We start from the raw sequence: 72,089 nt of genomic DNA, 5'->3' as shown, positions 1-72,089 counted from the left end.
ATACGGAGCCTCTGACTAGACACTAGGGAGTAGAGTATACGGAGCCTCTGACTAGATACTAGGGAGTAGAGTATACGGAGCCTCTGACTAGACACTAGGGAGTAGAGTATACGGAGCCTCTGACTAGACACCAGGGAGTAGAGTATACGGAGCCTCTGACTAGACACTAGGGAGTAGAGTATACGGAGCCTCTGACTAGACACTAGGTAGTAGAGTATACGGAGCCTCTGACTAGACACCAGGGAGTAGAGTATACGGAGCCTCTGACTAGACACTAGGGAGTAGAGTATACGGAGCATGTGACTAGACACTAGGGAGTAGAGTATACGGAGCCTCTGACTAGACACTAGGGAGTAGAGTATACGGAGCATGTGACTAGACACTAGGGAGTAGAGTATACGGAGCCTCTGACTAGACACTAGGGAGTAGAGTATACAGAGCCTCTGACTAGACACCAGGGAGTAGAGTATACGGAGCCTCTGACTAGACACCAGGGAGTAGAGTATACGGAGCCTCTGACTAGACACCAGGGAGTAGAGTATACGGAGCCTCTGACTAGACACTAGGGAGTAGAGTATATGGAGCCTCTGACTAGACACTAGGGAGTAGAGTATACGGAGCCTCTGACTAGACACCAGGGAGTAGAGTATACGGAGCCTCTGACTAGACACCAGGGAGTAGAGTATACGGAGCCTCTGACTAGACACTAGGGAGTAGAGTATACGGAGCCTCTGACTAGACACCAGGGAGTAGAGTATACGGAGCCTCTGACTAGACACCAGGGAGTAGAGTATACGGAGCCTCTGACTAGACACTAGGGAGTAGAGTATACGGAGCCTCTGACTAGACACCAGGGAGTAGAGTATACGGAGCCTCTGACTAGACACTAGGGAGTAAAGTATACGGAGCCTCTGACTAGACACTAGGGAGTAGAGTATACGGAGCCTCTGACTAGACACCAGGGAGTAGAGTATACGGAGCCTCTGACTAGACACCAGGGAGTAGAGTATACGGAGCCTCGGACTAGACACCAGGCAGTAGAGTATACGGAGCCTCTGACTAGACACTAGGGAGTAGAGTATACGGAGCATGTGACTAGACACTAGGGAGTAGAGTATACGGGGCCTCTGACTAGACACTAGGGAGTAGAGTATACGGAGCCTCTGACTAGACACTAGGGAGTAGAGTATACGGAGCCTCTGACTAGACACTAGGGAGTAGAGTATACGGAGCCTCTGACTAGACACTAGGGAGTAGAGTATACGGAGCCTCTTTACTAGACACTAGGGAGTAGAGTATACGGAGCCTCTGACTAGACACCAGGGAGTAGAGTATACGGAGCCTCTGACTAGATGCTAGGGAGTAGAGTATACGGAGCCTCTGACTAGACGCTAGGGAGTAGAGTATACGGAGCCTCTGACTAGACACTAGGGAGTAGAGTATACGGAGCCTCTGACTAGACACTAGGGAGTAGAGTATACGGAGCCTCTGACTAGACACCAGGGAGTAGAGTATACGGAGCCTCTGACTAGATGCTAGGGAGTAGAGTATACGGAGCCTCTGACTAGACACTAGGGAGTAGAGTATACGGAGCCACTGACTAGACACCAGGGAGTAGAGTATACGGAGCCACTGACTAGACACCAGGGAGTAGAGTATACGGAGCCTCTGACTAGACACTAGGGAGTAGAGTATACGGAGCCTCTGACTAGACACTAGGGAGTAGAGTATACGGAGCCTCTGACTGGACACTAGGGAGTAGAGTATACGGAGCCTCTGACTAGACACTAGGGAGTAGAGTATACGGAGCCTCTGACTAGACACTAGGGAGTAGAGTATACGGAGCCTCTGACTAGACACTAGGGAGTAGAGTATACGGAGCCTCTGACTTGATGCTAGGGAGTAGAGTATACGGAGCCTCTGACTAGACACCAGGGAGTAGAGTATACGGAGCCTCTGACTAGACACTAGGGAGTAGAGTATACGGAGCCTCTGACTAGATACTAGGGAGTAGAGTATACGGAGCATGTGACTAGACACTAGGGAGTAGAGTATACGGAGCCTCTGACTAGACACTAGGGAGTAGAGTATACGGAGCCTCTGACTAGACACCAGGGAGTAGAGTATACGGAGCCTCTGACTAGACACTAGGGAGTAGAGTATACGGAGCCTCTGACTAGACACCAGGGAGTAGAGTATACGGAGCCTCTGACTAGACACCAGGGAGTAGAGTATACGGAGCCTCTGACTAGACACTAGGGAGTAGAGTATACGGAGCCTCTGACTAGACACTAGGGAGTAGAGTATACGGAGCATGTGACTAGACACCAGGGAGTAGAGTATACGGAGCCTCTGACTAGACACTAGGGAGTAGAGTATACGGAGCCTCTGACTAGACACTAGGGAGTAGAGTATACGGAGCCACTGACTAGACACCAGGGAGTAGAGTATACGGAGCCACTGACTAGACACCAGGGAGTAGAGTATACGGAGCCTCTGACTAGACACCAGGGAGTAGAGTATACGGAGCCTCTGACTAGACACCAGGGAGTAGAGTATACGGAGCCTCTGACTAGACACTAGGGAGTAGAGTATACGGAGCCTCTGACTAGACACTAGGGAGTAGAGTATACGGAGCCTCTGACTAGACACCAGGGAGTAGAGTATACGGAGCCTCTGACTAGACACCAGGGAGTAGAGTATACAGAGCCTCTGACTAGACACTAGGGAGTAGAGTATACGGAGCCTCTTTACTAGACACTAGGGAGTAGAGTATACGGAGCCTCTGACTAGACACCAGGGAGTAGAGTATACGGAGCCTCTGACTAGACACCAGGGAGTAGAGTATACAGAGCCTCTGACTAGACACTAGGGAGTAGAGTATACGGAGCCTCTGACTAGACACCAGGGAGTAGAGTATACGGAGCCTCTGACTAGACACCAGGGAGTAGAGTATACGGAGCCTCTGACTAGACACTAGGGAGTAGAGTATACGGAGCCTCTGCCTAGACACTAGGGAGTAGAGTATACGGAGCCTCTGACTAGACACTAGGGAGTAGGTATACGGAGCCTCTGACTAGACACTAGGGAGTAGAGTATACGGAGCCTCTGACTAGACACTAGGGAGTAGAGTATACGGAGCCTCTGACTAGACACCAGGGAGTAGAGTATACGGAGCCACTGACTAGACACTAGGGAGTAGAGTATACGGAGCCTCTGACTAGACACCAGGGAGTAGAGTATACGGAGCCTCTGACTGGACACTAGGGAGTAGAGTATACGGAGCCTCTGACTAGACACTAGGGAGTAGAGTATACGGAGCCTCTGACTAGACACCAGGGAGTAGAGTATACGGAGCCTCTGACTAGACACTAGGGAGTAGAGTATACGGAGCCTCTGACTAGACACTAGGGAGTAGAGTATACGGAGCCTCTGACTAGACACCAGGGAGTAGAGTATACGGAGCCTCTGACTAGACACTAGGGAGTAGAGTATACGGAGCCTCTGACTGGACACTAGGGAGTAGAGTATACGGAGCCTCTGACTGGACACCAGGGAGTAGAGTATACGGAGCCTCTGACTGGACACTAGGGAGTAGAGTATACGGAGCCTCTGACTAGACACTAGGGAGTAGAGTATACGGAGCCTCTGACTAGACACTAGGGAGTAGATTATACGGAGCCTCTGACTAGATACTAGGGAGTAGAGTATACGGAGCCTCTGACTAGACACTAGGGAGTAGAGTATACGGAGCCTCTGACTAGACACTAGGGAGTAGAGTATACGGAGCCTCTGACTAGACACTAGGGAGTAGAGTATACGGAGCCTCTGACTAGACACTAGGGAGTAGAGTATACGGAGCCTCTGACTAGACACTAGGGAGTAGAGTATACGGAGCCTCTGACTAGACACTAGGGAGTAGAGTATACGGAGCCTCTGACTAGACACTAGGGAGTAGAGTATACGGAGCCTCTGACTAGACACTAGGGAGTAGAGTATACGGAGCCTCTGACTAGACACTAGGGAGTAGAGTATACGGAGCCTCTGACTAGATACTAGGGAGTAGAGTATACGGAGCCTCTGACTAGGCACTAGGGAGTAGAGTATACGGAGCCTCTGACTAGACACTAGGTAGTAGAGTATACGGAGCCTCTGACTAGACACCAGGGAGTAGAGTATACGGAGCCTCTGACTAGACACTAGGGAGTAGAGTATACGGAGCATGTGACTAGACACTAGGGAGTAGAGTATACGGAGCCTCTGACTAGACACTAGGGAGTAGAGTATACGGAGCATGTGACTAGACACTAGGGAGTAGAGTATACGGAGCCTCTGACTAGACACTAGGGAGTAGAGTATACAGAGCCTCTGACTAGACACCAGGGAGTAGAGTATACGGAGCCTCTGACTAGACACCAGGGAGTAGAGTATACGGAGCCTCTGACTAGACACCAGGGAGTAGAGTATACGGAGCCTCTGACTAGACACTAGGGAGTAGAGTATATGGAGCCTCTGACTAGACACTAGGGAGTAGAGTATACGGAGCCTCTGACTAGACACCAGGGAGTAGAGTATACGGAGCCTCTGACTAGACACCAGGGAGTAGAGTATACGGAGCCTCTGACTAGACACTAGGGAGTAGAGTATACGGAGCCTCTGACTAGACACCAGGGAGTAGAGTATACGGAGCCTCTGACTAGACACCAGGGAGTAGAGTATACGGAGCCTCTGACTAGACACTAGGGAGTAGAGTATACGGAGCCTCTGACTAGACACCAGGGAGTAGAGTATACGGAGCCTCTGACTAGACACTAGGGAGTAAAGTATACGGAGCCTCTGACTAGACACTAGGGAGTAGAGTATACGGAGCCTCTGACTAGACACCAGGGAGTAGAGTATACGGAGCCTCTGACTAGACACCAGGGAGTAGAGTATACGGAGCCTCGGACTAGACACCAGGCAGTAGAGTATACGGAGCCTCTGACTAGACACTAGGGAGTAGAGTATACGGAGCATGTGACTAGACACTAGGGAGTAGAGTATACGGGGCCTCTGACTAGACACTAGGGAGTAGAGTATACGGAGCCTCTGACTAGACACTAGGGAGTAGAGTATACGGAGCCTCTTACTAGACACTAGGGAGTAGAGTATACGGAGCCTCTGACTAGACACTAGGGAGTAGAGTATACGGAGCCTCTTTACTAGACACTAGGGAGTAGAGTATACGGAGCCTCTGACTAGACACCAGGGAGTAGAGTATACGGAGCCTCTGACTAGATGCTAGGGAGTAGAGTATACGGAGCCTCTGACTAGACGCTAGGGAGTAGAGTATACGGAGCCTCTGACTAGACACTAGGGAGTAGAGTATACGGAGCCTCTGACTAGACACTAGGGAGTAGAGTATACGGAGCCTCTGACTAGACACCAGGGAGTAGAGTATACGGAGCCTCTGACTGGACACTAGGGAGTAGAGTATACGGAGCCTCTGACTAGACACTAGGGAGTAGAGTATACGGAGCCTCTGACTAGACACTAGGGAGTAGAGTATACGGAGCCTCTGACTAGACACTAGGGAGTAGAGTATACGGAGCCTCTGACTTGATGCTAGGGAGTAGAGTATACGGAGCCTCTGACTAGACACCAGGGAGTAGAGTATACAGAGCCTCTGACTAGATACTAGGGAGTAGAGTATACGGAGCATGTGACTAGACACTAGGGAGTAGAGTATACGGAGCCTCTGACTAGACACTAGGGAGTAGAGTATACGGAGCCTCTGACTAGACACCAGGGAGTAGAGTATACGGAGCCTCTGACTAGACACTAGGGAGTAGAGTATACGGAGCCTCTGACTAGACACCAGGGAGTAGAGTATACGGAGCCTCTGACTAGACACCAGGGAGTAGAGTATACGGAGCCTCTGACTAGACACTAGGGAGTAGAGTATACGGAGCCTCTGACTAGACACTAGGGAGTAGAGTATACGAAGCCTCTGACTAGACACCAGGGAGTAGAGTATACGGAGCATGTGACTAGACACTAGGGAGTAGAGTATACGGAGCCTCTGACTAGACACTAGGGAGTAGAGTATACGGAGCCTCTGACTAGACACTAGGGAGTAGAGTATACGGAGCCTCTGATTAGACACTAGGGAGTAGAGTATACGGAGCCTCTGACTAGACACCAGGGAGTAGAGTATACGGAGCCTCTGACTGGACACTAGGGAGTAGAGTATACGGAGCCTCTGACTAGACACTAGGGAGTAGAGTATACGGAGCCTCTGACTAGACACTAGGGAGTAGAGTATACGGAGCCTCTGACTAGACACTAGGGAGTAGAGTATACGGAGCCTCTGACTAGACACCAGGGAGTAGAGTATACAGAGCCTCTGACTAGATACTAGGGAGTAGAGTATACGGAGCATGTGACTAGACACTAGGGAGTAGAGTATACGGAGCCTCTGACTAGACACTAGGGAGTAGAGTATACGGAGCCTCTGACTAGACACCAGGGAGTAGAGTATACGGAGCCTCTGACTAGACACTAGGGAGTAGAGTATACGGAGCCTCTGACTAGACACCAGGGAGTAGAGTATACGGAGCCTCTGACTAGACACCAGGGAGTAGAGTATACGGAGCCTCTGACTAGACACTAGGGAGTAGAGTTTACGGAGCCTCTGACTAGACACTAGGGAGTAGAGTATACGAAGCCTCTGACTAGACACCAGGGAGTAGAGTATACGGAGCCTCTGGCTAGATACTAGGGAGTAGAGTATACGGAGCATGTGACTAGACACTAGGGAGTAGAGTATACGGAGCCTCTGACTAGACACTAGGGAGTAGAGTATACGGAGCCTCTGACTAGACACTAGGGAGTAGAGTATACGGAGCCTCTGACTAGACACTAGGGAGTAGAGTATACGGAGCCTCTGACTAGACACTAGGGAGTAGAGTATACGGAGCCTCTGACTAGATACTAGGGAGTAGAGTATACGGAGCCTCTGACTAGACACTAGGGAGTAGAGTATACGGAGCCTCTGACTAGACACCAGGGAGTAGAGTATACGGAGCCTCTGACTAGACACTAGGGAGTAGAGTATACGGAGCCTCTGACTAGACACTAGGGAGTAGAGTATACGGGGCCTCTGACTAGACACTAGGGAGTAGAGTATACGGAGCATGTGACTAGACACTAGGGAGTAGAGTATACGGGGCCTCTGACTAGACACTAGGGAATAGAGTATACGGAGCCTCTGACTAGACACCAGGGAGTAGAGTATACGGAGCCTCTGACTAGACACCAGGGAGTAGAGTATACGGAGCCTCTGACTAGACACTAGGGAGTAGAGTATACGGAGCCTCTGACTAGACACTAGGGAGTAGAGTATACGGAGCCTCTGACTAGACACCAGGAAGTAGAGTATACGGAGCCTCTGACTAGACACTAGGGAGTAGAGTATACGGAGCCTCTGACTAGACACTAGGGAGTAGAGTATACGGAGCCTCTGACTAGACACTAGGGAGTAGAGTATACGGAGCCTCTGACTAGACACTAGGGAGTAAAGTATACGGAGCCTCTGACTAGACACTAGGGAGTAGAGTATACGGAGCCTCTGACTAGACACTAGGGAGTAGAGTATACGGAGCCTCTGACTAGACACTAGGGAGTAGAGTATACGGAGCATGTGACTAGACACCAGGGAGTAGAGTATACGGAGCCTCTGACTAGACACTAGGGAGTAGAGTATACGGAGCCTCTGACTAGACACTAGGGAGTAGAGTATACGGAGCCTCTGACTAGACACTAAGAAGTAGAGTATACGAAGCCTTTGACTAGACACTAGGGAGTAGAGTATACGGAGCCTCTGACTAGACACTAGGAAGTAGAGTATACGGAGCCTCTGACTAGACACTAGGGAGTATACGGAGCCTCTGACTAGACACTAGGGAGTAGAGTATACGGAGCCTCTGACTAGACACTAGGGAGTAGAGTATACGGAGCCTCTGACTAGACACTAGGGAGTATACGGAGCATGTGACTAGACACCAGGGAGTAGAGTATACGGAGCCTCTGACTAGACACTAGGGAGTAGAGTATACGGATCCTCTGACTAGACACTAGGGAGTAGAGTATACGGAGCCTCTGACTAGACACCAGGGAGTAGAGTATACGGAGCCTCTGACTAGACACTAGGGAGTAGAGTATACGGAGCCTCTGACTGGACACTAGGGAGTAGAGTATACGGAGCCTCTGACTAGACACTAGGGAGTAGAGTATACGGAGCATGTGACTAGACACCAGGGAGTAGAGTATACGGAGCCTCTGACTAGACACTAGGGAGTAGAGTATACGGAGCCTCTGACTAGACACTAGGGAGTAGAGTATACGGAGCCTCTGACTAGACACCAGGGAGTAGAGTATACAGAGCCTCTGACTAGATACTAGGGAGTAGAGTATACGGAGCATGTGACTAGACACTAGGGAGTAGAGTATACGGAGCCTCTGACTAGACACTAGGGAGTAGAGTATACGGAGCCTCTGACTAGACACCAGGGAGTAGAGTATACGGAGCCTCTGACTAGACACTAGGGAGTAGAGTATACGGAGCCTCTGACTAGACACCAGGGAGTAGAGTATACGGAGCCTCTGACTAGACACCAGGGAGTAGAGTATACGGAGCCTCTGACTAGACACTAGGGAGTAGAGTATACGGAGCCTCTGACTGGACACTAGGGAGTAGAGTATACGGAGCCTCTGACTAGACACTAGGGAGTAGAGTATACGAAGCCTCTGACTAGACACCAGGGAGTAGAGTATACGGAGCCTCTGACTAGATACTAGGGAGTAGAGTATACGGAGCATGTGACTAGACACTAGGGAGTAGAGTATACGGAGCCTCTGACTAGACACTAGGGAGTAGAGTATACGGAGCCTCTGACTAGACACTAGGGAGTAGAGTATACGGAGCCTCTGACTAGACACTAGGGAGTAGAGTATACGGAGCCTCTGACTAGACACTAGGGAGTAGAGTATACGGAGCCTCTGACTAGATACTAGGGAGTAGAGTATACGGAGCCTCTGACTAGACACTAGGGAGTAGAGTATACGGAGCCTCTGACTAGACACCAGGGAGTAGAGTATACGGAGCCTCTGACTAGACACTAGGTAGTAGAGTATACGGAGCCTCTGACTAGACACTAGGGAGTAGAGTATACGGGGCCTCTGACTAGACACTAGGGAGTAGAGTATACGGAGCATGTGACTAGACACTAGGGAGTAGAGTATACGGGGCCTCTGACTAGACACTAGGGAGTAGAGTATACGGAGCCTCTGACTAGACACCAGGGAGTAGAGTATACGGAGCCTCTGACTAGACACCAGGGAGTAGAGTATACGGAGCCTCTGACTAGACACTAGGGAGTAGAGTATACGGAGCCTCTGACTAGACACTAGGGAGTAGAGTATACGGAGCCTCTGACTAGACACCAGGAAGTAGAGTATACGGAGCCTCTGACTAGACACTAGGGAGTAGAGTATACGGAGCCTCTGACTAGACACTAGGGAGTAGAGTATACGGAGCCTCTGACTAGACACTAGGGAGTAGAGTATACGGAGCCTCTGACTAGACACTAGGGAGTAGAGTATACGGAGCCTCTGACTAGACACTAGGGAGTAGAGTATACGGAGCCTCTGACTAGACACTAGGGAGTAGAGTATACGGAGCATGTGACTAGACACCAGGGAGTAGAGTATACGGAGCCTCTGACTAGACACTAGGGAGTAGAGTATACGGAGCCTCTGACTAGACACCAGGGAGTAGAGTATACGGAGCCTCTGACTAGACACCAGGGAGTAGAGTATACGGAGCCTCTGACTAGACACCAGGGAGTAGAGTATACGGAGCCTCTGACTAGACACTAGGGAGTAGAGTATATGGAGCCTCTGACTAGACACCAGGGAGTAGAGTATACGGAGCCTCTGACTAGACACTAGGGAGTAGAGTATACGGAGCCTCTGACTAGACACCAGGGAGTAGAGTATACGGAGCCTCTGACTAGACACTAGGGAGTAGAGTATACGGAGCCTCTGACTAGACACCAGGAAGTAGAGTATACGGAGCCTCTGACTAGACACTAGGGAGTAGAGTATACGGAGCCTCTGACTAGACACTAGGGAGTAGAGTATACGGAGCCTCTGACTAGACACTAGGGAGTAGAGTATACGGAGCCTCTGACTAGACACTAGGGAGTAGAGTATACGGAGCCTCTGACTAGACACTAGGGAGTAGAGTATACGGAGCCTCTGACTAGACACTAGGGAGTAGAGTATACGGAGCATGTGACTAGACACCAGGGAGTAGAGTATACGGAGCCTCTGACTAGACACTAGGGAGTAGAGTATACGGAGCCTCTGACTAGACACTAAGAAGTAGAGTATACGGAGCCTTTGACTAGACACTAGGGAGTAGAGTATACGGAGCCTCTGACTAGACACTAGGAAGTAGAGTATACGGAGCCTCTGACTAGACACTAGGGAGTATACGGAGCCTCTGACTAGACACTAGGGAGTAGAGTATACGGAGCCTCTGACTAGACACTAGGGAGTAGAGTATACGGAGCCTCTGACTAGACACTAGGGAGTAGAGTATACGGAGCCTCTGACTAGACACTAGGGAGTAGAGTATACGGAGCCTCTGACTAGACACTAGGGAGTAGAGTATACGGAGCATGTGACTAGACACCAGGGAGTAGAGTATACGGAGCCTCTGACTAGACACTAGGGAGTAGAGTATAAGGAGCCTCTGACTAGACACTAGGGAGTAGAGTATACGGAGCCTCTGACTAGACACTAGGAAGTAGAGTATACGGAGCCTTTGACTAGACACTAGGGAGTAGAGTATACGGAGCCTCTGACTAGACACTAGGAAGTAGAGTATACGGAGCCTCTAACTAGACACTAGGGAGTATACGGAGCATGTGACTAGACACCAGGGAGTAGAGTATACGGAGCCTCTGACTAGACACTAGGGAGTAGAGTATACGGATCCTCTGACTAGACACTAGGGAGTAGAGTATACGGAGCCTCTGACTAGACACCAGGGAGTAGAGTATACGGAGCCTCTGACTAGACACCAGGGAGTAGAGTATACGGAGCCTCTGACTAGACACCAGGGAGTAGAGTATACGGAGCCTCTGACTAGACACTAGGGAGTAGAGTATACGGAGCCTCTGACTAGACACTAGGGAGTAGAGTATACGGAGCATGTGACTAGACACCAGGGAGTAGAGTATACGGAGCCTCTGACTAGACACTAGGGAGTAGAGTATACGGAGCCTCTGACTAGACACTAAGAAGTAGAGTATACGGAGCCTTTGACTAGACACTAGGGAGTAGAGTATACGGAGCCTCTGACTAGACACTAGGAAGTAGAGTATACGGAGCCTCTGACTAGACACTAGGGAGTATACGGAGCCTCTGACTAGACACTAGGGAGTAGAGTATACGGAGCCTCTGACTAGACACTAGGGAGTAGAGTATACGGAGCCTCTGACTAGACACTAGGGAGTAGAGTATACGGAGCCTCTGACTAGACACTAGGGAGTAGAGTATACGGAGCCTCTGACTAGACACTAGGGAGTAGAGTATACGGAGCATGTGACTAGACACCAGGGAGTAGAGTATACGGAGCCTCTGACTAGACACTAGGGAGTAGAGTATACGGAGCCTCTGACTAGACACTAGGGAGTAGAGTATACGGAGCCTCTGACTAGACACTAGGAAGTAGAGTATACGGAGCCTTTGACTAGACACTAGGGAGTAGAGTATACGGAGCCTCTGACTAGACACTAGGAAGTAGAGTATACGGAGCCTCTAACTAGACACTAGGGAGTATACGGAGCATGTGACTAGACACCAGGGAGTAGAGTATACGGAGCCTCTGACTAGACACTAGGGAGTAGAGTATACGGATCCTCTGACTAGACACTAGGGAGTAGAGTATACGGAGCCTCTGACTAGACACCAGGGAGTAGAGTATACGGAGCCTCTGACTAGACACCAGGGAGTAGAGTATACAGAGCCTCTGACTAGACACTAGGGAGTAGAGTATACGGAGCCTCTGACTAGACACTAGGGAGCCCCCTTCTGGCGCGTCACACCTGCGTTCCGTCTATTTTTGAGTCTATTTAGGCCTCACAATACGTCATATCTCCAGTAATAGACCGACACACAACGTGCTCAATAAGATAACGCAGAAGTTTTGGGAATCCAATTGGAACTGATAGAAATGACTCTGGGAGTAGACGGACCTCTGTGACACAACATGTGCCCTTTTTATTTTCCCACACGCAGGAGAAATGAGATATTCTGCAGCGGTGCTATATATAAGATAGGGAGAACCATCTATCTGACTGCCCGGTGCCATAAAGTGTCTGGGGGGAGGGGGTGATGGTGACAACACATTCAGTTCACTGACCTGAGTCATTGTGGTCACTGCACAAATATGTATTTATTGGTTTCATGACAACTATTAGTAATAAACACGCTGAAAGGGGGAAAACAGGACATTTCTGTCTAAAGCTCAAAAATACAGGGAGAAAAACAGAACATTTTTATCTTTGAGAAGATATGAATGTGATGTCCCAGTACGGGATATAGTCCCGTAGAGTACTTAGGCCCTGTCAGGTTGAGTCCCTCTATGTCCTTGGGGCCCTCCTGCAGTGTCTCCCCCATGGTAATATATATTGTGTATAGTGTTATGTGTGTTATGCATAAAGGACCTTTAAGGACCTTTGAGTTAGTCACATGATAATGTGTTCACATGATGTGTTTGTTACCCAGAGAGCACAGCTAACCAGGTGACCTGCAGCTGGATCAGCCCCCTTTATATAAGGGGCGGCCATTACAATCTCACTCCTGCTGAGATACAGTAAAGACCAGACGTCTCAGAGACAGTGTCCAGCACATCTGGAGGCCTCAAGCCTACCTACAGTCACATGTCAGTAAGTCACGTCATCTATGTCTGCTGTCACTACCTTCAGTCAAGTCTATAGTCAAGTCTATTATAGTCAGCGTGGCTGTCCTAAAGTCTGTCAAAGTCACTACAAGTCCCAGAAAGCTGTGAGGTCCCCTCCATGTTACTGGTCACCTCTCTGGGATCCTGGCCGAGCTGTAAAGACTATTACCATCTGTCTACCTCAGTAACGCTACCGTTAACCATAACATGGTCTTGGACTATTATTGCCCGGCCTAACTTTGGGATAGTGGTTCTACCGTTTGGGGAGTATCCAGGAAAACAACGCCCTGGCATCATGAACATTTAGGGGTTAATAACAACTGCCCCTGGGCTACAACATCTGCCCCATACACCTCACCTACATACCCTGTGGCTCACCACATGAAAAGCTAAAAAATACAGGAAAAATACTTCTGTTCTGGAAGCCCTGAGACCTGGGACCTGATCCTTGTGCAGCTTTATGTCTCATTTTCTTAAGAACAGAAGAACAGGAAGAAGTAGACTGAATCCAGAATTATAGGATAAATATACCCCCCCACCCCTTCCCCTATTCTTTTGCGTTACTTGGAAACCTTCACCCATGTGTCCGCCCAGGAGGAAGGTCTTGGAGTAGAAGAAGGTGGCTGAATTCTGGGGAGAAGTGAAGCCAAGTCGTCCACTCATGTGTCCGCCCAGGAGGAAGGTCTTGGAGTAGAAGAAGGTGGCTGAATTCTTGGGAGAAGTGAAGCCAAGTCGTCCACTCATGTGTCCACCCTGGAGGAAGGTCTTGGAGTAGAAGAAGGTGGCTGAATTCTGGGGAGAAGTGAAGCCAAGTCGTCCACTCATGTGTCCGCCCAGGAGGAAGGTCTTGGAGTAGAAGAAGGTGGCTGAATTCTTGGGAGAAGTGAAGCCAAGTCGTCCACTCATGTGTCCACCCTGGAGGAAGGTCTTGGAGTAGAAGAAGGTGGCTGAATTCTGGGGAGAAGTGAAGCCAAGTCGTCCACTCATGTGTCCGCCCAGGAGGAAGGTCTTGGAGTAGAAGAAGGTGGCTGAATTCTTGGGAGAAGTGAAGCCAAGTCGTCCACTCATGTGTCCACCCTGGAGAAAGGTCTTGGAGTAGAAGAAGGTGGCTGAATTCTGGGGAGAAGTGAAGCCAAGTCTTCCACCCATGTGTCCGCCCAGGAGGAAGGTCTTGGAGTAGAAGAAGGTGGCTGAATTCTTGGGAGAAGTGAAGCCAAGTCGTCCACTCATGTGTCCGACAGGAGGAAAGTCTTGGAGTAGAAGAAGGTGGCTGAATTCTTGGGAGAAGTGAAACCAAGTCATCCACCCATGTGTCCACCCTTGAGGAAGGTCTTGGAGGAAGAGGAGGGGAGATCCATAGCATACTCACAGTAAACCCTTCTCTTTGTTTGGTAAACACAGTCCATTTGCCCACCCCTGGTTGAGATTGTAGTAAATTTCTAAATGACTTTGAAATTTTACTGACTGTTCAAATTTCCATTCCCATGTGTACAATAGATGCAAATGTCCTCTGCTCTAAGAAACCATCTACATGATCTGAGGAACCATCATACATTTAGGAGAGGAAATTTGGATCTGAGGAACCATCGTACATGTGCCGTGGCGTCACACACCCAACCCATGTGGATTTCTCCATAGACTTGACCAGTTGTCACCAGCTGGAGCCATCCTGTAGGACTATTCACACTGCTCTCTCATATTGGAAACAAGATCACCAACAAACTGAAACTGTTAAGCTGTAAGGTGGAGATCAAGGTCCAAACCTAATGGTGACATCCACAAGGCCACCATAACAGAACCAGCCCAATGACCTTCACAACATAAGCCATAGAACCATCACAGAGGACTACCAAAACAATACCGGCCAACGGGACATCTACAAGACTACCAGAGCAGTGATAAGACCGTCCTATCATACTTATAGCAGTCACCGGCAGAAGACCACATACAGTCCCCAAAGAAGCCCCAAAATAATGACTCTAATAATGGTGACCGCCACAGAACCACCATAACAGAACCAGCCAAATGACCTTCACAACATAAGCCATAGAACCATCACAGAGGACTACCAAAACAATACCGGCCAACGGGACATCTACAAGACTACCAGAGCAGTGATAAGACCGTCCTATCATACTTATAGCAGTCACCGGCAGAAGACCACATACAGTCCCCAAAGAAGCCCCAAAATAATGACTCTAATAATGGTGACCGCCACAGAACCACCATAACAGAACCAGCCAAATGACCTTCACAACATAAGCCATAGAACCATCACAGAGGACTACCAAAACAATACCGGCCAACGGGACATCTACAAGACTACCAGAGCAGTGATAAGACCGTCCTATCATACTTATAGCAGTCACTGGCAGAAGACCACATACAGTCCCCATAGAAGCCCCATATTAATGACTGTCATAATGGAGACCGCCACAGAACCACCATAATAGAATCAGCCAGATGACCTTCACAACGGTGACAGCCACCGAGCCACCACGACAGAGGTCCACCAAAACAGTACCAGCCAAAGAACTATCATAATAATTAGTGATGAGCGGCATTGGCCATTTTCGAATTCGCAATATTTCGCGAAAATATGGACGAATAGTTGTCCTATATTCACGAATTTTGCGTATTCCTTATATTTGTTGCATATTCACGTAATCGCACGTGAAACTGCAAAAAAAAAAAACACTGCTGGGAGGAATCTTACATAGTGAAGGGGTGGGAACCTTTCCTATTGGTTGCTAGAGACAATGATAACCTCTGACATGTGTATTTGTATCATTCTCATTGGCCACAAGTTAAAAGAAGGAATATGCGCATATGCAAAATATTCGCGCTCCACAGTCTCACATAGTAACTAGTATTGGAGCGTTCTTTACACCACAAGCTGGAAGCAGGGAGGGATGATGATCACTGTGATGTGTTCTGTGAAAAAAAAACAAAAAAAAACTAATATTCGTAATCTCGAATATATAGCAAATATGTTCTAAAAATTTGCGATATTCAAAATAACATTTCGAAAAGCGAATATTCGCGCCCGACACTAATAATAATGAGGGTCAAAGGACTACCAAAATTGTATCAGCCAAATGACCCTCATAATAGCACAACTACAAGACCACCAAAGCGGTGCCATCCACAGGATCCATCGAACTATCACAGCAATATCATTCTTAGAGCAGTGACTGCCAGAGGACCACCATACAGTCAAAGAAGCCCCATAATAATGACTCTAATAATGGTGACCACCACAAAGCCACCATTACTGTACGAAATATGTGACCATATGACTTGACCACCTCAGTATGCCTATGATAGTCCTAATAGATGATAAATATAGTCTTCCATAAATGATGCCCTAAGCCCTCCTAGATCAGTGGTTCTCAACCTGGGGTACAAGTACCCCCAGGGGTACTTAGCAGTTCTCCAAGGGGTAATGGCAGCCACAGCCACTGGTTACTGGTCTGGACCACTTTGAAATGGTCACAAAGTAGAATAAATGGTAGTGAATACTAATGGCCCCCAGAATGCCCCCATATATTGTTGTAGGCCCCCAGACTGCCCCCATATATAATTGTAGGCCCCCAAACTGCCCCCATATATAGCTGTAGGCCCCCAGACTGCCCCCATATATAGTTGTAGGCCCCCAAACTGCCCCCATGGGGGCCTACAACTATATATGGGGGCAGTCTGGGGGCCTACAGCTATATATGGGGGCAGTCTGGGGGCCTACAACTATATATGGGGGCAGTCTGCGGGGCCTACAACTATATATAGGGGCAGTTTGGGGGCCTACAGCTATATATGGGGGCAGTCTATGGGCCTACATCTATATACGGGGACAGTATGGCGGCCTACAGCTATATACGGGGGCAGTTTGGGGGCCTACAACTATATATGGGGGCAGTCTGGGGGCCTACAGCTATATATGGGGGCAGTCTGGGGGCCTACAACTATATATGGGGGCAGTCTGGGGGCCTACAGCTATATATGGGGGCAGTCTGGTGGCCTACATCTATATACGGGGACAGTATGGCGGTTTACAGCTATGTATGGGGCAGTTTGGGGGTCTACAACTATATATGGGGGCAGTCTGGGGGCCTACAGCTATATATGGGGGCAGTCTGGGGGCCTACAACTATATATGGGGGCAGTCTGCGGGGCCTACAACTATATATAGGGGCAGTTTGGGGGCCTACAGCTATATATGGGGGCAGTCTAGGGGCCTACATCTATATATGGGGACAGTATGGCGGCCTACAGCTATATATGGGGGCAGTTTGGGGGCCTACAACTATATATGGGGGCAGTCTGGGGGCCTACAGCTATATATGGGGGCAGTCTGGGGGCCTACAACAATATATGGGGGCAGTCTGGGGGCCTACAGCTATATATGGGGGCAGTCTGGTGGCCTACAGCTATATATGGGGACAGTATGGCGGTTTACAGCTATGTATGGGGGCAGTTTGGGGGTCTACAGCTATATTTGGGGGCAGAGAGGGGGCCTAACAACTTTATGGGGACGCACAGCGGGTATTATTACTGTGACAATAAACATGGAGAGTTTGTAAATAGGTGGGTATTGTACTGAAGAAAGGAGCCTAAAATGTTTGTTTGTCTGGTTCTTTGTAGACGTCTTGTATGGGAGAAATCTTCATGGCGGTCTAGGCCAGATAGTGAAGAAAAGAAAACAACTCTGGTTAGAGAAGACGTCACCTGTAAATCGGGGGACTGGTGAGATAGGGAGAGGAACAGGGGGTCTTTTATAGAGGAAAGTAACGCATATGAATTATACTGTAATCATTACAAAATGTCTCTAATATGGGGGGGACACATTTTTGGGAATGGGCTGTCAAGAGGAACTCAGGCAAAAAAGTTTGAGAACCACTGGGCTAGATATGAGCACCACGCCTGCCACCATGCATGACACGTATCAGCGCCTTATTTGCCCCCAGCGATTGTTCTCCTTCCATCTCATCTTGACTCTTATCTCCTGGATGTTCCTTCCAGACCCTCCTCCTCCTCCCGTCAGATCTGAGCGCTGCTCTGAAGATGAGTAAAGACCACATGAAGACTATCCAGTCCTCGCTTTACGATAACATCGCCTTCAGAAGATGCTGGCAGGACGGGTTCCAAGCCAAGATGTCACGTCGAGAAGTATGAAGCCCTTACGGGACTGATGTGGTGGATTAATGGGGCTGATAAGGAAAGCAATCGCAGAATCAAGTCAAACATCAGACATTACTCATTGTCCAAATAGAAATCTCAACCGATGAACGGGCCGATGGCGGCAAAAATGTGTCCCTCCGAGCCCTTAAAGGGTCACTGAACTGCAATGGCACAAAGTGTCCACCAGGTTCCATAAATGTCCAAACTGTGGACCTCCAGCTGTTGCAAACCTACAACTCCCAGCATGCCCGGACAGCCGTTGGCTGTCCGGGCATTCTGGGAGTTGTAGGTTTGCAACAGCTGGATGTCCATTGGAGACCCCTGGCATATGTTAGAGAGACAGGTGCATGATGAGTAGTGAGACCTTCTGCGGTGTCCCAGTGTCGTAAATTTCCTATAGGTTGGTGAAGTAATTGTACTGTGTAAAATGGATCGTAAAGGGTTAATCCGCACTTTTACATGTAATGGGGTCAATCCGCACTTCTATATGTAATTGGATTAATCCGCACTTTTACATGTAATGGGGTTAATCTGCACTTTTATATGTAATGGGGTTAATTTGCACTTTTATATGTAATGGGGTTAATCCGCACTTTTACATGTAATGGGGTTAATCCGCACTTCTATATGTAATGGGGTTAATCCGCACTTTTACATGTAATGGGATTAATCCGCACTTTTACATGTAATGGGGTTAATCCGCACTTTTACATGTAATGGGGTTAATCTGCACTTTTACATGTAATGGGGTCAATCCGCACTTCTATATGTAATGGGATTAATCTGCACTTTTATATGTAATGGGGTTATTCTGCTCTTTTATATGTAATTGGATTAATCCCCACTTTTACATGTAATGGGGTAATCTGCACTTTTACATGTAATGGGGTTAATGAGCACTGATACATGTAATGGGGTTAATCCGCACTTTTATATGTAATGGGGTAATCTGCACTTTTACATGTAATGGGGTTAATGAGCACTGATACATGTAATGGGGTTAATCCGCACTTTTATATGTAATGGGGTAATCTGCACTTTTACATGTAATGGGGTTAATGAGCACTGATACATGTAATGGGGTTAATCCGCACTTTTATATGTAATGGGTAATCCGCACTTTTATATGTAATGGGGTAATCTGCACTTTTATATGTAATGGGGTTAATCTGCACTTTTATATGTAATGGGTAATCCGCACTTTTATATGTAATGGGGTAATCCGCACTTTTATATGTAATGGGGTTATTCTGCACTTTTACATAGTTACATAGTTACATAGTTACATAGTTAGTACGGTCGAAAAAAGACATATGTCCATCAAGTTCAACCAGGGAATTAAGGGGTAGGGATGTGGCGCGATATTGGGGAAGGAATGAGATTTTATATTTCTTCATAAGCATTAATCTTATTTTGTTCCAGGAATGTATCTAATCCTGTTTTAAAGCTGTTAATTGTTCCTGCTGTGACCAGTTCCTGAGGTAGACCGTTCCATAAATTCACAGTCCTCACGGTAAAGAAGGCGTGTCGCCCCTTGAGACTAAACTTTTTCTTCTCCAGACGGAGGGAGTGCCCCCTCGTCCTTTGGGGGGGTTTAACCTGGAACAGTTTTTCTCCATATTTTTTGTATGGGCCATTAATATACTTATGTTAATCTGCACTTTTACATGTAATGGGGTTAATCCGCACTTTTATATGTAATGGGGTTAATCCGCACTTTTCTATGTAATGGGGTTAATCCGCACTTTTCTATGTAATGGGGTTAATCCGCACTTTTCTATGTAATGGGGTTAATCCGCACTTTTCTATGTAATGGGGTAATCTGCACTTTTACATGTAATGGGGTTAATGAGCACTGATACATGTAATGGGGTTAATCCGCACTTTTATGTATAATGGGGTTAATCCGCACTTTTATATGTAATGGGGTAATCCGCACTTTTATATGTAATGGGGTTAATCCGCACTTTTATATGTAATGGGGTTAATCCACACTTTTATATGTAATGGGGTTAATCCGCACTTTTATATGTAATGGGGTTAATCCGCACTTTTATATGTAATGGGGTTAATCCGCACTTTTATATGTAATGGGGTTAATCCGCACTTTTATATGTAATGGGGTAATCTGCACTTTTACCGGGTAATAGCAGATGGTGTCAAGAAGTTAAGCCCATTCAGAAATATTCACTTTCTGCTCTCTGCTGCCACCTCTGGTGAAAAGCATTACTGTAGTTAAAGGGGTACTCCGCCCCTGGCATCTTATCCCCTATCCATGGGATGAGATGTTAGATCGCCGCGGTCCCGCTGTTGGGGACCCCGGGGATCGCCGCTGCAGCACCCCGCCATCATTACTGCACAGAGTGAGTTCGCTCTGTGCGTAATGACAGGCGATACAGGGGCACTGATCCCTCAGGACACATGGGCACTGATCCCAGCTATAGAGAGATGATGATGGAGGATTAGAGTATACAAAAAAGAAGGTTGCAGCAGCACTCTTGGTCAAAAAATGGAGGCTCTTAGCACACTTTTTGATCAAAACGTGACCCCCCCCCCCCCCCTCATCCACCATGCAGCGGTAACCTCATTTTAGATGGGACCCTAACACTTATCTGTCACTCAACTCTGCTGGGCATATGACCTCTGACTGGGTGACATGCAGGATCCACTATCAATTAAAAAATTGAGGCCACCTCCACGTGGTGGATGGGGGACACGTTTTGATCAAAAAGTGCGCTAAGAGCCTCCATTTTTTGACCAAGAGTGCTGCTGCAACCTTCTTTTTTGTATACTTAGTATTTGCAGCGTGCACCCGTGTATTAGGTAGTTGTGTTGGCTATTTTTCTTTTTGGGATGGAGGATGAGAGTCCTTCTCGGTTGGTGGCGGGGGAACTGCTTTCCGTTTAGCTAAGTTATTGCAGTCCGAAGTCTGGAGAATGTTCAGTGGAAAAATCCAGTTAATAAAGCAACAACTGACCTGGAAAATCTCCGAACCGATCCCAGGGTGAAAGAGAAAGTGTCCGCACATCCCTCATCGGCGACTGCCAGGACCACGAAGAAGATCATGGATGTCAACGTGGAGCCTAGAGCTGCTGCTGAGGTGATGTATCTAAGCTGCTCATGTGTGATACTATCTGCGGAGGGGTTATATCTTCTACCATTTGTGATACTGTCAGCGGAGAGGCTATATCTTCCATCATGTGGGCTACTGTCTGCAGAGGGGCTATATCTTCTACCATGTGTGATACTGTCTGCAGAGAGGCTATATCCTCTACCATGTGTGATACTATCTGCGGAGAAGCTATATCTTCCATCATGTGGGATACTGTCTGCAGAGGGGCTAAATCTTCTATCATGTGTGATACTGTTTGCGGAGAGGCTATATCTTCCATTATGTGTGATATGGTCTGCGGAGAGGCTATATCCTCTACCATATGTCTGTGGAAAGCCCACATCTTCTACCATGTGTGATACTGTCTGCGGAGAGGCTATGTTTTCCATCATGTGTGATACTGTCTGCAGAGAGCCTTCATCTTCCATCATGTGTGATACTGTCTGCGGAGAGGCTATATCTTCCAACATGTGTGATACTGTCTGCAGAGAGCCTTAATCTTCTACCATGTGTGATACTGTCTGGGAAGAGGCTATATCTTCCATCATGTGTGCTACTGTCTTCTGCGGAGAGGCTATATCTTCCATCATGTGTGCTACTGTCTGCGGAGAGGCTATATCTTCTATCATGTGTGATAATGTCTGCGGAGAGGCTATATCTTCCATCATGTGTGCTACTGTCTGCGGAGAGGCTATATCTTCTATCATGTGTGATACTGTCTGCGGAGAGGCTATATCTTCTAGCATGTGTGATACTATATTTTGTAGAGTCAATGTATCTGAGGCTATCGTGTGATACTGAGTCAATGTATGTAAACTTATTATTTTGAGGGATCACATCACATATATGGTGTATAACAAGTGAATACACTCGTGGTCCTGACCTTTCTTCTACCTTTTACCTTTCTGGCTTTCCAGACGAGTTGGGAAGTGTTCTTACTCGGTTCCAGGTTCTGAATCCTTCTCAGATGCTTGGAAGGAAAATCTATTGATTGGATTGGGACGTCTGATGGTATACAGCTGTGCACTACACGTCCAGGTTAGTCTGCCCCGTACTCATGGACAAACTGAGGGATTACTGCACACCGAGCTGAAGAAGATCCAGACTGTGGTGACTGAAGACCGACCTGAAACCTGGTCCTGACCTGATCAGGGATATTAGATTATACTATTTACTAAGGAAAGGCTAAGCTCCGGGCCTGTAAAAACATGTCCACCACAATGGAAATGTTAGGACTGACTGGTAAAGAAATATTCTCTACAGTAACAGTGATTACATGACTAGATCAAACTACTATAATACTGCTCCTATATACAGGAATATAACTACTATAATACTGCTCCTATATACAGGAATATAACTACTATAATACTGTTCCTATATACAAGAATATAACTACTACAATACTGCCTCCTATATACAAGAATATAACTACTATAATACTGCCTCCTATATACAAGAATATAACTACTATAATACTGCTCCTATATACAAGAATATAACTACTATAATACTGCTCCTATATACAAGAATATAACTACTATAATACTGCTCCTATATACAGGAATATAACTACTATAATACTGCCCCCTATATACAAGAATATAACTACTATAATACTGCTCCTATATACAAGAATATAAGTACTCTAATACTGCTCCTATATACAAGAATATAACTACTATAATACTGCTCCTATATACAAGAATATAACTACTCTAATACTGCTCCTATATACAAGAATATAACTACTATAATACTGCCTCCTATATACAAGAATATAACTACTATAATACTGTTCCTATATACAAGAATATAACTACTATAATACTGCCTCCTATATACAAGAATATAACTACTATAATACTGCCTCCTATATACAAGAATATAACTACTATAATACTGCTCCCATATACAATAATATAACTACTATACTACTGCTCCTATATACAAGAATATAACTACTATAATACTGCTCCTATATACAAGAATATAACTACTATAATACTGCTCCTATATACAAGAATATAACTACTATAATACTGCTCCTATATACAGGAATAAAACTACTATAATACTGCCCCCTATATACAAGAATATAACTACTATAATACTGCTCCTATATACAAGAATATAAGTACTCTAATACTGCTCCTATATACAAGAATATAACTACTATAATACTGCTCCTATATACAAGAATATAACTACTATAATACTGCTCCTATATACAAGAATATAACTGCTATAATACTGCCCCTATATACAAGAATACAACTACTAGAATACTGCTCCTATATACAAGAATATAACTACTAGAATACTGCTCCTATATACAAGAATATAACTACTATAATACTGCCTCCTATATACAAGAATATATCTACTATTATACTGCTCCTATATACAAGAATATAACTACTATAATACCGCTCCTATATACAAGAATATAACTACTATAATACTGCTCCTATATACAAGAATATAACTACTATAATACTGCCTCCTATATACAAGAATATAACTACTAGAATACTGCTCCTATATACAAGAATATAACTACTATAATACTGCCTCCTATATACAAGAATATAACTACTATAATACTGCTCCTATATACAAGAATATAACTACTATAATACTGCTCCTATATACAAGAATATAACTACTATAATACTGCTCCTATATACAAGAATATAACTACTATAATACTGCTCCTATATACAAGAATATAATTACTATAATACTGCTCCTATATACAAGAATATAACTACTATAATACTGCTCCTATATACAAGAATACTGTATATCTACTATAATACTGGCCGTACTCTCAGAATTATGGTGTGTGGCGGTATAATGTATGATAGCTGGACCCCTCTGGTCTTCAGTCTGGGAGCAGTTCGTTTTACATTGATTTGGTTGTGGAGGTAATAGTACGGACATCTCTCTGTTTCTTCCGTTCCGCGTGTTGTTGCCTGCAGTGTTCTGGACTGGTCTCCCATCTTGGACGGCATTAGTCGGCAATTGCAAATGGAGCTACCAGCAGCGTGGCCACCACCAATGACCTCACTGATCACCCGCCATGGTGTGTATTTGCGGATATTCCTGTGTGTGGCACTCATTGAATGTTGTCTCCATTCTTTCTTCATTTGCCTGTCTCCCGACCGCCTACCGTTATGCGAGAACTTCTCCCCTTGGTGTTGCAATGTTAAAGGGGTACACCGCTGCTCAGCGTTTGGGACAAATTTTTCCGAACGCTGGAGCTAGTGCCGGGAGCTCCTGACGTCATAGCCCTGCCCCTCATGACATCATGCCCTGCCCCCTCAATGCAAGTCTAAGGGAGACTTGCATTGAGGGGGCGGAGCGTGACATCATGAGGGGGTGGGGCTATCACGTCACGAGCTCCCGGCTCCAGCGTTCGAAACAGTTTGTTTCAAATGCTGAGCAGCGGAGTACCCCTTTATTGTTAAGGATTGTTATAAGACGTACAGCGCTCCAGCTACTGCACTCCTCACGGTGTATCTGTGCGCCCCTCCGATCGATGTCCTGGCGGATTATCCCTATGATAAACATTATTGCTCGGAGAATACACAGAACCCCTCAGTGTAAACATCTGGGACCACAACCCCGAATGTTCTCCTCTCCTGGTGGAATCACTTCCTTCTGAAGAATGAGGACAATGTATATGGAGACACTTACAGCAGCTTTATTATAGACAGAGACTGGAGTGCCCCTCCCCCGAACCTCATGGTAATAGATGGGGCCCCTCAACTATGACCCCTCTATGACACCTAGCAGCAGCCTCCCCTCTCCTTTACTGATCAGTCGTATCTAATACACAATGAATATGTTTTTGTTCTGCTGTTTTGCTCCATCAGGATTTCGGACACTATTGGATACCATCTCCAGGGTCTGTTGGGTTCCTGCTATGATACGTGGCATTTTATTGTCCAAAATCGCCTATTGGTAGGATCTTCAATGGTGGCTCATAACAGAATCTCTGACACAGATGTGAACTGAGCCTTTAACAGCCTGCGGTCACATGACAAGGAGAGGAGAGTTAGACAGCTTGCTTCAAGAGCTGCTCTGTAGAGAGGTAGACAGCCTGCTTCAAGAGCTGCTCTGTAGAGAGGGAGACAGCCTGCTTCAGGAGCTGCTCTGTAGAGAGGTAGACAGCCTGCTTCAAGAGCTGCTCTGTACAGAGGGAGACAGCCTGCTTCAAGAGCTGCTCTGTGTAGAGAGGGAGACAGCCTGCTTCAAGAGCTGATCTGTACAGAGGGAGACAGCTTGCTTCAAGAGCTGCTCTGTAGATAGGGAGACAGCCTTCTTCAAGAGCTGTTCTGTAGAGAGGGAGACAGCCTGCTTCAAGAGCTGCTCTGTGTAGAGAGGTAGACAGTCTGCTTCAAGAGCTGCTCTGTAGAGAGGGAGACAGCCTGCTTCAAGAGCTGTTCTGTACAGAGGGAGACAGCCTGCTTCAAGAACTGTTCTGTAGAGAGGGAGACAGCCTGCTTCAAGAGCTGCTCTTTGTAGAGAGGTAGACAGTCTGCTTCAATAGCTGCTCTGTAGAGAGGGAGACAGCCTGCTTCAAGAGCTGCTCTGTAGAGAGGGAGACAGCCTGTTGCAAGAGCTGCTCTGTACAGAGGGAGACAGCCTGCTTCAAGAGCTGTTCTGTAGAGAGGGAGACAGCCTGCTTCAAAAGCTGCTCTGTGTAGAGAGGTAGACAGCCTGCTTCAAGAGCTGCTCTTTAGAGAAGGAGACAGCCTGCTTTAATAGCTGCTATGTAGAGAGGGAGACAGCCTGCTTCAAGAGCTGCTCTGTGTAGAGAGGGAGACAGGCTGCTTCAAGAGCTGCTCTATAGAGAGGGAGACATCCTGCTGCAAGATCTGCTCTGTAGAGCGAGAGACAACCTGCTACAAGATCTGCTCTGTAGAAAGGGATACAGCCTTCTACAAGATCTGCTCTGTAGAGAGGGAGACAGAATGCTACAAGATCTGCTCTGTATAGAGGGAGACAGTCTACTATAAGATCTGCTCTGTATAGAGGGAAGCAGTCTACTATAAGATCAGCTCTATACAGAGGGAGACAGTCTACTATAAGATCAGCTCTGTGTAGAGGGAGACAGTCTATTATAAGATCAACTCTATACAGAGGGAGACAGTCTACTATAAGATCAGCTCTATACAGAGGGAGACATTCTACTATAAGATCAGCTCTATACAGAGGGAGACAGTTTACTATAAGATCAGCTCTATACAGAGGGAGACAGTCTACTATAAGATCAGGTTTATACAGAGGGAGGCAGTCTACTATAAGATCAGCTCTATACAGAGGGAGACAGTCTACTATAAGATCAGCTTTATACAGAGGGAAGCAGTCTACTATAAGATCAGCTTTATACAGAGGGAAGCAGTCTACTATAAGATCAGCTCTATACAGAGGGAGACAGTCTACTATAAGATCAGCTCTATACAGGGGTAGACAGTCTAATACTAACAAAATGGTAAAATCTAAAACAAAGATTTTATTTTCAAGTTATATGAAAAAGTTTATGAAAAAGAAAAATTCTTCTAAGTATAAAATCCCTGCAGGAGGCGAAAGACGTTCCGTCCCGGAGCCTCGGGGGAGCTGTTGACATATATGATACATTTCTATGGGTTCATGTGGTTAGACCGCAGGAAGCGGACACCATCCCCTCCACCAGACGCTCCCTATGATGTGGTTGCTTTTCTTCAATAACTTAGAATAACTTTACTATTTTCTGTTGCGTAATCCGATTGTAACCCCGGAAGATCTGGGACAGATGGAGAAAGTTTTATTGGAGGAGTCCTCAATATTTAGGCTTTGTTCATCGTGTCGTCTTCCATACTGGAGCCCCCGGTTACTAATCGCTCCCTCCACCTGTCTCTGATCCTATATCAGCTATACACACGAGATCAGTGTTGGCCAATCCCCATCATCAGATCCATGTAGGTAAGTGGACGGCACTGTAGATAAGTCCCGTGCCCGTGGATATTAAATAATAGAAGGACAAGAAATCCCGGCGCTCGATATTGATGAAGAGAACTTTTCTCTTATTCATGCATACGGCAGAGTACATAAAGCGCATCAGGACTGGCCAACCAGCCAACGTGTAGCCTCCAATCTCTTCCCTGAAGGCAGAAGAGAGAAGGGTAAAGCATGGTGGGTGCCAACCGTCTCATCCTCTTGTTCTCGAGGAGATAAGCCACCGCTGGAGCTGTGTCAGCCATGTGGCATCTGATTGAGAAGGACCAGTCTTCAGGGACATACAGAAGTACAGCAGGGACCTTTGGACCCTGTGCAGGAACGTACACATATAGACTAAAAAGGGGGCTTGAGCCCCTGCCCATTTAATACACCTGCCCTATAATTCCCTCACCGATTGGGACCTCCATGGGGGGATGCGGGTCCTATTCAGCCGACATGACTGCCGGAGGTCCCTTACCTCATATCTAAGGTTTTTACAAACATTTTTTCATTTAGAAGTGCCCTTTTTTTTTTTACTTAAGCATCTGCCCCCCAAAATGTCTGTGCACGTCCCTCACCCCTAGCAGATGGATCTGGAATATCATCAAGCCTTAGGTAGGTCCCATCTCCTGCTCTGTCTTGTGTGAGTCCTTTGGATGATACATCTATGAAGTTGTATGTACTCTTTGGTAAACCAGGGTAACAATCCAGGGTGGAGAGTGGCCAGAAGAGTGTAGTAGTGTTGTTGCCTTCTTCAGGGGTCAAATCCTGGGGGAAAAAAGTGCAGGAACTCACCCAAGATTTCCACTCTAGGGCAGGTCATGCTAATGCAAATGGTGTTCCTGCTGTGGAAAAAGTGCAGGAACTCAGTTCCCACATGTTCCTGCAGGACTTGAGCCCTGATCTTCTTCCTCCATCACAATACGTTCATGTCTTTGGGTGAATTCCCATGTACAAGTATGGCTTCCTGGCCGTCACCAACCTGTGTGCGACCACCATCTCTAGTCAGGAAGCTGAAATGAGTGGAGTCAGCTGTCTTATACAATTTGTGTAACTCTTATTGACACTAATAGGAGGTGCACAATTGGTTAACGTTTACACAACTCCCAGTAAAATCAATGAGCATTACACAAATTGAGTAAGATCGCTGTCTCGGCTCTGTCCAACTTCTTGACCATCTCTGGTGGCTGCAAACATGACCAGAAAGCCTGGGGGAAAACCCCTTTAAATAGCTGATGGCCAAACATTGACCTAAAAGTCACATTTACCCCAGAATGCTATCAATAAAAAGTACAGTTCACCCCACAAAAAACGAGCCGTCACACAGCTACATGACAGAAAAAGAGGAAAGTTATAGTGGTCAGAATAGGGCCATTAAGTTGTCATTTGAAAATAAAGCAGTGCAGCCTTAAAGGGGTAGTCCACTCCTAGACATCTTATCTCCTATCCAAAGGATAGGGGATAAGATGTCCGATCGCGGGTGTCCCGCCGCTGGGGACCCCCGCAATCTCCCTGCTGCACCCGGCGTTCGTTTAGAGTGTTGTGTGCAGGGCCGGGGGCTTGTGACGTCACGACCGCACCCCGCTCGCGATGTCATGACCACGCCGCCTCAGTGCAAGTCAATGGGACTTGCATTGAGGGGGCGTGGCTGTGACGTCACGAGCGTGGTGTGACCGTGACGTCACGAGCCTCTGCCCTGCATCGTCAGTCATCCAGCACGAAGCAAAGTTCGCTCCGTGCATCAGATGTCTGGGGTGCCGAAGCCGAGATTGCGGGGGTCCCTAGCGGGTGACCCCCACGATCAGACATCTTATCCCCTATCCTTTGGATAAGATGTCTAGGGGCAGAGTACCCCTTTAAAGTAATGAACTTATGGGGAAAGTTATGGATGTCTATGAAGGTGGGGGACGGAGGGGATTCAGAGTTTTGGCTGTGGGCCCCATCATTTCTAGGTACGGCATTGGGTCAACAATTGGTGGTGGCTGTGCTTTCGGGTTGCGTGGACCAATGTCAAAGGGAAGTCAAGGGAAGAAGACAGGAGATTGGAGAAGAGTTAATCCTATTTGGTCCAAGTGACTGCAGGGACAAAATACTGGTGAACACCATTACCAGGGGGAACCAGGTGCCCAATGCGTAGACAAGTGGTCCCCACGTAATGAACCGTCTCCATGTTTACAGCTCAAAAACAAAACACAATGTAATCGGCCCTTGTTCCCCGTCTTCGTGTCCTCGGCCACTTTGCTACAATTGGATAATGGCTCCTATTCCTCCGTTGAGTGTGAAAAGGAAAATTAATGAGGGACTGAGGGACCAAAAAAAAAAAAAAGGGCAGAAAATAGTTCCAAGTCCTCCAGAAGAGCAGTGTTGTGGAAAATTTCAATCTCCAAGAAGACCGTCCAAATAAATCGAAAAAAAAAAAGAACTGGAAGCAGACGCAAAGTAATGGCAATTGTTTAAAAAACCAGAAGAATGGGCCGGTTACTGCAACATTCGAGGAACACCGGTTAACCCTTGTGGTTGTCCTTGGGGGATTTTCTTCTCAAGGGATCACATATAGCTGATATAGGTTATGTTAAAGGGGTACTCAGCCCCTAGACATCTTATCTTAGAGGGTAAGATGTTTGCATTGAGGGAGTATGGCCGTGATGTCACAAGCCTCCGATGCTGCACCCGGCGTTCTAAACGAACGCCGGGTGCAGCAGAGAGATTGCGGGGGTCCCGCCACTGGGGACCCCCACAATCTCTCTACTGCACCCAGCGTTTGTATAGAACATTGGCTGCAGCATTGGAGGCTAGTAATGTCACAGCCACGCTCCCTCAATGCAAGTCTATGGGAGGGGGCATGACGGCCATCACGCCCCCTCCCATAAACTTGCATTGAGGGGGTTTGGCCGTGACATCACTAGGGGGCTTGGCCATGACGTCTGGATGACTGGGGTGCCGAAGCGGAACCCCCGTGATCAGATATCCTTTGGATAGTGGACAAGATGTCTAGGGGCAGCGTCCCCCTGTAATATTGGCCCTGGCTGTATATGTATAATGACTAAATGGATCTGGGCCAAAAATAACAAGACAAGCTTACGGAAAGCCAGTAGATAGGACTGTCGGCCCCAAACTTATGACAAACATTTTTTGGTGGCTCCTAATTTTAGTGAATTTGGATTTTAGGACCATCCAAAGGAGTGCTGTTCCTTCACATTTTCTGACATAGTAGTTTCCAGATGTCCTAGGACACATATAGGGGCGTCGCTATAGAGGTAGCAGAGGTAACAGTCACAACATGGGCCCCAAAGCACATCTGCCCCATAAGAGAGCAGTACAATAATTGGCATATGGGGCCTTGTTGCCGATTTTGCATTGTGGCCCCGAAGCTACAAGGTGCACCTCTGAACACACACAAGATCTCCATCATTCCTCATTGATGGTTCTCAGGTCTCTCTATAGTAGGAACATCTCCAATGGCCTGAAGAATGTAAAAAATGTAAATGCATCGTGCCAACACATTGTCAACTGAGGAGCGGGTGAACAGGAGTGGAGTGGGCTCTCATGTATGCACTTCCCATTATGATGCTTTGAAGCTTCTACCACTTTCACATTGCAAGACATGGTGGCAGGAGCTCAACTTGAAGCCTCTGGGTCCCAATGAAAAATCTGTAACAGCCCCCCCCCCCCCCCCCCCCACCTGACATACCATGTAATATACTGTTGTCTTCTAATGTGACAGAGGGATCTTTTGGACACTTCACGCACTCTGGTCTAGGTGTGACTGCCAAGCTCTGCACCCCCTGTAATGTCACCCTGAGCACTGAAGGAAGACCATCCCTCTGTCATGACACTCTGGAAACCAGAGATGAGTGGCAGACCAATGTGAGTGGCAGAAGTTGAGCGGCGTGGGTGGGAGGGAACAGGTCTGTGTAGTGCTCCTTCTGCCTGCGCTCCACAGTCCGTCTGTGGCGGTGAAATGATCTTCTCCCGCTCTCTATGCCAAGCCTGAAAGGTTAAAATCTTCTGAGGGCAGGACAACATAGAAGCTGACAACCAATAGCAACCACATAACCTTAAAGCCACCGCTGTGTTAAAGCAGCGGTGGCAATAATGAAAAAACAGCGGCAGCTTGAGACCTAGGGCTCCAGCCCTGTTAGCCCCCCCTCATCAACGCCCCTGGGGTTCTATAGGTTTCCCAACTCTTTGTTCCTGGTTCACGGTTTGGGTCTGTTCACATGGCAGATTAGGCATGCGGATTTCCACCTCAAACGAAAACCCAATTGACTTCTATGGGATTCCGCACTCCCATTCACACTTCTGAATTTCCACAAGCGGAAATTCAGAAGTGTGAATGGGAGTTCGGAATCCCATAGAAGTCTATTGGGCTTTCATTTGAGGCGGAATTCCGCATGCGGAAATTCTCCTGTGTGACTAGACCCTTCGGGTTTTCTAGACGGTAAATGCCCACATTTCTTGTAGCTTAGGTGTAACCTGAATGTTATTATTAGCCAACCAAGAATCTCCAATTTTTTTCTCCTTTTTTTCCATACAGGAGGCGCTGTATCTTTAAGGGACTGTGTCCACGCCTGGCCCCTGTCCAACTCTTGCTGTGGTTTTGTCTGTTTTAAATACAGCGCAGTCAGTGAATTGTTTGTAAGAACGCTCGCCAGCCACACGACTCACCGCGGCACATCTGATTTTCTGGCTTGTAAATAGGACCATGGATAAAATGTTCCATCCTTTCAATTGTTAGAAAGACTTTTTTTTTCCACTTCCTCCAACGACTTGAAGCCAAGGGGGAAGCGTTGGTATTATTACATACCCTTCTTGGATTCCTATGGTTTTTGGGGAATGAAGTCCAGGGGAACGCGTCTTTTTTGCGGAAATCCTTCTTTGTATTACATATGGATAGTATGAAGCTATTAAAAACCAAGGATGATGAGGACCAGAGGATAAAATAATAGGAACCATATATTCAACCCAACAGTAGTTGAATGCATTAGGGACCCATTGAATTTGAGGCCGTGTTGGTCATTGAGAAAAACAGGCAAAGTAAAATATACTACAGCCTCACAATAATAGGAAAGGGCAAAAGGGGCAAAAGGGGCATGTGCCCTGGAGCCTCCACAATCACTAAAGGCCTGTTCTTCTGATCTAAACCACCTGATCCTGGATACTCTGGAGTAAATGTTTGGGTCCTGGATACTCTGGAGTAAATGTTTGGGTCCTGGATACTCTGGAGTAAATGTTTGGGTCCTGGATACTCTGGAGTAAATGTTTGGGTCCTGGATATTCTGGAGAAAATGTTTGGTTCCTGCCGCTGGGGACCCCCGCGATCTCGGCTGCGGCACCCCAGACATTATGTGCATGGAGCAAACTTGGAACCGTGCCGGATGAATAGCAATGCGGGGTGGAGGCTCGTGATGTCACAGCCATGCCTCCTCAATATAAGTCTATGGGAGGGGGTGTGACGGCCGGCGCAGCCGTGACGTCATGAGCCACCGGTGCTGCACCCAGTGCTCTAAACGAACAGCGGGTGCAGCATGGAGAGGGGATAAGATGTCTAGGGGCGGAGTACCCCTTTAAGGTCCCACTTATAGAAACCATGGATGTCATCTTCCAGCAGGTCTCAATGAGTTGCAGCCAAGTTAGGACCATGGTGGGGTCTTTAGATGCAGGGTCTCAGTGGGTGCCCATTGGTAGACATGTCATCAACAAGGGGTCCACAATAACTATGGGTAAAGGCCATGACTCACCCTCGGGTCCCACACCTGTGGTAAGTTTTTTCTGCACAAGGTGTGGTATGGAAGGTGGGTACTTCAAGCAGCCCCAGTGGTCCGTATGTTCTTCCCAGAAGCAGTCCCACCATTACCATAAACTGTATAATGTGGAGAATTTACAGAACTTTTTGTATTCCAGGAATCCTCTTTCCTTTCAAGCCCTGGAGCGACACTTCCCTAACCTGACATTGACCTATATCTACAGCCGCACTATCAATTCCTTGACCCAACTGCTGTTTCTCATTCCGATGTGGCTGAGAAGAATGTCTGCAGAAAATCCTACGGAGAGTCCAAATATTGAACATTTCTCGCTGATTTTTTGATGACCTAATGTGACTTCCATGTTGAATAGAAGCCAATATTGCTCCCTCGGCAGATACTGGAAGTAAACACCCTTCATTTAGGAAAAGATAATAGACTATAAGGAGCGTAGACCTAATATTAGTCATTCCCACCCAGGCAGTGAAAGGTCTTCATTGGCAGATGTGTTTCTCTAGTTGGCACCCGTGCGGCCTCTAATTGGTGAGAGTCCACGGATTCTGTAGACCCTCAGGAATCATAGCACGTGTTCCTCTAGTTGGCACCGGTGCGGCCTCAAATTGGTGAGAGTCCACCGGTTCTGTAGATACTCAGGAATCATGGCAGATGTGTTCCTCTAGTATTCAGCAGTGTGGCCTCTGATTGCTGAGAGTCCACCGGTTCTGTAGATACTCAGGAATCATGGCAGATGTGTTCCTCTAGTATTCAGCAGTGTGGCCTCTGATTGCTGAGAGTCCACCGGTTCTGTAGATACTCAGGAATCATGGCAGATGTGTTCCTCTAGTAGGCAGCGATACAGCCTCAAATTGCTGAGAGTCCACCAATTCTGTAGATACTCAGGAATCATGGCAGATGTGTTCCTCTAGTAGGCAGTGGTGTGGCCTCTGGTTGGTGAGAGTCCACCGGTTCTGTAGATACTCAGAAATCAAGGCAGATGTGTTCCTCTAGTAGGCAGTGGTGCGGCCTTCGATTGCTGAGAGTCCACTTGTTCTGTAGATACTCAGGAATCATGGCAGATGTGTTCCTCTAGTAGGCAGTGGTGCGGCCTCCGGTTGGTGAGAGTCCACCGGTTCTGTAGATACTCAAGGATTAAAGGCAGATGTGTTCCTCTAGTAGGCAGTGGTGCGGCCTCCGATTGCTGAGAGTCCACTTGTTCTGTAGATACTCAGGAATCAAGGCAGATGTGTTCCTCTAGTAGGCAGTGGTGCGGCCTCCGGTTGGTGAGAGTCCACCATTTCTGTAGATACTCAGGAATCAAGGCAGATGTGTTCCTCTAGTAGGCAGGGGTGTGGCCTCCGGTTGGTGAGAGTCCACCGGTTCTGTAGATACACAGGAATCATGGCAGATGTGTTCCTCTATTAGGCAGCAGTGCAGCCTCGAATTGGTGAGAGTCCATTGGTTCTGTAGATACACAGGAATCATGGCAGATGTGTTCCTCTATTAGGCAGTGGTGCGGCCTTGAATTGGTGAGAGTCAACCAGTCTGGTAGACAGACAGGAATCATGGCAGATGTGTTCCTCTAGTAGGCAGTGGTGTGGCCTTGAATTGGTGAGAGTCCACCATTTGTAGATACTCAGGAATCATAACAGATGCCTACTGGGTCATGCCCAAAACGTTGGTCATCTACCGCAGTGATCATGCTGTTCACGTCTCTTGTAGGAGGTTGGACAAATTGGACACCTATAATTCGGGAGAGACTGCAAGTGACGAGGTTGTATGGTCCAATGTACTAGATATCAAGATGTGTCCGTCAACATAAGGTACCTCATCTGGATCAGAGATGTAGCCTCAAGCTCACAAATCTGTACCAACCCACGTCATATGCCATCTATACACTACTGCCCTCTTATATGGCTAAAGGGGTATTTGGGTCTTATTAGAACCCTATAGTCGAAAATACATTGCGTGTGACTGCTCTTCTACTCTACAAACACTATTTGAGAAGAACCAATATCCTGATCCTCCTGGTTCATTAATACAAGAATGAGGACGGACACACACACAGTGAATAGAACTCATTGTATCCCGTGAAGGGGAAATGATGGTGAGATGTTGGGTACGTGTGTGATTTGGGATTTGCCCGTATCGGCAGGGACACAGACGCTGAGTGTTCCCCAGTGTTCAATAACATTCTAAATATAAGATAAATAAGAGGTGAACAGTCTGATCCTGTCCGGAAGCCAGGCCGGTGATTGGAGGTACTGGACACCGCGCCAAGAACCCAGATAATGGCACTCACACTGAACTGCGCCTTAACCCTTTCCTATTTATTCACTGGGAGTGAAGAGAGCTCCTGTAGTACTGCAAGTCCCACACAGGCCTACAGTAAACTTTCTATAGCATCATCCCCTTCTTCTGGGGGTCTAAGCATGGCAGCCGTGTGGGGCACTATAGATGACTGTATCTTCCCATCAGTCCTGATTTTACGAGATTATATTGTATTTTATTGTTTATTTTCTTTTAAATGTAATATTATTCTATTTATAATAGTAATAATACTACTAAAAATGAATATTGGGTAATAAAATTTATTTACTGGGTATGTTGAATATAATAAATATATGGAAATATAATATATTGACTGGGCAAATTGAATATTACAAGTATATGGAAATATAATATATACTGACTGGACATATTGAATATAATAAATATTTGGAAATATTAGGAAATTAATGATATTCTATTTATAATACTAAGAATAATAAATATATGGAAATATAATATATCGACTGGGTATACAGAATATACAAATATTTGGACATATTAGGTAATGAATGATAATTTGTTTATAATAGTCATAATCCGAATAATAATGAATATTTAATGAATAACATAGTTATTAAGCAAAGCACAGTAATAATAGAATGATAATTACTAAGAATAGTATCACCAAAAATAATAAAAATTATTATAATAATAAGTGTAAAATATATATATATATATATATATATATATATATATATATAACAGTGGCCATAGTAAGAAATAATAATAATTTTAAGGACTTATCTGGAATCAGAATTTGGGCCCAGAACCCCCCCTTTTTTATTTCTAATCACCTATTGAAGATAATGGTTCGCTTTTCTAGAGTAGATTTTACTGCATTAATTCTGCTCTAGAAAAGCGAACCCTTATCTTCAATAGGTGATTAGAAATACAAATTAAAAAAAAGGGTTTGGACAGGATAAGTTTCCATAAAACTTGTATCTTTATTACTTTATTTTAAAACTAAATCTTCACAGCATGAACAGACATGGATCTGACATGTTTCGGTTATCATTGACCTTAATCATTGACCAACTATGACTAAGGTCACCGAAACACGTCAGAACCATGTATGTCCGTGCTTTGTGTGGAATTGTATCATTATTACTCTAGTTTGAAATTAAGTCCAAACAGGACGGACAGGTATGGACTGACGCATTTTGGTTTCCATTGACCTTAATCATAGATCAACTATGATTAAGGTCAATGGTGACCGAAACACGTCAGATTAATGTCTGTCCATGCTATGTGTGGACTTGTATCTTTATTACTTAATTTTAAAACTGACTGCACACAGTGTGTACAGACATGGACTGACGCGTTTCGGTCGCCATTGACCTTAATCATAGACCAACTATGATTAAGGTCAATAGTGACCAAAACATGTCAGGTCTATGTCTGTCTTTGCTGTGTGAACTTGTATCTTTAGTACTTCAGTTTAAGACTAAGTCCACACAGTACAGACAGACATGAACTGACGCGTGTCGGTCTCCATTGACCTTAGTCATAAACCGTCTCCGATGAAGCTCAATGACAACCAAAACATGTCAGATCTGTTTGTTTTGTGGAAACCAATTCTGCCCGAACCTTTTTTCTATTTTCTTATCACTTGCAACTACAGGTCATCGGCGCAGGACAACATTTGCTCAGAGTGGGTTTATAGTTGTGCACAGTTTGGCTGTTTCTGTATTATTCTGTATTATTTGTGCTGCAGTTTACATGAGACAGTTTTTCTTTTGTAGCGGATTTTGAAAATCTACTAAAAATAAACGAAATAAAAAAATAAAATTTATACAAAAAAAACCTAAAAAAATCCTAAAAAATAATAGTCAAAATTATACTGAAAAAATAATAATAATGACCAGAAATTCTAATGAAGATAAAATTCTCTAATAATAATAATAATGTGAAATCTTTTCATTACGTCGTTCCGTTCATTATTTTATGGCGCTCTCCCCCCTGCCGCTATCTGTACGCAGGACTGGCGTGGAGCCATATCTCGGCACGCTGACATTAGCCCGGCCTGAGGGACACTCGGCTGCTCAGTGTCACTGCATCAACACTCTCCCGTTCCAAGTCTGAGGGTTAAAAAACATTGTTCTCTGGGGGAATAGTTTCTGGCCGGACACCAGGATGGAGAGAGAGCGCGCGCGCGTTATATAACAGCATTAACCCTTCCTTGTCTGCACGCAAAACGTTTGCTGCGTCAATCGTTCTAATAGAAGTAAAAAAAGAAAAAGATTATCTATTGTCCCCCAACCCATTCCTAGTGGGCTGGCTGTGGGGGAGTGTTCAGTACAGCAGGGGAGGAGCTTATCCATGGTTTACACCCCTGCTTAAATCTACCCCACAATGAACTCTAGGATTAGAGATCTCCACCTCTATTCTAATTTATGATATATTTTACCCTACTAAACCCTGTTTTTTGCCAACCAGTGTGCCTCCAGCTGTTGCAAAACTACAACTCCCAGCATGCCCGGACAGCTAAAGGCTGTCCGGGCATGCTGGAAGTTGTAGTTTTGCAACAGTTGGAGGCACCCTGGTTGGAAAACATTGTCTTATGCATCCGGAATGCAATTGGGAGAGTACAATAGCGTCCCAGAGGGGTTATCCATAGACAAACCGAGCTAATTTCTTCTAAAAACAGTGCCACACCTATCTTCAGGTTGCGTGTGGTATTACAATTTATATCCATTTATTTCAATCAAACTAAGCTGCAATACCGCACACAACCTGAGGAGAGGAGTGGCGCTGTTATTGGAAAAAATCCTAAATGAACCACTGAACCCAGTATTTCCAAACCAGTATTGCAAAACTACATCTCCCAGCATCTGTTTTTGGAAGACAATCGGAAGAGTACAACAGTTCCCCAGAGGGGTTATCGATAAACAGTGCCACACCCGTCCTCAGGTTGTGTGTGGCATTACAATGTAGCTCCGTTAATTCAATGGAGCTGAGTTGCAATACCACACACAACCTGAGGGTGAGGGTGGCGCTGTTTCTGGAAGAAATCCTGGATTAATCCCTGAACCCAGTATTTCCCAACCATGTTGCTCCGAAAAAGCGCCAATGAAACTGAGACGCAGTACCACACACAACCTGAGGACGAGGGTGGTGCTGTTTCTGAAATATATCTGGGATAAATTCCTTAACCCAGTGTTTCCCAACCAGTGTGCCTCCAGCATTTGCATAACTACAACTCCCAGCATCTTTCTAAAACAGCGCCAAACCTGTTCTCAGGTTGTATGCGGTATTACAGCTTGGCTTTATTCGCTTCATTCAAACTGAGCTGCAATACCACACACAACCTGAGGTCGGGAGTGGCGCTGTTTCTTGAAGAAATGGATAAACCCCTTAGCATGCTGAGAGTTGTAGATTTGCAACAGCTGGAGGCACACTGGTTGGCAAACACTAATTTCTTCAAGAAACAGCGCCACTCCCGTGGTATTACAGTTCAGCTCCATTCACGTTAATGGAACTAAGCTGCAATACCGCACACAACCTGAGAACAGGGGTGGCGCTGTTTCTGGAAGAAATCCTGGATGACCCAGTGTTTCCCAAACAGTGTGCGTCCAACTATTGCAAAACTACAACTCCCAGCATCTTTCCAAAACAGCGCCACACCTGTCTTTCTGTTACATGTGGTATTACACTTAATCTCCATTAATTTCAATGAAACTGAGCTGTAATAACACACGCAACCTGGTAACAGGGGTGGCGCTGTTTCTTGAAGAAATTCTGGATAAACCCCTTAGCATGCTGGGAGTTTTAAATTTGCAACAGCTGGAGGCACACTGGTTGGCAAACACTAATTTCTTCAAGAAACAGCGCCACTCACGTGGTATTACAGTTCAGCTCCATTCACGTTAATGGAACTAAGCTGCAATACCGCACACAACCTGAGAACAGGGGTGGCGCTGTTTTTGAAAGAAATCCTGGATGACCCAGTGATTCCCAACCAGTGTGCGTCCGACTATTGCAAAACTACAACTCCCAGCATCTTTCCAAAACAGCGCCACACCTGTCTTTCTGTTACATGTGGTATTACACTTAATCTCCATTAATATCAAGGAAAATGAGCTGTAATACCACACGCAACCTGGTAACAGGGGTGGCGCTGTTTCTTGAAGAAATTCTGGATAAACCCCTTAGCATGCTGGGAGTTGTAAATTTGCAACAGCTGGAGGCACACTGGTTGGCAAACACTCTCTTATGTATTTTGAAGACAATCGGAAGAGTACCACAGCGCCCCCCAGAGGTAATCCGTAAAGAAATAACAGAACACAGTTCTTCCAAAAAAAGCGCCACTCCCTTCCTCAGGTTGTGTGTGGTATTACAATTCAGCTCCATCCACTCTAATGGAACGAAGCTGCAATACTGCACACAACCTGAGAACAGGGGTGGCGCTGTTTCTGGAGGAAATCCTGAAATAAACCCCTGAGACTGGTGTTCCCAAAACAGCATGCCTCCAGCTGCTGTAAAACTACAACTCCCAGCATGCCCGGACAGCCGAAGGCTGTCCGGGCATGCTGGGAGTTGTAGTTTTGCAACAGCTGGAGGCACACAAGCTGGGGAACATAAATTGGAAGCCAAACCGTAATTGGGAAAGTATAATAGCGCCCCCTATAGGACTCCTATTCATCTTTCTTTACCAAGTCAATGTATAGAATCCCAAGCGGTTAATGCTGTTGCAAAACTACAACTCCCAGCATGCCTGGACAGCTGGAGGCACCCGGGTCGGGAAACAATGGGTTAATTAATTAATAAAATATATATATATATATTTTTTTTTTGCCTCTCCCGGCCATCTGCGGTGCGCTCTCTTTACGAATCGGACTTTTACGGTGAGTTTATTGAGCCCGTGCCAAGAAATGCTCTTCCATAAACAGTTTACACAATGGCGCTCCACGCGAGCGAGAGCACTTCACAGGTTGTAAGGAAAAATAAACCGCCGCTCACGTCCCGTCCCCCCCGGGACCCCAACGTCTCGGCCTCGGCTGTGTTTGTTGAATGTTTAACATCTCAAATAAATGACTTCCCCCTGTTCTTCTCCTTACTGACAGGTCTCCAGGTCTACGAGAGCGCGGTATATCACCGCCGAGATTAAGACGCTCTCCGTAACCCTCAGGACTGTATGGGAAAAAATACCGCAGATATACATCATACCGCTATAACCTGGGTATATACTTTATATAATTATATATGCACAGCTGGTATAAGTTATATATCTCCTGTATATAGTGATATGGACCATGCTGGTATAACCTGGTATATACTGTATATAATTATATATGTACAGCTGGTATAAGTTATATATCTCCTGTATATAGTGATATGGACCATGCTGGTATAACCTGGTATATACTGTATATAATTATATATGTACAGCTGGTATAAGTTATATATCTCCTGTATATAGTGATATGGACCATGCTGGTATAACCTGGTATATACTGTATATAATTATATATGTACAGCTGGTATAAGTTATATATCTCCTGTATATAGTGATATGGACCATGCTGGTATAACCTGTATATAGTGTATATAATTATATATGTACAGCTGGTATAAGTTATATATCTCCTGTATATAGTGATATGGACCATGCTGGTATAACCTGGGTATATACTGTATATAATATATATGTACAGCTGGTATAAGTTATATATCTCCTGTATATAGTGATATGGACCATGCTGGTATAACCTGGTATATACTGTATATAATATATATGTACAGCTGGTATAAGTTATATATCTCCTGTATATAGTGATATGGACCATGCTGGTATAACCTGGTATATACTGTATATAATATATATGTACAGCTGGTATAAGTTATATATCTCCTGTATATAGTGATATGGACCGTGCTGGTATAACCTGGTATATACTGTATATAATATATATGTACAGCTGGTATAAGTTATATATCTCCTGTATATAGTGATATGGACCAGGCTGGTATAACCTGGTATATACTGTATATAATATATATGTACAGCTGGTATAAGTTATATATCTCCTGTATATAGTGATATGGACCAGGCTGGTATAACCTGGTATATACTGTATATAATATATATGTACAGCTGGTATAAGTTATATATCTCCTGTATATAGTGATATGGACCATGCTGGTATATACTGTATATAATATATATGCACAGCTGGTATAAGTTATATATCTCCTGTATATAGTGATATGGACCATGCTGGTATAACCTGGTATATACTGTATATAATAAATATGTACAGCTGGTATAAGTTATATATCTCCTGTATATAGTGATATGGACCATGCTGGTATAACCTGGTATATACTGTATATAATATATATATATGTACAGCTGGTATAAGTTATATATCTCCTGTATATAGTGATATGGACCATGCTGGTATAACCTGGTATATACTGTATATAATATATATGTACAGCTGGTATAAGTTATATATCTCCTGTATATAGTGATATGGACCATGCTGGTATAACCTGGGTATATACTGTATATAATATATATGTACAGCTGGTATAAGTTATATATCTCCTGTATATAGTGATATGGACCATGCTGGTATAACCTGGTATATACTGTATATAATATATATGTACAGCTGGTATAAGTTATATATCTCCTGTATATAGTGATATGGACCATGCTGGTATAACCTGGTATATACTGTATATAATTATATATGTACAGCTGGTATAAGTTATATATCTCCTGTATATATAATGATATGGACCATGCTGGTATAACCTGGTATATACTGTATATAATATATATGTACAGCTGGTATAAGTTATATATCTCCTGTATATAGTGATATGGACCATGCTGGTATAACCTGGTATATACTGTATATAATATATATGTACAGCTGGTATAAGTTATATATCTCCTATATATAGTGATATGGACCATGCTGGTATATACTGTATATAATATATATGTACAGCTGGTATAAGTTATATATCTCCTGTATATATAATGATATGGACCATGCTGGTATAACCTGGTATATACTGTATATAATATATATGTACAGCTGGTATAAGTTATATATCTCCTGTATATAGTGATATGGACCATGCTGGTATAACCTGGTATATACTGTATATAATATATATGTACAGCTGGTATAAGTTATATATCTCCTGTATATAGTGATATGGACCATGCTGGTATAACCTGGGTATATACTGTATATAATATATATGTACAGCTGGTATAAGTTATATATCTCCTATATATAGTGATATGGACCATGCTGGTATAACCTGGTGTATATATATATATATATATTTATTTTGGTCTCTCCCCCCCATAGAATAAATCTGCCTCTGATTTTAGGCAACGAGAGAAAAACCAATTTTTTAATCCGCCTGTAATCAGGATATAAATGGCGCCAATTGTCGTAAAACATATTCCACATATTGAGTCACTTTATATGAATGCGCACAAATGTGTCTAATCAGGTGGGACAATGGCTCATTGTTATGTCCCCGGCCTCCCGTCCCCCGGGGACCCGCACATCGCTATGACAGGCGCAGCTCTGGGGACACGTTTTGCGGTCGCGCTCGGTAACTTCTTTCATCTGGACGGCTCTGGGATATTTCTATGGCGCACACTAATGTTCTGGCACGTGGCAAATAAGCGTTTGCCGTGGATTCGCTGTCTTGCTCCAGGATTTTTCTTGTTTACCGTAGATCCTGCGGCCGGTGGCGTCTTCAGGGGACCATACGCCGTACACCCAGTGACCCCACCACCCGGGGACTGAAGCTTCAGGGCAGTGTTTACCCAGCAACGGTGCCTCCAGCTGTTGCAAAACTACAACTCCCAGCATTCCCGGACAGCCTTTGGCTGTCCGGGAATGCAGGGAGTTGTTGTTTTGCAACAGCTGGAGGCACCCTGTTTGAGCACTGCAAGAATTCTATACAATGTTCAAGAAATACCGGCACACAGTGCTGAGTTAATACTGTCATAGAGTGCTCAAACAATAATGCCATACAGTGCTCATATAGAAATACTACGTGCAAATAATAGTGCCACATAGTCCTGCTATATAAAACTGTCATACACCTCAAATAATACTGCTATGCAGTGCTCAAAATACTGCCATATAGTGCCTAAATATTTCTGCCATACACTGCTCAAACTATACTCTGATACTGTGCTTAAATAAAAAAAAAACTACCATACAGTGCTTGAATAATATTGTCATACACTTCTCGACAGCACAAAAAATACTGCCATATACTGTTTGTAAAGCACACTCCTCATACAATACTGTAATGCAGTGCTCATATAATACTGCTGAAGAGTGTCCAAATAATACTGCCATACAGAGCGGAAATAATACTGTTATACACTTCTCGAGTGAACAAATAATACTGCCATATACTGCTTGGAAAGGACACTCCTCATACAATACTATAATGCAGTGCTCATATAATACTGCTGAAGAGTGTCCAAATAATACTGCCATACAGAGCTGAAATAATACTGTTATACACTTCTCGAGTGAACAAATAATACTGCCATATACTGCTTGGAAAGGACACTCCTCATACAATACTGTAATGCAGTGCTCATATAATACTGCTAAAGAGTGTCCAAATAATACTGCCATGCAGTGCTGAACTAATACTGTCATACAATTCTCGAGTGCACAAAAAAATACTGCCATATACTGCTTGTAAAGGACACTCTTGATATAATACTCTAATGCAGTGCTCATATAATACTGCTGAAGAGTGTTCAAATAATATTGCCATACAGTGCTGAACTAATACTGTCATGCACTTCTTGAGTGCACAAAAATACTGCTATATACTGCTTGTAAAGGACACTCCTCATACAATACTATAATGCAGTGCTCATATAATACTGCTGAAGAGTGTCCAAATAATATTGCCATGCAGTGCTGAAATAATACTGTTATACACTTCTCGAGTGCACAAAAAATACTGCCATATACTGCTTGTAAAGGACACTCCTCATACAATACTGTAATGCAGTGCTGAAATAATACTGCCATATATTGCTTGTACAGTACTGCCATACACTCCTCATACAATACTATAATGCAGTGCTCATATAATACTGCTGAAGAGTGTCCAAATAATACTGCCATACAGTGCTGAAATAATACTGTCATATATTTCTCGAGAGCACAGAAAATACTGCCATATACTGCTTGTATAGAACACTCTTCATACAATACTCTAATGCAGTGCTCATATAATACTGCTGAAGAGTGTTCAAATAATACTGCCATACAGTGCTGAAATAATACTGTAAGACAGTGCACTAATAGTACTGCTATCCATTGCTCGAATAATGCCAGTGCTTTTCAATACTCTAATAATTCTGCCATATAGTAATCCAATAACTGTGCTGCTCATACTATTCACAGTCTGTAGAACTGACAGATATAGCCTGGTACGCTGGGACGTACCCATGACCGCTGCGCCATTCATATGGGGACTATGGTGGCGCTCCCAGTGGTCAGACCCCTCCATTACACATATATCACAGTCCTGTGGATAGGCAGTAATTGTGGTCTAACCCCTTTAAATAAAAGTGAGATACAGTGTAATCTAATAATACCGCCATATGGAACCCATAATGTGCAGCACAGGAGCCTTCTTTATCCATTATGGAAATGACAGTGCCATCCTACTCTGAAATATCACACTATGGCTATGATTCCGGACTATTAAGCCTCCAAAAGATTCCAATAATCCAGAAAATAAAGGAGGAGAAAGTCTCGCGCAGAGGAATGTAGTGCGGGCGGTGAGGACGAGCAGCTGCCAGGCCTGAGGGTTCACTCACTAAGTAGCAATGTTAGCAATTCCCACTAATAGGAAACAGTCCGGCAATAGTCAGAACCAGACAACTGGAACCAGACCCGTACAGCTCAGCTACATCGCAGCGTTGTGGAGCCCAGAACAAGAGATGGCAGTATGGTCTATACAGGTCATGTGATCTGTGGGGTCAGAGGTGAACGGGGTAAACCGAAAACCAGGTTATGGATGATAACAGGGAACAATAGATTACACAGATTAATATCAAGGGGCCAGTGTAACCCTCTCACTGCCCAAGAGGTGGCGCCATTTATAGAATAATAAACCCAAATACCCCCCCCCCAATGATATACAAGGTATACAATCCAGACACACATGATATATACAATATAGACACATATGATACATATATAAGACACACATCATATACATATAATATACATACAATATAGAGATAGAAAATACATATATACACCATATACATACAATATACATAATACATACTGTATATACACCATATACATACAATATACATAATACATACTGTATATACACCATATACATACAATATAGATAATACATATATACACCATATACATACAATATAGATAATACATACTGTATATACACCATATACATACAATATACATAATACATATATACACCATATACATACAATATACATAATACATACTGTATATACACCATATACATACAATATACATAATACATACTGTATATACACCATATACATACAATATAGATAATACATATATACACCATATACATACAATATAGATAATACATATATACACCATATACATACAATATACATAATACATATATACACCATATACATACAATATACATAATACATACTGTATATACACCATATACATACAATATACATAATACATACTGTATATACACCATATACATACAATATAGATAATACATATATACACCATATACAGACAATATAGATAATACATACTGTATATACACCATATACATAATACATATATACACCATATACATACAATATACATAATACATATATACACCATATACATACAATATACATAATACATATATACACCATATACATACAATATACATAATACATATATACACCATATACATACAATATACATAATACATACTGTATATACACCATATACATACAATATACATAATACATACTGTATATACACCATATACATACAATATAGATAATACATATATACACCATATACAGACAATATAGATAATACATACTGTATATACACCATATACATAATACATATATACACCATATACATACAATATACATAATGCATATATACACCATATACATACAATATACATAATACATATATACACCATATACATACAATATACATAATACATACTGTATATACACCATATACATACAATATAGATAATACATACTGTATATACACCATATACATACAATATACATAATACATATATTGACCATATACATAAAATATACATAATACATATATACACCATATACATACAATATAGATAATACATATATACACCATATACATACAATATAGATAATACATACTGTATATACACCATATACATAATACATATATACACCATATACATAAAATATACATAATACATATATACACCATATACATACAATATACATAATACATATATACACCATATACATACAATATACATAATACATATATACACCATATACATACAATATACATAATACATACTGTATATACACCATATACATACAATATAGATAATACATATATACACCATATACATACAATATACATAATACATACTGTATATACACCATATACATACAATATACATAATACATACTGTATATACACCATATACATACAATATACATAATACATATATACACCATATACATACAATATACATAATACATATATACACCATATACATACAATATACATAATACATATATACACACCATATACATACAATATACCGGTACATAATACATACTGTATATACACCATATACATACAATATAGATAATACATATATACACCATATACATACAATATACATAATACATACTGTATATACACCATATACATACAATATACATAATACATACTGTATATACACCATATACATACAATATACATAATACATATATACGCCATATACATACAATATACATAATACATATATACACCATATACATACAATATACATAATACATATATACACACCATATACATACAATATACATAATACATACTGTATATACACCATATACATACAATATAGATAATACATATATACACCATATACATACAATATACATAATACATACTGTACGTACACCATATACATACAATATACATAATACATATATACACCATATACATACAATATACATAATACATACTGTATATACAGCATATACATACAATATACATAATACATATATACACCATATACATACAATATACATAATACATACTGTATATACACCATATACATACAATATAGATAATACATACTGTATATACACCATATACATACAATATACATAATACATATATACACCATATACATACAATATAGACATAGATAATACATATATACACCATATACATACAATATAGATAATACATATATACACCATATACATACAATATAGATAATACATATATACACCATATACATACAATATACATAATACATACTCTATATACACCATATACATACAATATAGAGATAGAAAATACATATATACACCATATACATACAATATAGATAATACATATATACACCATATACATACAATATACATAATACATATATACACCATATACATACAATATAGATAATACATATATACACCATATACATACAATATACATAATACATATATACACCATATACATACAATATACATAATACATACTGTATATACACCATATACATACAATATACATAATACATACTGTATATACACCATATACATACAATATACATAATACATATATTGACCATATACATAAAATATACATAATACATATATACACCATATACATACAATATAGATAATACATATATACACCATATACATACAATATAGATAATACATACTGTATATACACCATATACATAATACATATATACACCATATACATAAAATATACATAATACATATATACACCATATACATACAATATACATAATGCATATATACACCATATACATACAATATACATAATACATATATACACCATATACATACAATATAGACATAGATAATACATACATACCATATGTAGGTGGGGAGAACAGGTAGGTGGGGACTGACTTTTGGAGGTCGTCATTTTGAGGACATTACGATCATTTTAAACCTTTTACAGTAAAATTCAGAATCTGCTTCGAATTAAAGAAAAAATAATAAGTCGACTTGGTGACTAATTTCACGGCCATAATGAAAGTGTGGAAGAACCAGTCCCAGATGTGACCGTCCTGCAGACAGTGCTAAATCTCCTGGGAGAGAAGTCAGCTACCATTGGAGAGAATGTGGTGGGTTCCTGGACCCCCGGACATGCTGAACATTAGCCTGATCCTTCATTGTGAGCACCTTGTGCCGTCTTGGTTACCAATAGGCAAAGATAGCAGCTTGTCCTTCTGTTGTCTTCTTCCACCTCTATGATGTGGTGTGTGGTTATGGTGGGAGGTGTGGTCTTATGATGGGACAATGCTCAATGGGTCATCAACCACACGACAACCTTTGGACCGCCCCAGTCAAGAACCTGCTTCAACCAACTACTGGGTCAACTGGACATGAAAAATGGTTTATCCACCAAAGCCAGGTCCACCATAGACAGGTCCATGCCAATTCAAGCTCCATTGGAGTCAGGTCAAAAAGCCAGCTCCTATAGTGCCAGATTCACCATGGCCAACTCCATCAGAGCCAGTCAGTTTCACCAGGGTCAGAGCCACCAAGGCCAGCTCCATCAGAGTCAATCAGGTTCACCAGGGTCAGAGCCACCAAGGCCAGCTCCATCAGAGTCAATCAGGTTCACCAGGGTCAGAGCCACCAAGGCCAGCTCCATCAGAGTGAATCAGGTTCACCAGGGTCAGAGCCACCAAGGCCAGCTCCATCAGAGTCAATCAGGTTCACCAGGGTCAGAGCCACTAAGGCCAGCTCCATCAGAGTCAATCAGGTTCACCAGGGTCAGAGCCACCAAGGCCAACTCCATCAGAGTCAATCAGGTTCACCAGGGTCAGAGCCACCAAGGCCAGCTCCATCAGAGTCAATCAGGTTCACCATGGTCAGAGCCACCAAGGCCAGCTCCATCAGAGTCAATCAGGTTCACCATGGTCAGAGCCACCAAGGCCAGCTCCATCAGAGTCAATCAGGTTCACCAGGGTCAGACCCTTCAAGGCCAGCTCCATCAGAGTCAATCAGGTTCACCATGGTCAGAGCCACCAAGGCCAGCTCCATCAGAGTCAATCAGGTTCACCAGGGTCAGACCCTTCAAGGCCAGCTCCATCAGAGTCAATCAGGTTCACCAGGGTCAGAGCCACCAAGGCAGCCAGGTTTTCTATGGGGATTTGATTCTAATCTGGACAGTTCCTGACACGGACAAAGGTGTTAGCAGAGAGCATATGGAATCTCTCAATAACTCCCACATATTCTTGGTTCTGACCTGTTATGTCTGGATATAAATCATCACCATAAATCATCACCAAGGCCAACAACTTTAAAGGGGTACTCCGCCCCTAGACATCTTATCCCCTATCCAAAGGTCTGATCTGATCGCGGGGTCTGGATCTCCCTGCTGCACCCAGTGTTCATTTAGAATGTCGGGTTCAGCGCTGGAGGCTTGTAACTTCACTGGCACGCCCCGTTCTTGACTTCACGGCCACGCCCCCTCAATGCAAGTCTATGAGAGGGGGGCATGACTGCCGTGACGTCACGAGCCTCATACCCCGCATCGCCAGTCATGGAGTGATACATAGGTAGCTGGACAGAAGACATAAAGCAATGGAAACCCAACTGGGGGATATGGAAACGACAAAGGCCTCATAACTCAATGACGTGACCCATGGCCGGTTGATGCCATCTCTTAGCTCCTCCTTAAAGGGGGACTCCGCCCTTAGACATCTTATCCCCTATCTTACTCTACTCCACGCCACTGGGGACCCCGTGATCTCCCTACTGCACCTGGCATTTGCTTAGTCATCGGGTGCAGCGCAGGAGGGCATGGCCACACACCCTCAATAAAAGGCTTTGGGAGGGAGGGAGTCACGCCCACTCCCATAGACTTGCATTGAGGGAGCGTGGCCGTGATGTCACGAGTGTGGTGTGGCCGTGACGTCACGACCCTCCACCCTGTATCGCCAGTCATCTGGCACAGAGCAAAGTTCAGCGGCGGGACCCCCGTGATCTCCCTACTGCACCCGGCACTTGCTTGAGGGGGTGTGGCCGTGATGTCACAAGCAGGGCGTGGCTGTGATGTCACAACCCTCTGCCATGTATTGCCAGTCATCTGGCACAGAGCAAAGTTCAGCGGCGGGACCCCCGCAATCAGACATCTTATCCCCTATCCTTTGGATAGGGGATTAGATGTTTAGGGGCAGAGTACCCCTTTAAGGGGTGTGACTTCTTAACACCGAGGACCACATCATATTAGAAGACATCATAACCTGACTTTACTTAAAGCTTTATCTTAGAAAGTATAGAAAGTCCCATGATCCTCTGTGCATGGTATTAAGATGTCATAGACAACTCTGTCCTTCAAGGCTCATCCATTATCTCCACCCCCGGCCAATTAAACTAGGTATGAATTCTTGTACCATTAACCTATAATGGGAGTCATGGCCCAAATCCAAAATACACAACAGGTGCAGGCGTCCATTTTCCCTTTTACACAGTCAATTATTTATGCGATGTCTTCAGGCGCGGATTTCGCTTGTCACCACCAATGAATGGAGTCCATCAAGGAGATGATACTTTCCTGACGTAAACCACTCTGTTAACTTGGGCCGTGCGTGCATCGCTGTTATAGTAACACACTTAAAAGTGCCATAAAATTCCAGGTAATTCCATACAGTATGTCACATACATATATATATTTAAAGGTATACTGTACTAAAAATAAGCACCTGGATAAATAACCACGGTGCAGGAACACATCATGTTAATCTTCTGTGCATGGCTTCTATTCCATATCCTCCACAGTAATGTGCTGGAAAATAACACAAGCCGAGCTCTGGGGAGTTTTAGGAAATTCATGACCAAGATACGGAGGGCCAGGCCCAATAAGCAAATGTTCCCCAAAAGATCAACTCGTGTTCATTTAGTGGAAGGATACATAGGTAGCTGGACAGAAGACATAAGGCAATGGCAACCCAACTGGGGGATATAACAACAAAGGCCTCATAACTCAATGATGTGCCCCATAGCCGGTTGATGGCATCTCTTAGCTCCTCCTTAAAGGGGTACACCGCCCTTATCTTATCCCCTATCTTACTCCACCACTGGGGACCCCTGTGATCTCCCTGCTGCACCCAGCATTTGCTTAGTCATCAGGAGGCTCATGACATCATGGCCACACACCCTCAATGCAAGGCTATGGGAGGGGGCGTGACTCCGCCACACCCCCTCTTATAGACGTGCATTGAGGGGGCGTGTCCATGATGTCACAAGGGGTGTGACCATGATGTCACGACCCTCCGCACTGCATCGCCAATCATCCGGCATGGAGCAAGGTTCAGTGGCGAGACCCCCGTGATCAGACATCTTATCCCCTATCTTTTAAGATGTCTAGGGGCAGAGTATCCCTTTAAGCTTGCTTATCGTTCCTCCTTTTTATCCCACAAGAAATGTTCCCCTAATATTAACTGGTGTGCCATCAGTAGAAGAACCATTAAAATACCCATCATGGATATTTCTATTAACAGTTTTATAGGTCAACGAGAGCTGTAATGTAAACCCCAACTAGAGGATGAGGGGAAAAAAGGCCCCAAAAGGTCAGAATGCTGTTGGTTGGTCCCTTCACTCACCCCGGCTGCCTACTGAGAGGTCCAAATCAGATCGACAGGTTAACCCAACATAGGTCATAATTTATGAATAGAAGACATTAATGTAGCCTTAATATCAGTGGAAGCCTTGGACATGGATGAGAAATAACCATATACATGGACAACAACTGAGTGGAGACCATAGACATGGACAACATATCAGGGGAATCCATGGACATGGAACAGAAATAACTATAGACATGGACAACTGAGTGGAAACTGAAATGGATCGGAACTGGACCTGGTATCAGATGAGTATCTGCCCCTTTCCTAATTAGTATCAGGATCAGTGCATGCACAAGAGAAGAAAATCACTCCGACACAAAGTTCAGCAAATTATATTTCCTGTATTTAAAACAGTTATAAGGGTTTTTATAGACTGTAACAATGAGCCATGTGCAAAACTATACGTCATGAATAGCAGTCCTTGTGATTGGTTTCTTCCATCTGCGGGTGTTTCTCGTCCAGCACGTGGGTCTTATCATCTTGGGTGTAGCTCTCCCTGGAGGCGCCATCTTATAGACATAGTATCAAACACGATGGGAGGGAAAGCGAGCTAGTGAGTGGCCATTTTACCAAGCATATTCTGAATAATTTTCATAGACATGGACAACAGGGGAAGCCATGGATTAGAAATAACTATAGAAATGGACATCATATCAGGGGAAGCCATGGATTAGAAATAACTATAGACATGGACAACATATCAGGGAAAGCCATGGATTAGAAATAACTATAGACATGGACAACATATCAGGGGAAGGCATGGATTAGAAATAACTATAGACATGGACAACATATCAGGGGAAGCCATGGATTAGAAATAACTATAGACATGGGCATCATATCAGGGGAAGCCATGGATTAGAAATAACTATAGACATGGACATCATATCAGGGGAAGCCATGGATGGACAAAATATCAGGGGAAGCCATGGGTTAGAAATAACTATAGACATGGACAACATATCAGGGGAAGCCATGGATTAGAAATAACTATAGACATGGACACAATATCAGGGGAAGCCATGGATTAGAAATAACTATAGACATGGACAACATATCAGGGGAAGCCATGGATTAGAAATAACTATAGACATGGACATCATATCAGGGGAAGCCATAGATTAGAAATAACTATAGACATGGACAACATATCAGGGGAAGCCATAGATTAGAAATAACTATAGACATGGACTTCATATCAGGGGAAGCCATAGATTAGAATTAACTATAGACATGGACATCATATCAGGGGAAGCCATGGGTTAGAACTAACTATAGACATGGACATCATATCAGGGGAAGCCATGGGTTAGAATTAACTATAGACATGGACATCATATCAGTGGAAGCCATAGATTAGAAATAACTATAGACATGGACATCATATCAGGGGCAGCCATGGATTAGAAACAACTATAGACATGGACATCATATCAGGGGAAGCCATGGATTAGAAATAACTATAGACATAGACATCATATCAGGGGAAGCAATGGGTTAGAAATAACTATAGACATGGACATCATATCAGGGGAAGCCATGGATTAGAAATAACTATAGACATGGACATCATATCAGGGGAAGCCATGGGTGAGAAATAACTATAGACATGGACATCATATCAGGGGAAGCAATGGGTTAGAAATAACTATAGACATGGACATCATATCAGGGGAAGCCATGGATTAGAAATAACTATAGACATGGACATCATATCAGGGGAAGCCATGGATTAGAAACAACTATAGACATGGACATCATATCAGGGGAAGCCATGGATTAGAAATAACTATAGACATGGACATCATATCAGGGGAAGCCATGGGTGAGAAATAACTATAGACATGGACAACATATCAGGGGAAGCCATGGATTAGAAACAACTATAGACATGGACATCATATCAGGGGAAGCCATGGATTAGAAATAACTATAGACATGGACAACATATCAGGGGAAGCAATGGGTTAGAAATAACTATAGACATGGACATCATATCAGGGGAAGCCATGGATTAGAAATAACTATAGACATGGACATCATATCAGGGGAAGCAATGGGTTAGAAATAACTATAGACATGGACATCATATCAGGGGAAGCCATGGATTAGAAATAACTATAGACATGGACATCATATCAGGGGAAGCCATGGATTAGAAATAACTATAGACATGGACATCATATCAGGGGAAGCCATGGATGGGCATCATATCAGGGGAAGCCATGGATTAGAAATAACTATAGACATAGACATCATATCAGGGGAAGCCATGGATTAGAAATAACTATAGACACGGACATCATATCAGGGGAAGCCATGGGTGAGAAATAACTATAGACATGGACAACATATCAGGGGAAGCCATGGATTAGAAATAACTATAGACATAGACATCATATCAGGGGAAGCAATGGGTTAGAAATAACTATAGACATGGACATCATATCAGGGGAAGCCATGGATTAGAAATAACTATAGACATGGACATCATATCAGGGGAAGCCATGGGTGAGAAATAACTATAGACATGGACATCATATCAGGGGAAGCCATGGATTAGAAATAACTATAGACATGGACATCATATCAGGGGAAGACATGGATTAGAAATAACTATAGACATGGACATCATATCAGGGGAAGCCATGGATTAGAAATAACTATAGACATGGACATCATATCAGGGGAAGCCATGGATTAGAAATAACTATAGACATGGACATCATATCAGGGGAAGCCATGGGTGAGAAATAACTATAGACATGGACAACATATCAGGGGAAGCCATGGATTAGAAACAACTATAGACATGGACATCATATCAGGGGAAGCCATGGATTAGAAATAACTATAGACATGGACATCATATCAGTGGAAGCCATGGATTAGAAATAACTATAGACATGGACAACATATCAGGGGAAGCCATGGATTAGAAACAACTATAGACATGGACATCATATCAGGGGAAGCCATGGATTAGAAATAACTATAGACATGGACAACATATCAGGGGAAGCCATGGATTAGAAATAACTATAGACATGGACATCATATCAGGGGAAGCCATGGGTGAGAAATAACTATAGACATGGACAACATATCAGGGGAAGCCATGGATTAGAAACAACTATAGACATGGACATCATATCAGGGGAAGCCATGGATTAGAAATAACTATAGACATGGACATCATATCAGGGGAAGCAATGGGTTAGAAATAACTATAGACATGGACAACATATCAGGGGAAGCCATGGATTAGAAATAACTATAGACATGGACATCATATCAGGGGCAGCCATGGATTAGAAACAACTATAGACATGGACATCATATCAGGGGCAGCCATGGATTAGAAACAACTATAGACATGGACATCATATCAGGGGAAGCCATGGATGGACATCATATCAGGGGAAGCCATGGATTAGAAATAACTATAGACATAGACATCATATCAGGGGAAACCATGGATTAGAAATAACTATAGACATGGACATCATATCAGGGGAAGCCATGGATTAGAAATAACTATAGACATGGACATCATATCAGGGGAAGCAATGGGTTAGAAATAACTATAGACATGGACATCATATCAGGGGAAGCCATGGATTAGAAATAACTATAGACATGGACATCATATCAGGGGAAGCAATGGGTTAGAAATAACTATAGACATGGACATCATATCAGGGGAAGCCATGGATTAGAAATAACTATAGACATGGACATCATATCAGGGGAAGCCATGGATTAGAAATAACTATAGACATGGACATCATATCAGGGGAAGCCATGGATGGGCATCATATCAGGGGAAGCCATGGATTAGAAATAACTATAGACATAGACATCATATCAGGGGAAGCCATGGATTAGAAATAACTATAGACACGGACATCATATCAGGGGAAGCCATGGGTGAGAAATAACTATAGACATGGACAACATATCAGGGGAAGCCATGGATTAGAAATAACTATAGACATGGACATCATATCAGGGGAAGCCATGGATTAGAAATAACTATAGACATGGACAACATATCAGGGGAAACCATGGATTAGAAATAACTATAGACACGGACATCATATCAGGGGAAGCCATGGATTAGAAATAACTATAGACATGGAAATCATATCAGGGGAAGCCATGGATTAGAAATAACTATAGACATGGACATCATATCAGGGGAAGCCATGGATTAGAAATAACTATAGACATGGACAACATATCAGGGGAAGCCATGGATTAGAAATAACTATAGACATGGACATCATATCAGGGGAAACCATGGATTAGAAATAACTATAGACATGGACATCATATCAGGGGAAGCCATGGGTAAGAAATAACTATAGACATAGACATCATATCAGGGGAAGCCATGGATTAGAAATAACTATAGACATGGACATCATATCAGGGGAAGCCATGGATTAGAAATAACTATAGACATGGACATCATATCAGGGGAAGCCATGGATTAGAAATAACTATAGACATGGACATCATATCAGGGGAAGCCATGGATTAGAAATAACTATAGACATGGACATCATATCAGGGGAAGCCATGGATTAGAAATAACTATAGACATAGACATCATATCAGGGGAAGCCATGGATTAGAAATAACTATAGACATGGACATCATATCAGGGGAAGCCATGGGTTAGAAATAACTATAGACATGGACATCATATCAGGGGAAGCCATGGATTAGAAATAACTATAGACATGGACATCATATCAGGGGAAGCCATGAATTAGAAATAACTATAGACATAGACATCATATCAGGGGAAGCCATGGATTAGAAATAACTATAGACATCATATCAGGGGAAGCCATGGATTAGAAATAACTATAGACATGGACAACATATCAGGGGAAGCAATGGGTTAGAAATAACTATAGACATGGACAACATATCAGGGGAAACCATGGATTAGAAATAACTATAGACACGGACATCATATCAGGGGAAGCCATGGATTAGAAATAACTATAGACATAGACATCATATCAGGGGAAGCCATGGATTAGAAATAGCCATGGACATAGACAACAACTGAGTAGAAACCATAGACACAGACAACATATCAGGGGAAGAAGTTGATACTGGACAACATAATAGTGGAGGCCATAGACATGGACAACATAACAGAGAAAGTCATGGTCGTAGACTATATAAGCTGGAAACCTTGGGTGTCTTTGTATGTGGGTTCCTTTAAGGAGGACCACGCTTGGGTTCATCATTAGTGTCTAGTCTTCTGTTATGCGGTCACCAGTGGTTACTCGTTCTTTCCCTATTGTCCCCATGGTTACATTACAATCCTCGGTGGCCAAGCTGCCTGCTCTTCGTCTGAGATCTCAAATGTTTAGCTCCATTCTGCATCATCTCTACATGAGCCAGAAGTTTGTTTCTTCTGTTTTGGTGAAGTCATTGAGGGATCACCTAAGTCTTCTTATTTTTCCGGAACCTCCACCATAGCTACGTAAGACCATTAGGACAATATGTGCAGTAGCCTGGTGTGTCCTTCAAATGTTCAGAGTCTAGTGGATTTATAGATGACACAGATATATCGGTTATATCAGATGATGGATCAGGGAGGATGACAGGGCTACGTGGTTTCCTTAGAAGACATCTAATAAAACTAAACCATCGTTTTCTTATAGAGTTTAGTCCTTAGTCCTAGGATGATGAGGAGCAGTGTGAGGCTGCCGAGTATTCATGCTTTAACTACATTGTATATGATTAATCATAAAGAACAAAACAGCAATGTATGGCCGGACATATCTGAGGAAGAAGACTCTTACCACACACTGATATTTTGTTTCAAATATTGGAAGAGAAGACCAGTGTATGTTTTATAATGGAAACATACATTTATTAGAGCATCGAATGGAGTCTGAAGCCATGACTGGTGCCCTCCTCAAAAAGTTGAGTTTAGGACCACAGTAGTGTGACATTTTTCAACAGATATTGTAAGTGGGTTAGCAAGATCTAGTGATATCACCAGACACTACATATACATGAGAATACAACATATCAATATACCAGGAACCAGTGATATCACCAGACACTACATATACATGAGAATACAACCTATCAATATACCAGGAACCAGTGATATCACCAGACACTTCATATACATGAGAATACAGCCTATCAATATACCAGGAACCAGTGATATCACCAGACACTACATATACATGAGAATACAACCTATCAATACACCAGGAACCAGTGATATCACCAGACACTACATATACATGAAAATACAGCCTATCAATATACCAGGAACCAGTGATATCACCAGACACTACATATACATGAGAATACAGCCTATCAATATACCAGGAACCAGTGATATCACCAGACACTACATATACATGAGAATACAGCCTATCAATATACCAGGAACCAGTGATATCACCAGACACTTCATATACATGAGAATACAACCTATCAATATACCAGGAACCAGTGATATCACCAGACACTACATATACATGAGAATACAGCCTATCAATATACCAGGAACCAGTGATATCACCAGACACTACATATACATGAGAATACAGCCTATCAATATACCAGGAACCAGTGATATCACCAGACACTTCATATACATGAGAATACAACCTATCAATATATAGGAACCAGTGATATCACCAGACACTACATATACATGAGAATACAACCTATCAATATACCAGGAACCAGTGATATCACCAGACACTTCATATACATGAGAATACAGCCTATCAATATACCAGGAACCAGTGATATCACCAGACACTTCATATACATGAGAATACAGCCGATCAATATACCAGGAACCAGTGATATCACCAGACACTTCATATACATGAGAATACAACCTATCAATATATAGGAACCAGTGATATCACCAGACACTACATATACATGAGAATACAACCTATCAATATATAGGAACCAGTGATATCACCAGACACTACATATACATGAGAATACAGCCTATCAATATACCAGGAACCAGTGATATCACCAGACACTTCATATACATGAGAATACAACCTATCAATATACCAGGAACCAGTGATATCACCAGACACTACATATACATGAGAATACATCCTATCAATATACCAGGAACCAGTGATATCACCAGACACTACATATACATGAGAATACAGCCTATCAATATACCAGGAACCAGTGATATCACCAGACACTACATATACATGAGAATACAACCTATCAATATACCAGGAACCAGTGATATCACCAGACACTACATATACATGAGAATACAGCCTATCAATATACCAGGAACCAGTGATATCACCAGACACTACATATACATGAGAATACAACCTATCAATATACCAGGAACCAGTGATATCACCAGACACTACATATACATGAGAATACAACCTATCAATATACCAGGAACCAGTGATATCACCAGACACTTCATATACATGAGAATACAACCTATCAATATATAGGAACCAGTGATATCACCAGACACTTCATATACATGAGAATACAGCCTTTCAATATACCAGGAACCAGTGATATCACCAGACACTACATATACATGAGAATACAGCTTATCAATATATAGGAACCAGTGATATCACCAGACACTTCATATACATGAGAATACAACCTATCAATATATAGGAACCAGTGATATCACCAGACACTACATATACATGAGAATACAACCTATCAATATACCAGGAACCAGTGATATCACCAGACACTTCATATACATGAGAATACAGCCTATCAATATACCAGGAACCAGTGATATCACCAGACACTTCATATACATGAGAATACAGCCGATCAATATACCAGGAACCAGTGATATCACCAGACACTTCATATACATGAGAATACAACCTATCAATATATAGGAACCAGTGATATCACCAGACACTACATATACATGAGAATACAACCTATCAATATATAGGAACCAGTGATATCACCAGACACTACATATACATGAGAATACAGCCTATCAATATACCAGGAACCAGTGATATCACCAGACACTTCATGTACATGAGAATACAACCTATCAATATACCAGGAACCAGTGATATCACCAGACACTACATATACATGAGAATACATCCTATCAATATACCAGGAACCAGTGATATCACCAGACACTACATATACATGAGAATACAGCCTATCAATATACCAGGAACCAGTGATATCACCAGACACTACATATACATGAGAATACAACCTATCAATATATCAGGAACCAGTGATATCACCAGACACTACATATACATGAGAATACAACCTATCAATATACTAGGAACCAGTGATATCACCAGACACTACATATACATGAGAATACAACCTATCAATACACCAGGAACCAGTGATATCACCAGACACTTCATATACATGATAATACAGCCTATCAATATACCAGGAACCAGTGATATCACCAGACACTACATATACATGAGAATACAGCCTATCAATATACCAGGAACCAGTGATATCTCCAGACACTTCATATACATGAGAATACAGCCTATCAATATACCAGGAACCAGTGATATCACCAGACACTACATATACATGAGAATACAGCCTATCAATATACCAGGAACCAGTGATATCACCAGACACTTCATATACATGAGAATACAGCCTATCAATATATAGGAACCAGTGATATCACCAGACACTACATATACATGGGAATACAGCCTATCAATATATAGGAACCAGTGATATCACCAGACACTTCATATACATGAGAATACAGCCTATCAATATACCAGGAACCAGTGATATCACCAGACACTTCATATACATGAGAATACAACCTATCAATATACCAGGAACCAGTGATATCACCAGACACCTCATATACATGAGAATACAACCTATCAATATACCAGGAACCAGTGATATCACCAGACACTTCATATACATGAGAGTACAACCTATCAATATACCAGGAACCAGTGATATCACCAGACACTTCATATACATGAGAATACAACCTATCAATATACCAGGAACCAGTGATATCACCAGACACTACATATACATGAGAATACAACCTATCAATACACCAGGAACCAGTGATATCACCAGACACTACATATACATGAGAATACAGTCTATCAATATACCAGGAACCAGTGATATCACCAGACACTACATATACATGAGAATACAACCTATCAATACACCAGGAACCAGTGATATCACCAGACACTTCATATACATGAGAATACAGCCTATCAATATATAGGAACCAGTGATATCACCAGACACTTCATATACATGAGAATACAGCCTATCAATATACCAGGAACCAGTGATATCACCAGACACTTCATATACATGAGAATACAGCCTATCAATATATAGGAACCAGTGATATCACCAGACACTACATATACATGAGAATACAGCCTATCAATATATAGGAACCAGTGATATCACCAGACACTACATATATATGAGAATACAACCTATCAATATACCAGGAACCAGTGATATCACCAGACACTACATATACATGAGAATACAACCTATCAATATACCAGGAACCAGTGATATCACCAGACACTACATATACATGAGAATACAACCTATCAATATACCAGGAACCAGTGATATCACCAGACACTACATATACATGAGAATACAACCTATCAATACACCAGGAACCAGTGATATCACCAGACACTTCATATACATGAGAATATAGCCTATCAATATACCAGGAACCAGTGATATCACCAGACACTACATGTACATGAGAATACAACCTATCAATATACCAGGAACCAGTGATATCACCAGACACTTCATATACATGAGAATACAACCTATCAATATACCAGGAACCAGTGATATCACCAGACACCTCGTATACATGAGAATACAGCCTATCAATATATAGGAACCAGTGATATCACCAGACACTTCATATACATGAGAATACAGCCTATCAATATACCAGGAACCAGTGATATCACCAGACACTTCATATACATGAGAATACAGCCTATCAATATACCAGGAACCAGTGATATCACCAGACACTTCATATACATGAGAATACAACCTATCAATATACCAGGAACCAGTGATATCACCAGACACTTCATATACATGAGAATACAGCCTATCAATATATAGGAACCAGTGATATCACCAGACACTACATATACATGAGAATACAACCTATCAATGTATCAGGAACCAGTGATATCACCAGACACTTCATATACATGAGAATACAGCCTATCAATATACCAGGAACCAGTGATATCACCAGACACCTCATATACATGAGAATACAGCCTATCAATATACCAGGAACCAGTGATATCACCAGACACTTCATATACATGAGAATACAGCCTATCAATATACCAGGAACCAGTGATATCACCAGACACTTCATATACATGAGAATACAACCTATCAATATACCAGGAACCAGTGATATCACCAGACACTTCATATACATGAGAATACAGCCTATCAATACACCAGGAACCAGTGATATCACCAGACACTTCATATACATGAGAATACAACCTATCAATATATAGGAACCAGTGATATCACCAGACACTTCATATACATGAGAATACAGCCTATCAATATACCAGGAACCAGTGATATCACCAGACACTTCATATACATGAGAATACAGCCTATCAATACACCAGGAACCAGTGATATCACCAGACACTACATATATATGAGAATACAGCCTATCAATATACCAGGAACCAGTGATATCACCAGACACTTCATATACATGAGAATACAACCTATCAATATATAGGAACCAGTGATATCACCAGACACTTCATATACATGAGAATACAGCCTATCAATATACCAGGAACCAGTGATATCACCAGACACTACATATATATGAGAATACAGCCTATCAATATACCAGGAACCAGTGATATCACCAGACACTTCATATACATGAGAATACAACCTATCAATATATAGGAACCAGTGATATCACCAGACACTTCATATACATGAGAATACAGCCTATCAATACACCAGGAACCAGTGATATCACCAGACACTACATATACATGAGAATACAGCCTATCAATATACCAGGAACCAGTGATATCACCAGACACTTCATATACATGAGAATACAGCCTATCAATATATAGGAACCAGTGATATCACCAGACACTACATATACATGAGAATACAGCCTATCAATATATAGGAACCAGTGATATCACCAGACACTACATATACATGAGAATACAGCCTATCAATATACCAGGAACCAGTGATATCACCAGACACTACATATACATGATAATACAGCCTATCAATATACCAGGAACCAGTGATATCACCAGACACTTCATATACATGAGAATACAACCTATCAATATATAGGAACCAGTGATATCACCAGACACTACATATACATGAGAATACAACCTATCAATATATCAGGAACCAGTGATATCACCAGACACTACATATACATGAGAATACAGCCTATCAATATATAGGAACCAGTGATATCACCAGACACTTCATATACATGAGAATACAGCCTATCAATATATAGGAACCAGTGATATCACCAGACACTTCATATACATGAGAATACAGCCTATCAATATATAGGAACCAGTGATATCACCAGACACTTCATATACATGAGAATACAACCTATCAATATATCAGGAACCAGTGATATCACCAGACACTACATATACATGAGAATACAGCCTATCAATATACCAGGAACCAGTGATATCACCAGACACTACATATACATGAGAATACAACCTATCAATATATCAGGAACCAGTGATATCACCAGACACTACATATACATGAGAATACAGCCTATCAATATACCAGGAACCAGTGATATCACCAGACACTACATATACATGAGAATACAACCTATCAATATACCAGGAACCAGTGATATCACCAGACACTACATATACATGAGAATACAGCCTATCAATATATAGGAACCAGTGATCTCACCAGACACTTCATATACATGAGAATACAACCTATCAATATACCAGGAACCAGTGATATCACCAGACACTACATATACATGAGAATACAGTCTATCAATATACCAGGAACCAGTGATATCACCAGACACTACATATACATGAGAATACAACCTATCAATATATAGGAACCAGTGATATCACCAGACACTACATATACATGAGAATACAGCCTATCAATATATAGCAACCAGTGATATCACCAGACACTACATATACATGAGAATACAGCCTATCAATATACCAGAGACCAGTGATATCACCAGACACTTCATATACATGAGAATACAGCCTATCAATATACCAGGAACCAGTGATATCACCAGACACTACATATACATGAGAATACAACATATCAATATATAGGAACCAGTGATATCACCAGACACTACATATACATGAGAATACAGCCTATCAATATACCAGGAACCAGTGATATCACCAGACACTTCATATACATGAGAATACAACCTATCAATATACCAGGAACCAGTGATATCACCAGACACTTCATATACATGAGAATACAGCCTATCAATATACCAGGAACCAGTGATATCACCAGACACTACATATACATGAGAATACAACCTATCAATACACCAGGAACCAGTGATATCACCAGACACTACATATACATGAGAATACAACCTATCAATATACCAGGAACCAGTGATATCACCAGACACTACATATACATGAGAATACAACCTATCAATATACCAGGAACCAGTGATATCACCAGACACTTCATATACATGAGAATACAGCCTATCAATATACCAGGAACCAGTGATATCACCAGACACTTCATATACATGAGAATACAACCTATCAATATACCAGGGACTAGTGATATCACCAGACACTTCATATACATGAGAATACAACCTATCAATATACCAGGAACCAGTGATATCACCAGACACTACATATACATGAGAATACAACCTATCAATATACCAGGAACCAGTGATATCACCAGACACTTCATATACATGAGAATACAGCCTATCAATATACCAGGAACCAGTGATATCACCAGACACTACATATACATGAGAATACAACCTATCAATATACCAGGAACCAGTGATGTCACCAGACACTACATATACATGAGAATACAGCCTATCAATATACCAGGAACCAGTGATATCACCAGACACTACATATACATGAGAATACAACCTATCAATATACCAGGAACCAGTGATATCACCAGACACTACATATACATGAGAATACAGCCTATCAATATACCAGGAACCAGTGATATCACCAGACACTACATATACATGAGAATACAACCTATCAATATACCAGGAACCAGTGATATCACCAGACACTACATATACATGAGAATACAACCTATCAATATACCAGGAACCAGTGATATCACCAGACACTTCATATGCAAGAGAATACAGCCTATCAATATATAGGAACCAGTGATATCACCAGACACTACATATACATGAGAATACAGCCTATCAATATACCAGGAACCAGTGATATCACCAGACACTTCATATACATGAGAATACAGCCTATCAATATACCAGGAACCAGTGATATCACCAGACACTTCATATACATGAGAATACAGCCTATCAATATACCAGGAACCAGTGATATCACCAGACACTACATATACATGAGAATACAGGCTATCAATATAGCAGGAACCAGTGATATCACCAGACACTACATATACATGAGAATACAACCTATCAATATACCAGGAACCAGTGATATCACCAGACACTTCATATACATGAGAATACAGCCTATCAATATACCAGGGACTAGTGAAATCACCAGACACTTCATATACATGAGAATACAGCCTATCAATATACCAGGAACCAGAGATATCACCAGACACTACATATACATGAGAATACAGCCTATCAATATACCAGGAACCAGTGATATCACCAGACACTACATATACATGAGAATACAACCTATCAATATACCAGGAACCAGTGATATCACCAGACACTACATATACATGAGAATACAGCCTATCAATATACCAGGAACCAGTGATATCACCAGACACTACATATACATGAGAATACAACCTATCAATATACCAGGAACCAGTGATATCACCAGACACTACATATACATGAGAATACAGCCTATCAATATACCAGGAACCAGTGATATCACCAGACACTTCATATACATGAGAATACAGCCTATCAATATACCAGGAACCAGTGATATCACCAGACACTTCATATACATGAGAATACAGCCTATCAATATACCAGGAACCAGTGATATCACCAGACACTTCATATGCAAGAGAATACAACCTATCAATACACCAGGAACCAGTGATATCACCAGACACTTCATATACATGAGAATACAACCTATCAATATACCAGGAACCAGTGATGTCACCAGACACTTCATATACATGAGAATACAACCTATCAATATACCAGGAACCAGTGATATCACCAGACACTACATATACATGAGAATACAGCCTATCAATATACCAGGAACCAGTGATATCACCAGACACTTCATATACATGAGAATACAGCCTATCAATATACCAGGAACCAGTGATATCACCAGACACTTCATATACATGAGAATACAGCCTATCAATATACCAGGAACCAGTGATATCACCAGACACTACATATACATGAGAATACAACCTATCAATATACCAGGAACCAGTGATATCTCTAGACACTACATATACATGAGAATACAGCCTATCAATATACCAGGAACCAGTGATATCACCAGACACTTCATATACATGAGAATACAGCCTATCAATATACCAGGAACCAGTGATATCACCAGACACTACATATACATGAGAATACAGCCTATCAATATACCAGGAACCAGTGATATCACCAGACACTTCATATACATGAGAATACAGCCTATCAATATACCAGGAACCAGTGATATCACCAGACACTACATATACATGAGAATACATCCTATCAATATACCAGGAACCAGTGATATCACCAGACACTACATATACATGAGAATACAGCCTATCAATATACCAGGAACCAGTGATATCTCCAGACACTTCATATACATGGGAATACAACCTATCAATATACCAGGAACGAGTGATATCACCAGACACTACATATACATGAGAATACAGCCTATCAATATACCAGGAACCAGTGATATCACCAGACACTACATATACATGAGAATACAGTCTATCAATATACCAGGAACCAGTGATATCACCAGACACTACATATACATGAGAATACAACCTATCAATATACCAGGAACCAGTGATATCACCAGACACTACATATACATGAGAATACAACCTATCAATATACCAGGAACCAGTGATATCACCAGACACTTCATATACATGAGAATACAACCTATCAATATACCAGGAACCAGTGTTATCACCAGACACTACATATACATGAGAATACAGCTTATCAATATATAGGAACCAGTGATATCACCAGACACTTCATATACATGAGAATACAACCTATCAATATATAGGAACCAGTGATATCACCAGACACTACATATACATGAGAATACAACCTATCATAATACTAGGAACCAGTGATATCACCAGACACTACATATACATGAGAATACAACCTATCAATATACCAGGAACCAGTGATATCACCAGACACTTCATATACATGAGAATACAGCCTATCAATACACCAGGAACCAGTGATATCACCAGACACTACATATACATGAGAATACAACCTATCAATATATAGGAACCAGTGATATCACCAGACACTACATATACATGAGAATACAACCTATCATAATACTAGGAACCAGTGATATCACCAGACACTACATATACATGAGAATACAACCTATCAATACACCAGGAACCAGTGATATCACCAGACACTTCATATACATGATAATACAGCCTATCAATATACCAGGAACCAGTGATATCACCAGACACTACATATACATGAGAATACAGCCTATCAATATACCAGGAACCAGTGATATCTCCAGACACTTCATATACATGAGAATACAGCCTATCAATATACCAGGAACCAGTGATATCACCAGACACTACATATACATGAGAATACAGCCTATCAATATACCAGGAACCAGTGATATCACCAGACACTTCATATACATGAGAATACAGCCTATCAATATATAGGAACCAGTGATATCACCAGACACTACATATACATGGGAATACAGCCTATCAATATATAGGAACCAGTGATATCACCAGACACTTCATATACATGAGAATACAGCCTATCAATATACCAGGAACCAGTGATATCACCAGACACTTCATATACATGAGAATACAACCTATCAATATACCAGGAACCAGTGATATCACCAGACAACTCATATACATGAGAATACAACCTATCAATATACCAGGAACCAGTGATATCACCAGACACTTCATATACATGAGAGTACAACCTATCAATATACCAGGAACCAGTGATATCACCAGACACTTCATATACATGAGAATACAACCTATCAATATACCAGGAACCAGTGATATCACCAGACACTACATATACATGAGAATACAACCTATCAATACACCAGGAACCAGTGATATCACCAGACACTTCATATACATGAGAATACAGCCTATCAATATACCAGGAACCAGTGATATCACCAGACACTACATATACATGAGAATACAGTCTATCAATATACCAGGAACCAGTGATATCACCAGACACTACATATACATGAGAATACAACCTATCAATACACCAGGAACCAGTGATATCACCAGACACTTCATATACATGAGAATACAGCCTATCAATATATAGGAACCAGTGATATCACCAGACACTTCATATACATGAGAATACAGCCTATCAATATACCAGGAACCAGTGATATCACCAGACACTTCATATACATGAGAATACAGCCTATCAATATATAGGAACCAGTGATATCACCAGACACTACATATACATGAGAATACAACCTATCAATATACCAGGAACCAGTGATATCACCAGACACTACATATACATGAGAATACAACCTATCAATACACCAGGAACCAGTGATATCACCAGACACTTCATATACATGAGAATATAGCCTATCAATATACCAGGAACCAGTGATATCACCAGACACTACATATACATGAGAATACAACCTATCAATATACCAGGAACCAGTGATATCACCAGACACTACATGTACATGAGAATACAGCCTATCAATATACCAGGAACCAGTGATATCACCAGACACTTCATATACATGAGAATACAACCTATCAATATATAGGAACCAGTGATATCACCAGACACTCCATATACATGAGAATACAGCCTATCAATATACCAGGAACCAGTGATATCACCAGACACTTCATATACATGAGAATACAGCCTATCAATATACCAGGAACCAGTGATATCACCAAAAACTTCATATACATGAGAATACAACCTATCAATATATAGGAACCAGTGATATCACCAGACACTTCATATACATGAGAATACAGCCTATCAATATACCAGGAACCAGTGATATCACCAGACACTTCATATACATGAGAATACAGCCTATCAATATATAGGAACCAGTGATATCACCAGACACTACATATACATGAGAATACAGCCTATCAAAATACCAGGAAGCAGTGATATCACCAGACACCTCATATACATGAGAATACAGCCTATCAATATACCAGGAACCAGTGATATCACCAGACACTTCATATACATGAGAATACAGCCTATCAATATACCAGGAACCAGTGATATCACCAGACACTTCATATACATGAGAATACAGCCTATCAATATACCAGGAACCAGTGATATCACCAGACACCTCATATACATGAGAATACAGCCTATCAATATACCAGGAACCAGTGATATCACCAGACACTACATATACATGAGAATACAGCCTATCAATACACCAGGAACCAGTGATATCACCAGACACTACACATATACATGAGAATACAGCCTATCAATATACCAGGAACCAGTGATATCACCAGACACTAAATATACATGAGAATACAGCCTATCAATATCTCAGGAACCAGTGATATCACCAGACACTTCATATACATGAGAATACAGCCTATCAATACACCAGGAACCAGTGATATCACCAGACACTTCATATACATGAGAATACAACCTATCAATATATAGGAACCAGTGATATCACCAGACACTTCATATACATGAGAATACAGCCTATCAATATACCAGGAACCAGTGATATCACCAGACACTACATATACATGAGAATACAGCCTATCAATATACCAGGAACCAGTGATATCACCAGACACTTCATATACATGAGAATACAGCCTATCAATACACCAGGAACCAGTGATATCACCAGACACTACATATATATGAGAATACAGCCTATCAATATACCAGGAACCAGTGATATCACCAGACACTTCATATACATGAGAATACAACCTATCAATATATAGGAACCAGTGATATCACCAGACACTTCATATACATGAGAATACAGCCTCTCAATACACCAGGAACCAGTGATATCACCAGACACTACATATACATGAGAATACAGCCTATCAATATACCAGGGACCAGTGATATCACCAGACACTTCATATACATGAGAATACAGCCTATCAATATATAGGAACCAGTGATATCACCAGACACTACATATACATGAGAATACAGCCTATCAATATATAGGAACCAGTGATATCACCAGACACTACATATACATGAGAATACAGCCTATCAATATACCAGGAACCAGTGATATCACCAGACACTACATATACATGATAATACAGCCTATCAATATACCAGGAACCAGTGATATCACCAGACACTTCATATACATGAGAATACAACCTATCAATATATAGGAACCAGTGATATCACCAGACACTACATATACATGAGAATACAACCTATCAATATATCAGGAACCAGTGATATCACCAGACACTTCATATACATGAGAATACAGCCTATCAATATATAGGAACCAGTGATATCACCAGACACTTCATATACATGAGAATACAACCTATCAATATATCAGGAACCAGTGATATCACCAGACACTACATATACATGAGAATACAGCCTATCAATATACCAGGAACCAGTGATATCACCAGACACTACATATACATGAGAATACAACCTATTAATATACCAGGAACCAGTGATATCACCAGACACTTCATATACATGAGAATACAGCCTATCAATATATAGGAACCAGTGATCTCACCAGACACTTCATATACATGAGAATACAGCCTATCAATACACCAGGAACCAGTGATATCACCAGACACTACATATACATGAGAATACAACCTATCAATATACCAGGAACCAGTGATATCACCAGACACTACATATACATGAGAATACAACCTATCAATATATAGGAACCAGTGATATCACCAGACACTTCATATACATGAGAATACAGCCTATCAATATACCAGGAACCAGTGATATCACCAGACACTACATATACATGAGAATACAGCCTATCAATATACCAGGAACCAGTGATATCACCAGACACTACATATACATGAGAATACAACCTATCAATATACCAGGAACCAGTGATATCACCAGACACTTCATATACATGAGAATACA

This window comes from Hyla sarda, chromosome 13, assembly GCF_029499605.1.
Source record: "Hyla sarda isolate aHylSar1 chromosome 13, aHylSar1.hap1, whole genome shotgun sequence".
Lineage (NCBI taxonomy): Eukaryota > Metazoa > Chordata > Amphibia > Anura > Hylidae > Hyla > Hyla sarda.
The sequence above is the reverse complement of the archived record's forward strand: the minus strand, read 5'-3'. Positions refer to the sequence as shown.